Here is a 70,055-nt window from a genome sequence, read left to right on the forward strand (position 1 = left end):
GGTTATGTCTACACTACTCCCTATGTTAGTATAATTTACATCACTCCGGGGTGTAAATAAACCACCCCCTGAGCAACATTAAGTTACACTGACCTGGAGCACCATGGCCACACCACACACAGCTACTGCTGCTCATCAGGCTGGATTCATTAAATCAACAGATGAGCTCTATCCCATTGGCTTAGTTAGAGCACCTCCCCTGGAGAATTTACAGCACCCGTGGGCAACTAAGACTAGTGAATGAGTCACATGAATGACCTCATTGTGCTTGTGTACCTAGAATGTGCAGGGGAAGCTGATTGCACCGTAGCAGTGTGTAGCCAGACAGGAACCCCCCTTGTAACATCCATTTTTGCTTGCCTGGAGCACACAGGGCACACAGAGCAGAAGGCCCAGGCTGCTGTGACCGTGAATGGCTGTAAACAGAGATACGCCAATTGCTGACCAAGAGGCTGCCAAGGAGTGCCCTTGACTCAAACCCATATTGATACGAACACACATCCGTCCGTGGGGGGAGGAATCTCTCGCCCAGTAAAAATGTCTAGTATTCACAATTTAGATATCTCTCTTGCAAGTGTAAATTAACTTGAAACTTGCTTGTAAGAACTGGCGCCACAAAACGGACCAGTACAATTTGGCATCTTAGATAAGAAAGAGGATACGGGCCCCCAGGGGTATAAAGATAGGTCCAGCAGCGCATTTTCTCTGAGTGTCAATCTACCATCTATCTGCTGGTCGGGTTAGGTGTTTGATCTCCCGAGGTTCCAAGGGGAACCTCGTATTCGTCTTTCCTAGGAATTGAGAGACCGGCCCTGGCCTGACACGCTGGAGTCGACAGGCACAGAAAGGGGTAAAAATTGTAGCTGGATGTGGTCCTTTGCTTGAGTATATATATACATAGTGTTAGAGCTCTTTAAAGATTAAGCTGTCACTTGGTACCATTATTTCTATTTTCTATCTTTACCTTTTTCCTGTGATCATTTTTAAGACCTATATATATATATTTGCTAGCATTTAAGAAATAGAGCAATAGCCATTGTAACCATATGCTTTTATAAGTCTTTTAATAAACCTGTAACTGTTTAAGCTTTAACCTGACTCCTTCAGTTGCTGTAATAGAACCAAGCACAATTTAAAAGAATTTCAGCCGGTCATAAAGGGACAGACATAGGGAGAGCTTGGGCGTTTGGATCTGTGTCACTCCCAGGTGACAGATCCGTTGGGGCACTTCTCAGCCTTCCCCAGGCTGCCCGCTGCGAAGGAACTTTGTGTTCTAGCAGCTAAAATCTAAGGTGTAATAAGCTCTTCCTATAAAGGGGCGTCTGTTGGCCTGCAGGCCACCCTCTGCGACGGGACCCCTGTCCTAGCAGTAAAGACACGGACGTTAAACCTTTTCTCGGAAACACACACACACACACACACACACACACACACACACACACACACACACACTGCCCTGACCGTCGGCTGACACAGTGCTGGGATTACATGCAGAGAGAGTGCACAGCTCTCACCGTCAGTGCTGTGAGCAATCAGCCGGCACCTTGCCGCATGTGTCCTAGCTTCATGTGGGTATCACTTAAGTAACATTGGTAGGGAAAAAAACCTATGTGGATGGAAACCAGCAGAATCTGGCAACACTACCCGTGGGCAACAGTAAACAAAATGTCTAATAGGCTGCACGCAGAATCCCGATGGGCCGCATGCTGTTCACAGGTTGCTCACCAATGATTTACAGTGATGCAGCTCTGTAAAGCTCTCTAGTGTAAGCCGTCACCTGTGTCAGACAGTCCATCCTAGGTTGTACTCTCTATACCACATTCAGCCTAGGGACTGACCTTGGTGAATCAATGAAGCTTTGGGCCACGTATCATCTGGTGGAGTCATAGGCAGCGGTGACAGAAACTTAACATGCCTTACAGGTCCTATCCTATTGCAGCCTGGGTCCCTGCAGCGATTTAACTAGCTCCCTGCTGGCATTCAGCCAGCTGTTGCCAGAGCTTCGCTGTAGGGCTCACCCATTTATTTTCACGTCTGGTTGTAGGCCTGGTCTACACTAGATAATTAGAGCAGTTTAACATAAAAACTACTGCGGTTTTTGCCTTCTGTTGGTATCAGTCCACCTAGACAGCAACTATTTAAAACTCGTCCTTCAAGCACACAATAAAAAGGGAAGAGGATTGGCATGTGGTCATTAAATCCCCTTGCCCAAATGGAGGTTGCCAAAAATACAGAGGTTATAGTACCACCAGTACTTTCCCTGCCCACTGTCTTTCCGGTGGATTTTACTGTCCGTGTAGCAGTTTCAAAGCTTTAATTTCCCCTTCTGCAAGCCTGTTCCTTTTGTGTCATGCTAACAAATTCAATCTTTGCCAACTGCTTCCAAGAGTCTCACTTCTAAGTGTTCCACTGGCAATCACGGTTACAGCAATTACCTTTCAGGGAAATCGCAGTGTGCTGCTGAAGAGGAAGTTCTGGGGATGGGGGAGAAAGGCATTGTGTGGCTCAGATGAGATCAGCCCCCTAAGAACTGTAAAAAAGCTGAAATAGTGACAGTCCCAGTTTTGCCTTCAACTCACTGCATAACTGCGGGCCAGTCGCAGGTAGGTGTCTTTCCCTTCATGGGGTTAACACTATTCGCCTGCTTCCTTGGGGATTAATTAGATAAATCACTGGGAGGATTCAGCTGCTAAAGTGCTTTGAAGAATTATAAATAGCGATTGAAAAGCACTCTCCAGAGAGAAGTGGTAAACGTCACTACACAACGCACACCGAAAGGGGAGAGGAGCCAATGCTGGAATAAGAAGACATGCTAGCCACAAACCCATGGTGCAATGCACCAAGGGAGAGGAAGGGCTAAATCCTGCTCTGTCAGCAGCCTACGCAGCCACCACTGGGTGGAAGCTAGGGCAAAAATGAGAAGTTGAAACGCAAGGGACACAAGCGTGAAGAAAAAAAAGCCAAAGAAATGCAAAGGGGTGTGGAGTGGAGAGAGCTTAGAATCAAAGAAACAACAGCCTAGCTTAGCAAAAGAACCATGAGTGAGAGACGCAGGCACAGAATGGGGAAAGGTAGGAGAACAGGACCCAGCTAAACATGAGTAAAGGAGGAACGTGAAGAGGAGAATAAACGTCAGAAAAGAGGAACCATCCCTGTCCGCTACTAGAAAAGGGGAAACCAGGAACAGGAAGGCAGGAAAGGAGCATTTGGAGAATAAATAAAAAGTGCTGGGGAATAAAACTCCTTAGAGACCAAAATGCTTTCTAATTGATTCTGATAATTGGAGTTAATTCTATATAGTTTTCAGTCTAGGTCAGCCCAGCATTGCAAATTCTAGACCAGAAACTCAGCGACTGTCAAATGATGGTCGGTATAGTTCTGCTGACTGCCACCAACTGAGAATGGACCAAGAGCACCAGATGTGTTTTTGCTGCTTCAGGGGAAGGGAACAGCTATGGGTAATGCCCAGAAGGAGAAACTCACTAATGTACCAGGCAGCATTTGGCCACGTCCAGATAGCTGCCAAGGAATAACTCCTGATTGTGAAGAGGAATAAGCTTATTTATTTCAGGAGTTATTATTTCAAAACTAGCCAATTAGCCCGTCATAAGACGAGATTTTCAGGTCTTCTCTCCTGAGCGCTCTCACTCTGTCTCTCTCTCTCTCTCTTCCTACTGCCTCCCCCCTCTCTCTCAGCTCTCCTCCTCCTCCTGCCTCTCTCTCCCCTCTGTCTCTCCCCACTCCCCTTCTCCTTCCCCTTCCCCCCCGCCATGGCGCTTGGCTGAGTGCTGCCTGCTCAGCCGGGCTGCCACAAGGGAGGGGGGCGGGGCGTTGACGTTCACGGCCAGAGGGCGGGGCTGTCTATGTCACCACCCCTCTCCCTCCTGCGGCAGCCTGGCTGAGGGGCACACCACTCAGCACCACGGCGGGAGGAGGAAGGGGGGGCGGTGACGTAGACGGCCCCGCCTCCTCACCATGTACATCACCGCCCCGCCCCCCTTCCTGTCCCACTGGGCCCACCTGAGCGGCGCTCAGCTGGGCCCCAGCAGGGGAGCAAGTGGCAGCAAGCAGCCTGTGGCTGCACCCTCCTGCCAGGTCTGTTTCCTGCCCCCCTCCCCCCGTCCAGCCCCACGATCTCCGATCCCCCCCAACTCTGCTTCTCACCCCCTCTTCCTGCCAGCCAGCCCCACGGCCCCCTGGACACCCCCCGCCAGCGCTGCTTCCCTCCCCCCTTCCTCCGGGCCCCCCTTCCTCCCCTACAGCCCCCGATACTCACCCCCAGCTCTGCTTCCCACCCCCTCTTCCTGCCAGCCAGCCCCACGGCCCTCTGGACACCCCCCGCCAGCGCTGCTTCCCTCCCCCTTCCTCCGGGCCCCCCTTCCTCCCCTACAGCCCCCGATATCCCCCCAGCTCTGCTTTCCACCCCCTCTTCCTGTCAGCCAGCCCCATGGCCCCCAGGACACCCCTCCGCCAGCGTTGCTTCCCTCCCCCTTCCTCCAGGTCTCTCCATCCTCTCCTATAGCCCCCTATCCCTGCCCAGATTTGCTTCCCACCCCCCTTCTGGCCAGCCCCGCCCCCTTCCCCTCCCTGTGTGGTGCCCCGCCCCCCTTCTCCTCCCCCCCCCCCCCCCCCGGTGGCACGCTGCGCTGCTCCCAGCTGAGCAGTGCTCTGCCGGGCCCCGACGGGGGAGCAAGCAGTGGCAAGCCCTTGCCACCGCTTGCTCCTCCACCGGGGCCTGGCCGGAGCACCGCTCAGGTGGGCCCAGCGGGAGGAGTGGTCAGCTGGGTCCGGGGCGGCAAGTGGCCCTTTGGGGTCCACACTCCCCACCCAAAGGGCCGCTTGCTTAACCACTTGCTCCCGCACCGGGGCCCGGCCGGAGCACCACTCAGCTGAGTGGCACAACGCACCATGGAGGGAGGGGAAGGGGGCGGGGCTGGCCGGAAGGGGGGTGGGAAGCAGAGCTGGGGAGGTTTGGGGGCTGTGGGGCTGGAGGAGAGCATGGGGGGGCCCGGAGGATGGGGAGAGGGAAGCAGCACTGGTGGGTGGAGGGTGTCCGGGTGGGGGGCGTGCGGCCCGAACCGCCAGGGAGCAAAGGGAAGGGGGGGCGGGGCGCTGATGTACGTGGCCAGGGGGCGTGGCCGTGTACGTCAGCGTTACAGATGCACAGACACTGGGCTACTATTATTTCAAAATAACCTGGTAGCGTAGACATGGCCTGAGGGGCAATCAAGGCTAGTGAGAGGACTGCACGAGTGGCCTTCTTCATTTTAGTTGGCTGCAAGATTGTTGTAGCCAAGACAGTCTCCTGGGACAGGGCAGTTTTGCTCACTGCGTTTGTGTCCCTAGAATTTGCAGGGGGAGCCGATTGCACTGTAGCAGCGCTGGGATGCAGAGGGAGTGCATGGCTCTCACAGTCAGTGCTGTGTGCAATCAGCCACCTCCTCACTGCGTTTGCCTTTGCTTTATGTGTGTGTCACTTTTGTAACACTGGTAGGAAAAAAACTATGTGGATGAAAAAGAGCAGAATCTAGCGATCCTGCACATGGGCAACAGTAAACAAAATGTCTTGTGGGGCACACATAGAATATCAATGTTGGGCCGCAAGTTGCCCACCACTGATCTAGACCATCCCTGAGAGGTGTCTGTCTAACCTGCTCTTAAAAGTCTCCAATGATGGAGATTCCACAACCTCCCTTGGCAATTTATCCCAGGCTACGTCTACACTGGCCTCTTTTCCGAAAGGGGCATGCTAATTTTACAGGTCGTAATAGGGAAATCCACGGGGGATTTAAATATCCCACGCGGCATTTAAATAAAAATGTCCTCCGCTTTTTTCAAAGTAGGAATAAGAGATCCTCCAGAAAAGGGCGCTTTTTCCGGAGGATTGGGGCCAGTGTAGACGCTCTTTTCTGGCTTTTCTAAAAGCCGGAAAAAAGCAGTGGACATTTTTATTTAAATGCCGCGGGGGATATTTAAATCCCCCGCGGATTTCCCTATTACGACCTGTAAAATTAGCATGCCCCTTTCGGAAAAGGGGCCAGTGTAGACGTAGCCCCAGTGTTTAATCACCCTGGGTATGTCTACACTACAAAGTTAGTTCGAACTAATGGACGTTAGTTCGAACTAACTTTCATAGGCGCTACACTAGCGCTCTGTTAGTTCAAATTTAATTTGAACTAACGGAGCGCTTAGTTCAAACTAGGTAACCCTCATTCCACGAGGATTAAGCCTAGTTCAAATTTACTAGTTCAAATTAAGGGCTGTGTAGACCCTTAATTCGAACTAGTGGGAGGCTAGCCCTCTCCAGGTTTCCCTGGTGGCCACTCTGGCCAACACCAGGGAAACTTGTCTGCCCCCCTCCCGGCCCCGGACCCCTTAAAGGGGCACGGGCTGGCTACGGTGCCCGTGCCAGGTGCAAGCCTGCCAGTACCCAGCCAGCAGACCCTGCACCTGGCACGGATCGAGCCACCCACCCGATGCCCCCCAACCCTCCCCCTCTTCTCGGGACCAGGCTGGCGGCTCCTGGGAGCTTGCCCGGGACCGCAAGAGGCGGGCACCCGCGTGGGCTAGTGCGGACATCGTGGACCTCATCCACGACCTCCGCACTAGGCACAGGAAAGTGGCCGTCTAGGGCAGGAGAGCTGCCAGCCTGGCCACCCAGGAGCAGGTGTGCATGAAAATCAAGGTGGTCCACTGAGACCCCCGACCCTGAGCCCTGAGCTTACAATGGCTGTCCTGGTTCAGACCAAAGGTCCATCTAGCCCAGTAGCCTGTCTGCCGACAGCGGCCAACCCTAGGGACCCTGGAGGGGATGGACCGAAGACAGTGACCAAGCCATTTGTCTCGTGCCATCCCTCTCCAGCCTTCCACAAACCTTGGGCAGGGACACCACTCCTACCCCCTGGCTAAGACTACTCCATGGACCCAACCTCCATGACTTGATCTCACTTCCCTTTAAACTCTGTTCTAGTTCTAGCCTTCACAGCCTCCTGCAGCAAGGAGTTCCACAGGTTGACTCTTTGCTTTGTGAAGAACAACTTTCTGTTACTAGTTTGAAGCCTGCTACCCATTCCTTTCCTTTGGTGTCCTCTAGTCCTTCTTTATGGGAACTAATGAAGAACTTTTCTGTATGCACCCTCTCCACCCCACTCCTGCTTTTAGAGACCTCTATCCTGTCCCCCTCCGTCTCCTCTTTTCTAAGCTGAAAAGTCCCAGTCTCTTTAGCCTCTCTTCATATGGGACCTGTTCTCAACCCCTGATCATTTTAGTTGCCCTCCCCTCTCCCAGCCTCTCTCTTCCCCTCTCCCACCTCCTTTTCCCAGTCTCCCCCAGTTTTGTTCAATGAAGACAGATTCCATTTTTGAACACAATTGTCCTTTATTTTGTACATCAAGAAGAGGGGCTAGGGAAGGGTAAGTGGAAGGAGGTGAGGGAGGAATGGGGTACGTGCCTCCGATGGGGAGGACTGGGCTGGCTCTGCGGGCTTTTGGGGTGGAAGCTCTCCTGCAGCCCCCCAATTGCCCCCTCTCCCCAGATGGCAGCCTGCAGCAAGTGCAGCCGGTCTGATGACCGAGTGCTGTGATGTGCCCAGTGTGGGTATTCCGGGCAATCCAAGCCAGGACTGCTTTGCAAGCGGGGCACCCCTGAGAACTGTCTGTCTGGGGTGGGGGTCAGGTCCCTTTAAGCACCTCCACGCTCTAAGTCCTCCTTTGATGCCCTGCCGGCACTGCTTCCGGCCATCCTTAAGCCTGATTCAGGGTCCACTTAATGTGGACATGCTAGTTCGAATTAGCAAAACGCTAATTCGAACTAGTTTTTTAGTCTGGATCCGTTAGTTCGAATTAGGTTAGTTCGAATTAACTAATTAACTAATTAACGAATTAACTAATTCGAACTAAGTTAGTTCGAATTAACGTTGTAGTGTAGACGTACCCCCTGACAGTTAGGAAGTTTTTCCTAAGGTCTAACGGTACCTCCCTTGCTGCAGTTTAACCCCATTGCTTCTTGTCCTATCCTCAGAGGCCAAAGAGAACAATTTTTCTCCCTCCTCCTTCTAACAATCTTTTATGTAGTTGAAAACTGTTATCATGTCCCCTCTCAGTCTTCTTCAGACTAAACAAACCCACAATTCAAATCTCAGAGCTCATATTTTCTAGACCTTTCATAATTTTTGTTGCTTTTCTCTAGACTTTTCCAGCATGCCCATTCCTTTCCCAAAGTGTAGTGGCCAGAACTGGATGCAACATGTCTGTTGAGGACTAATCAGCGTAGAGTAGAACAGAATTAATTCTCATGTCTTGCTCACAACACTCCTGCCAATACATCCCAGAATTATGTTTGCTTTTTTTTTGCTATAGTTTTACACTGTTGACTCATAGTTAGCTTGTGATCCACTATGACCCCCAGATCCCTTCCTAGGTAGTCATTTCCCATTTTGTATGTGTGTAACTCAGGGTACGTCTAAACTACATGGCTACGTCAATGGAACCATGTAGATTTGTTTGTTCGACAAAGGGAAATGAAGCCATGATTTAAATAATCGCAGATTCATTTAAATTTAAATGGCTACCGCGCTGAGCCGACAAACAGCTCATTAGCTGTTTGTCGGCTCAGCTCACTAGTCTGGACGCTCCCCTGTCGACATGAAAGCCCTTTATCGACCTCCCCAGTAAACCTCATCCTGATCTGCTGTTTGTTGGCTCAGTGCGCCAGCCATTTAAATTTAAATGAAGCTGCAATTATGTAAATCACGGCTTCATTTCCCTCTGCCGATCAGCCTAATCTACATGGCTCCATCGATGGAGCCATGTAGTTTAGACACACCCAATGGTTCCTTCCTAGGTTACCAGTGGAAGTGGAAATTGCTAAAAGCCAAGAGAGACATTTAAAGTATTTGCAGTCCTGCAGGGGCCCAACATGGGAGGCAAAAACAGGAGTGACTGGTTAAAGGGGACAGAGGAGGAACTGACTCCATGACCCTCCCCCTCCCAGCCTGGGAAAGGGCTGGGACAACCCTGCTCTACCCCAGGCCTCACCTTTCCCTGCCCCTGTTCTGTCCCACCCCACCCCACCTTTCCCCAATTGATGGAGCCCTGGGGACTAGCAGAGCTGGGGTTCTGGTGCTTGCAGTGGGGGTCTGGCCCCCCACACTCACCAGCAGGAGCGGGGGAAGTGGAGCAACCCTCCCCAACTCAGTCTGCTCCTCTAGGCACATTGCTCTACTTTCTGCCAGCGAGTGTGGGATCGGTCCCACCTCCTCCCAAACAATGTGCTGGGACTGCAGAGCGAGCTGGGGACAGATTGCTCTGCTTCCTCTGCCAGTGCTGGAGAGCGCGGGGGGCTAAGTCCCTCTGTGGGTGCTAGTCCCCCCTGCTAGTCCCCATGGATTCCCAGAGACTCACCCTGCTGGCCAGCCCTTGTCTCTTCCACCCACAGCATTTGGGAGGTATGGAGCCCCCCACAACCCCCATGTGTCGCTTCAAGTGAAAAGGGAACTCATACCAAGGCCTGGAGGCCTTAGGGGGCCCGCACAGGCTCCAAAGTATGGTATGTGCATGGAGGGCACTCATGTGACATTTTACTGGGCCCAAAAAAATGATGCTCTCCCTGCAGCCCTGAGCAGTGAGCCCTTGGCAAGGGTTCTATGGGGCTGCATTCTGAAAGCCATGCTCTGCTGTCATATTTCCAGATGTCTCGAGATGCATATGGAGCCCCTGATGAAACCAGTCTGACGCTGGATCAAGAATCAAATGGTTTACATTATTATTAATTATTATTATTATTTTCATCACTATTTGCCAAACAGGAGAGGGCAAGCTCCGTCTTTATCATCTGATGGTTCACATGCACCAAAACACAGCTCCCAGGGCCATCCTTAGAGTTCATGGGGCCCTACGCAATGCTATTAAACTGTTGCCCTTATGTACAATGGCAGTTGGGAGATGGGACAATGATGATTTTTTAGAGGTGATTTTATAATCTTCAGCGACACGCCAATGAAACAGTTTCAAAGCAAAATTTTAAACTAAGGTCCCAGGATTCAGAAACGGACAATATGTACTTCCTCCATTGGCAAATGCCTGGGAAAAACCTTCATTGCCACTTGACTGGCTCTTTCCCAAGTTCAGAGCTCTGCTCATAGCTCTGGCAGGCTTTTTTGGTTTTAAGTTAATTAGATCCTTTCTGGAGGAAGCAGAGCCACAGACCAGGGACAAGAAGGAGCAGGTAGGGGGGCATTAAGACCCAGTGATGCCCCAAATTTTCAGGTGCACTACACAACTGTGTATTCTGCACATGGGTGAAGACGGCCCTGGTAGCTCTTCTCCCACTTATCTTAACACCATGGGTTAGGCTGCCATTCACTCCTTATCTCCTCCAGTGGAACAGAGTAGAGGCCTGCATTCTTCAAAAGAACTGAAGGATGGTGTCCAGTTTTTTAATGGGAGCTAATGAGTCCTCACAGCTGCAGACCCATTGAAAACATGATGTGTGAGATTTCATCACACAATGACACAATATTGATCAGCACTGAATGGTTAGTTTTGCCCTGTGCCACTGACCTGCTATCCCATTAAATGCCATTCCAAGGACCTGTAAGCCAGTACAGCTCACTCCATCCCTTTTAACCCCTTCCGTGCCAGGACTTCTTCACCACCAGGACTTTTCTCAGCCACACATCACCGTATGGCCTAACCATATGGAGTTAAAAGGTAATGCACTTTAGGAACAGGACCTGTTTTCTTGCTCTGGTGAAATAGCTGGAATAGGAACGTGGCTAGAAGAGTCTGTCTGCACGTGTAGATAGACTTACAGAGCAAGGCCACCAATGGGTTGGATGCTCTCTGCTTGGAGACAACAGAGGCCAGGCACACCAGAGGATGAATGTGCCCCATAATGTCAAATATTTGGTCCTGTTCTAAGCTTTGGCCCTTACTTAGAAACCCTGACACAGGACAAACCCAGTCCTCAACCCTGAAATGTCTTCAGAACCATTGACTTCCCAACCCCTGCCAATGTCCAACACAGAAAGAAACACTGAGCCATTTAATAGGGTCAGGAAGGCAGAGGGGATAGGAAATGCCCTGAGAACAATCCAATGCAAAACACACTCTGAGGCCACTGTAACCTTCTGATTTTTTTTGGTATTGATTTATTTGGCATCACAATGTACAGGACGTCCGATAAATGTGCAATATACAAGGAAAGTGCTGAGCAAGGGAGTGTGAGAGAGAGGAGAGATGGGGGCTGTTCACAAAAAGTAGCAGAGGTGTTGAGGTGCAGCATGGCCCAAAGTTGTTCACTAGCAGGGCTTGTGCTCAGTTTGAAGGCGCGCTAGGAGCGGTGAAGCGCCCTTTCTGATCCCACTGCATGTCCCTGATGCGACGGATCGACTGGACCTGGGGCTGGAAGGCAGACCATTCATTCCAGTGTTTGAAGTCTCCTCTCTCAAAGAGATACTGGTAGCCCCGGTAGCCAGGGTACTGGTATCCAACCCAGCTGTAGAGGAAGCCAGAACAAAGCATCTCAGAGATGTAGGACATTACAGGCCACATGAGGACTAGGTCTTGGCTGGATTACTTGGCCAGTCTTTAAAAAACAAGACACCAGGGGTATGTCTAGTGCCACCAAGTATCAGGCCTGAAGCCCCTGGCCCCTGCGTGGTGAGCAGCAGGGAGCCCCAGGCCGGATAGCGTTCAATCCTATGACCTTTCACTTATCAAATGGGCTTTGCTCGCACGGTCTGATCGGGATCTACTGGTAGATCTTGGAGCCTCTGACAGGGGATCCTGACTGGTGTGGCCAAGAGGCTACCATGTGCCAGCCCTTCAGCTGCCCCTTCCCCCTCTGCTGCGTCTCTCCTGCCCTTTGCCTTGGAGGTGTCTCCCTCCCCCCATCCCCAGGAGCCTCCTGCTTGCTGTGAAGGGCAGGGGAGGCTGTGAAGGGGTGTCCATGTCAAGGTGCCCCCTCTCCCATCCTGTATCCTATCTCCACAGAGTAGAGCAGGGCGAACAACAGGGCTTGGGATGGAGTTTGCTGGTTGCTTTAGGGAGCGGTGCAGGGCCAGGCAGGGGTGACCCTGCCTTAGCCTCACCGCACCCTCACCCAGGAGCCACCTGAGGTAACAGGGCCCAGCTGGAGCCTGAATCCCATGAACCCCCTCCGGTACCCCAAACCCTTTCCCCGGTCCCAAGTACCCCTGTATCCAAACACTCTCCCAGAGCCTGCACTAGAACCTCTCCGCACCCCAACTGCCTGCCCCAAGAGCAGCTCAGAGCCCGTCTTGTACTCCCAATCCCTTAATCCAAGACCAGAGCCAGCACCCCAACCCTCTGCCCCAGCCTGGTGAAAGTGAGGGAGGATGGGGGGAAGGGCAGGAGGATGGAGTGAGCAGGGGAGGCGGGGCCTCAATGAAGGGGCACAAAGGAGGCGGGGCCAGGGTATTTATATTTGAGGTAGATCCTGGATTGCACTTAAATTCAAGAAGTGATCTCGTGCTTAATATGGTTGGAGACCACTTGGCCTAGTGCCTCTGCCTCACATGCCCCTCATGCTCCTTGCTCACTGTGCTGGGCAGGAGAAGCATGGCTGTCGTTGTCTTGGTAATGGAGGGTAAGTGCGCTCGGTGCACCATGCCCTGGGCTGGCTCTTCTGCTCTGTTGGCTGGGCCGTGACCGGGCAGGGGTCTGTGATCAGAAAGCCCCATATTCAGCGTGGCATGGCAGGGAGGGGAGCCCTCTGCCCATGTGTGCTGTACAATGCAGGACTCTGGAACCAGCTGCCCACCTGGCCTTTCTGTGGTTGTGAGAGGGCATTGGCCTGCTTCTTGTCCCCACATCGCTTTCCAGACTAGGATTTCCAGAGGACTAAGAGGAGAGGCCATAAGAATGGCCAGAGCGTGTCAGACCAAACATCCATCTAGCCCAGTGTCTTGTCTGCCGATAGTGCCAGGTGCCCAAGAGGGAGTGAACAGAACAGGGAATCTCTTGTCTGCCTTTCCCTCTCCCTCTCTTGTCTCCCTTTCCAAGCCTCTGGCAAACAGAGGCTAGGGACACCTTTCCTACCCATTCTGGCTAATAAGTATTGATGGACCTCTCCTCCATGAATTTATCTAGCTGTTTTTTGAACCCTGTTAAAGTCCGAGTCTTCACAACATCCTCTGGCAAGGAGTTCCACAGGTTGACTATGTGCTGAGTAAGGAAAAACTTCTTTTTGTTTGTTTTAAAACTGCTGCCCATTAATTTCATATGGTCACCCCTAATTCTTATGGGAACAAGTAAATATATTTTCCTTATTCACTTTTTCCACACCAGTCATGATTTTATAGACCTCTATCATATCCCCCCCTTATTCTACTCTTTTCTAAGCTGAAAAGTCCAAGTCTTCATACAGGACCCGTTCTAAAGCCATAATCATTTTTGTTGCCCTTTTCTGAACCTTTTCAAATGCCAAGAGATCTTTTTTTGAGATGAGCTGACCACATCTGTATGCAGCCTGCAGGGGGCCCAGTGGGAGTCAGTGGCCTTTCCTGGCAGAAGGGAAACCCATCAAAAGATTTCTCTGTTGGTTCTAATGTAGCAAAAATGTATATTTTAATATTGGTTATAAAATTGTAAGTATGATGCATAATGATTTGATGTAACGACTTGCTTATAAGCTCTCTTTCTCTGTCTCTCATGATTAGATACTGTTTCTGCAAGGCCTTGCTCCCTGTTAATATTGCAAATTAAGTTGTACCCCTAGTAACTATTGATCTTGTCTGAAGCTCTATACAATTGTTAGGTGTGAATGGAAGGTGTGTGCCCAGGTGATCAAGAAGAAGTGGAAACTTGGACACACCCTTAGGCTGTGTCTACATTGGCAGCCCTTTCCAGAAAAGGGATGCTAATGAGACCAGTCAGAATTGCAAATGCCCCGGGGGATTTAAATATCCCCCACGGCATTTGCATGAACATGGCTGCTGCTTTTTTCCGGCTTGGGGATAAGCCAGAGAAAAGTGCCAGTCTAGATGGGATCTTGCGGAAAATAAGCCCTTTTCTGGAAGATCCCTTATTCCTACTTTCAAGGGATCTTCCAGAAAAGGCTTTATTTTCCGCAAGAGCCCGTCTAGACTGGTGCTTTTCTCCGGCAAAGCCCCGAGCCGGAAAAAAGTGGCAGCCATGTTCATGCAAATGCCGCGGGGGATATTTAAATCCCCCACGACATTTGCAATTCCAAAGTGTCTCATTAGCATCCCTTTTCCGGAAAGGGGTGCCAATGTAGACACATGCATTGTGTCTTGAGGCTGAATTGAATTGGCAGCATTGAGGAACCCTGGAGACAGGCAGAGACCCCCACCAAGAGTGAGAAACAACGATGGGAACCCTGACAATCACCGTCAAAGGAACACAAATTAACACCTCCAAGATCAGTGGTTCCCAGACTTTTTGCCATCATGCCCCCTTTTTGATTTTTGAGAAACCCTCCGCCCTCCCCCCCCCTCCACAGCAAAACTTGTTGAGCAAAAAAAAAAAAAAGAACTGACTGTGGATGAAAAACAAAAATAGCAGCAAAACTTCAGGGAGATTGAAGGGGGGGCTGTGCTGCCTTGCACACACCCTTGAATTTCGTCACCCCCCCCCCCCCCAGGGGCACGCCCCTCAGTGTGGGAACCCATGTCCTAAGGGCAGATGACAGCAGCAGGACACTGCAAAACTCATAGATTCTAATGGGAACTGTCAGGGATGAGAAGGGAAGCTCTTTCTATGGGACTCTGGGTTCAGTCCTGCAAGCCAAGCTGTGGAGGAGTCTCAGAGGAACCCCGACTCCTCCCTCAGTCAGGCCTGCCTGGCCAGTGAGACTGACTTGAGCCATCATGGACTGGTAACTATGCACCATCTGCAGGATCTGTGTGTGTGTGTGTGTGTGTGTGTGTGTGTGTGTGTGTGTGTGTGTGTGTGTGTGTGTGTGTGTGTGTGTGTTTATAAAGCATATACTAACGGCTTCTCTACTGTATTCTCAGTAAACACAGTGCATTGCCTTCTCCCCTGAAAAAGATCCTGTGTGCTTCTTATAAGCATAACACAAATATATGATGAGCAAACAGAGGCTGGGAGATTGAGTGTGGCTCCCCCTGCCACACTCCTGGGGCCTGCAGTGGGTGACAGGGTACAGCGCAGAGGGGCAACGTGTGTGCTTACGTTCCATTGGACACTTTCACGCTTCCCACCCGGTCACAGAAGCCATGAGCCCAGAGGCTGGGCACATCATCTTCCTGGATTTCCATCTTGTTGCCCTTGAAGTCGGCAGATTCGAAGAGGGAGATTTTATAGCCATCAGCCTCCTGGGGAAGACAGCAGAGTAGAAGGGCTCACTGGGCTGACCCACGCTCATTCGCCAACACACCTATGGCCTCGTTCCCTTCTGATCCCAGACAGGAGTGACCCCAGGGGTTCAGCACTCAGTAAGGGGCAGCTGGATGGGCAGCCAGGCAGCAGGAGAAATAGTTTCTCTGGTCCAAAGCCCAACATGCAGGGCTGAGTCACAGACAGAGCCTCCTTGCTCCCCAGCATGGCTCTCCACCTGAAGAGGGGAGGTGAGGAGTGTTGCTATCCTAGTGGTGCAGGAGAGGTTACTTCATTTGTGGCAGACAAGAGGGTCTGTGCTGCCCACCAGTATTCCCCATAAGCTGAGTGCGTGGGTGGCCACCCAGGACAGATTCAGGTGCCGCCTAGGTAATTAGCAGAGCACCCATCACCGCCTACTGCCAGCAGCATGTGTTTCTATTCGTGGTGCACACCCGTACATGCTTTGGTGCACACAACAACATTTATTCTGCACATGGATGGAAACAATTAAAGGAAACTTTGATCCCCACATTCCCTTGCTTTGGTCCCTGCCTGGGTTGACCTATTTATGAAGTGAGCCACTTTGTGACCACCCCAAACAACAGTGCATGTGAAAGTGCCACAGGCCAGCGTGGCTGCCGGTGCTGGATAACCAACCCCATGGAGCTGAAGGATCCTCCCCTGCCCTTGCCCTGCAGCCTGGCTTATGGCCTCGCCATGTCCCAAGGCTGTGTGCCTACAGGAGGCGGGTAGCTGGACTGCACAGGCTACACTTTCCTCCCAGCTAGCAGAGTTCCTCTGTCCCACAACTGTGGGGCACAGCTCTGGCAGGCTGTGTTCAGCAGCGAGAGCCCCATCCAACCATCCCATGGCATCTCCAGAGCCCCATCCAATTTCCTCAACACAGCCCAGTCTCAGCCCAGTGCCACAGGCCTCTTACCATCCGGATGGGACGCATAGACCTGAGGCAGTCGCTCCTGTAGCTGCTGGACCAGGTATCCCAGCGAGGATACTCGCCTTGCTCCAAGATGAACATCTCTCCTCGCAGCTTGGACTGCTCAAAGGCCACCCACCTGTGGAGAGGGTGCAGCAGAATTAAGGAAGGTGGCAGAAGGCAGGCCGCCGAGCTACATGCAAGGGATAGGTTAGACATAACCATAGCGTGGGGATGTCTCTTAGAATGGGCATCCAGTCGCCTAGGCAGGGGAAGGTTCTGCGTCCCCAAACCACCAGCCTGGCCCTGCCCACACTCCGCCCCCAGAACTCCTGCTGTAGGCATACTGGGGAGAGGCTGCTGCTGCCCCCAAGTCTCAATCCCCCCATGGTTTCAGGATGGGAAGCCTGAAGCTGCATGCCACCCAACTTCCCCATGCTCAGGGACCAGGCAGGATAGGGACCTGCGCCTCTCTCCCTGTACTCACGGCTGGGGAGTGGTATCGCATGCATCGCCCTGACTTCGTCCCCCTGCCCCATGGCATCCTACCCCGCATCTCAGTGGAGGAGTAGAGAGGTGCCCTAGTTCGCATGAGGCAGGAAGGGGCAGAGCAGAAGGTGGGGGTGAGGCTTTGCAACCCCAGCCCTAGCTTCACCGATTGCCCATCAGGACTGCCACTGTCCAGAGACACGCAGCATGTGCCACAGAACCAGGAGGGACTCACCAGATCCAGAGACACGCAACATCTGCCACAGAACTGGAAGGATATCCCCAGGGCCAGACACACGCAGCATTTGCCACAGAACTGGCAGGTACTCCCCAGAGCCAGAGATACGCAGCATGTGCCACAGTACCAGGAGGGAGTCCCCAGAGGCAGATATATGCAGCATGTGCCAGATAACCAGAAGGGACTCTCCAGGTCCAGAGACATGCAGGATGCCACCAGAGTACTAGGAGGAAATACCCAGGGCCAGAGACATCAGCATGTGCCAGATAACCAGAAGGGATTTTCCAGGTCTAGAGATATGCAGCGTGCTGCCATGGAACCGAGAGGCACTCCCCAAGGCCAGAGACTTTACGGCCTCTGTTATGACAGGATCCCGCTGCTTCTGCTGGCCCGTGAGGATGTAACTCAGCACCTGTCAATCACCAGGAAGCATCAGCATATTGCCGGCTGATAATCCCTCCCATTGCTCTACTCAGCCTCCCTCCTGACATGTCCAATGCAGGAGGCCCAAGGGTCTATGGGCTGGGCAATTTTAGCTGCTTTGTGTGATTTACTGCCCCAGGGGCAGGAGGGCAGGCATGTATCCGAATGCTTGGATGTAGCAGCTCCTGGGCTGCTCCACTGAAATAGCACTTCCTGAATCACATGGCAAAGTGCCCAGGGCTGCTGCTGCCACCGGCTGTCTGCATTTCATGATCCTGTGGCTCCCATCTCACTGTGTTGGCTGTGGGCACCTGTAAGTAGGTTTGGAGGTGGAACTGCAAACAGAATAGGGAATAAGAGATCCTCCGGAATAGGGCTTTATTCCGGAGGATCGCGCCAGTCTAGAAGCTTTTTTCCGGCTTTTCCCCAAGCCGGAAAAAAAGCGGCGGACATGTTTATTTAAATCCCACGGGGGATATTTAAACCCCCCGTGGATTTCCCTATTCTGAAGTTGGAAATTAACATGCTTCTTCCGGAGAAGGGGCCAATGTAGACGTAGCCTTCCAGAAAAGCTTCTTCCAAAAGAAGCCTGCAGTCTAGACATAGCCCCAGTTTCCCCCAGCTGCAGTAGCACCAGTGGCTGCTATGTTGTGAGCCCTAGCATGGGTCAGGTTAAATCACTGGGCTGTGGTTGTGCTGGGGCACTTGGAGTTTTGTGACTGCAAGAGTCTCATCCATTGAGCCCTGGCTCTCATTTAACACAAGATCAGGTGCCATTGCAGACCTGCCTGGCTTCTACACTGTTGGCATCTCAAGTCATCAGTGACAACAAAACAGATACTGGGCCAGCATCATTGGTACGTTTCATCTGTGTGGCATTGCTCTACGTGGCTGCAGGCTGCAGTCTCTGGAGGTCATGTCCAGAGTCCCTAAGTCACTGTATGAAGTAGATGGCCAAGCACAGGGGCAGGGATACATTCCTTTGCTAGCCTTATGAAATATAGGTGTTCTGGGGTTCTCCTTGCGTTACAAAACAAGTACTGTATATGCTGCACCTGCTTTCCCACCTCTAGGTTGCACACCCTTCTGGTCATAATCCCCCTGTAGCTTAGAGTTGTGTAACTTCCAAAGTGTCCGTGGGTTTCCAGTTACAATGTAATCTTAAGGCTTCTTCCCCTTTGTCCGTGTGCCAGTAACGCTACTGAGCACTGAAACAGCACTTTGCACCTTCCAAAAGGGATCCATTGATCATGTGTGTTATATGTGCCATTCAAAGGACACGGATCAAAGGTCATGCCCGTGCTAGGCAAAAATCAACCCCTAGTGCCTCTTATCCCCTGTTGGGCTCTCCTTTTCTTCTATGCAATAATGTACCTCCCACTGAGATCTAAACACCTTTCCATTGCCTGAGGTCACCACGGTCTGTATTGCCTGCTGGCCCTATCCTCTTTCTTCGCAAGATCACCATACAGTACAGTTAGCGGCAGCCAGCTTTCACCGACAGGCTGCTACAGTTTCTGTGACTTCCCTGGTTCCTACTTGCTTCACTGCTGCTATTAACAAGACATGCGGGGCTGCCCTGAGGCATTCACCTCCCCCACCTACCTTAGCTTGGTGTTGCCTGTCTCCCAGGCTGTGGGAGCTGCTATTGCAAGAACTTGGGTTGTTTTGTTTTGGCTAGTGCTAAATTTAGCACATTCTTTTATTTTATGGCCAATCTTCCCACGGGACTGGCGCTGGATGGCAATGCTCCGCTTGCTCTCTTTTAGTTGCCAGTGCTCTCTCTTTTACTAATAGAACCTAATAGCTTTTCAGACCTTCAACTGGACTTCTTTTGCGTAGTCAATAGGAAGCACAGACAAAGCTCACTCCTCATTCAAATTTCTCTTTAAGATACAGGCCCTTCTGGCCAGCTTTAATGTCTGTCAACCTGGCAGCTAAATTCACTATCTCTGCACAGCCTTGTGCTGCCACTATCCGCTGGCTCAGTATTTCTCACCTGGAAATGTATCCTATACTTCTAGCAGCCTCTTACTGACAGGAAGATCTGGCCCCCATGGCTGGCAGGTCAATCCCCTCTTGGGAGAAAGCACAAAAGGGCCAGCTCATTCCTTGCACAGCTCCAAGACTAGAGCTGTCTTTAGGATTGCCAGATGGTTTCAGAAAAAATAACTAACAACAAAAAACATGCCAGGAAAAAGTTTGTTGAGCAAAAAAAAAAAAAAGGTGACCCCTTTAAGAAACACATAGTGAGGCTTTTTGGCCTTAACAGTCTGCTGGTGGCCACCCATCATCTTGCCTCCATGTGCCGGGCTGGACAGCTCCCCGGTAAGCACTAGAGTTGCCAGGCTGCCTCCATATTGAGCCGGACATCCTGGGATTTTCACCTCCTGGCCGGGAAAAAAATCAGAAAGTATTGGACATTTTAAGTGTTCGGTGTTTTCTGAATTTTTTTACCGGAGAGGACACAAAAATAATGGACTATCCAGTTCAATACTGAACACTGGCAACCCTAGCTGTCTTTAACCATACCAGAAAATGCAGCTGTGTAGGGCACCTGAAAGTTTGGGGCACCACTGGGTCTTCCTGTCCCTGTTCTGTGGCTCTGTGCCTCCGGAGAGCATCTCATTAGCTTAAAACTTTATAGGCCGGACAGAGCTATAAGCACAGCTCTGCACCTGGGAAAGAGCCATTCAAGAGGTAATGAAGCCATTCAACAGCCATTTGCCAACCCCAGGTACGTACTGTCCATTTCTGAATGTGCTGTTATTCCATAGGACCTGAGTTTAAAATTTGATTTAAAACTCTTTATAAGCGTGTGGCTGAAGATGATCAAATCACATCTCTAAAAACTCACCATCCCCTCCCAGGCTGCCATCAGGCATAGGTGCACCACTTTAACAGTACTGCGTAGGGCCCTATAAATGCTGAAGACAGCCCTGTCCAGCTTGCAGCAATTCCATGCCTGGCTCTCCCCTGCACTGCACCTGGTGCCATCAGCTCCTCCTGCCAGGAGGGTGTCTGTCACCTGCTTCCAAATGAGAAAGGCAGCAGAGAACCAGGGTCCCCAGGAGAGAGACTCATCTCTGGGGAACCAGACCCTTCCCGTGCAGCCTGTCTCTCGAAGTTGCCTGCAGGAATCAATCCAAGCCTCTTCCCGAGCAGGTGCTGACCATTTGTCTTGACCCAGCTTCATAATACTCTTGGGTTCCCAAGGATGCAGCATGAATAACAAAGATGGTGACATGGTAATGCCCCACTCTAACTCCTCACATTTCAGGTGACAACTGGTGCTGCTGTAAAGCTGCCGCGAGGGAAGGCTGTGTGGTGCTGACTGCCTGAAGCCCCCAGTTAAGCACCACCTACTGCTGTGGGCAGAGGCAGCCTGCCTCCTTGGCTACCCTTTGCCAGAGATACGACTGTCCCTCTTGCACACGGAGCAGTGGGGCCTGTACTGCCTGCTGGCCCCCTTCTCTGGAATAGCTTCTCTTAGCCTCTAGTGACTGGCGCAGTTCTCTGCCTAGACGGGATCATTTCCAGGAGCACCATTTCTCGGGGGATCCGACTTGTGCATGCCATGTTGGGGGGGAAGAGAGTGAGAGCATGAGGGGGGGACTGAGGACAGAGGCTTCAGCAGTGTTACTGAGCATGCTCAGTACAAGCCAAGCACCAAATCTGCCCCGTCCATTATCTCTGCCCAGGGGCTACCAAGGCTCTGGAAAACTCTACTCTTTTGGCAGACAACTGAGCAGTTAGCTGGCAGGAGCACTGCATCTAATTCCTATATAAAAGAAAGAAAATTAAACAAATACTAGGGGCTGCACACCCTGCTTGCTACACTCGCCAAACCCCCTGTCTCTGGAGAGGGCCAGGCCAAGGCGTGGAAGCCCTGGCCTATCTGCTTCCTGCTCTCCCCTCCCCCTGCCAGCCATCCGGTCGGTCTGAGGCCAGGACAGCCTCAGTTTCCTCAAGGCTGGACAAGCTCTGGCTCTACCTCTTCTCCCCCCGTCTTCCTCTTGCCTCAGCAGCCCCAGCTGTCTCTCCCTGGCCACTGGAGGTTGGGCCAGGCCAAGGCTATAGCAAGCCTGGCTCTCTCCCATAGCTGCCAGGGTTACAGTGCGGCAAGCCTACCTGTCCCCCCAGAGTACTAGGGATGGGGGAGGAGGGAGGCTGCGCAGCACCTGCCCCCTGGGGACCAGGGAAAAGGGAAGGGGGGAGGGAAGTAGGAGGCAGGTGGGATGCAGACTGAGTGATGATGTCACTCTGTTGTCCTGCAGGAAAAGTTTTATATATATATATAGAGAGAGAGAGAGAGAGAGAGAGAGAGAGAGATTCATTTTTGTTTGTTCATTTATTTAGTCATGAATTTATTTATGCACTTATTCATCCATGCATTTGCTTATGCATGCACCCATCCATGCATTTATTCATGTATGAACATGTGTATGTATGTATGTGTATGCATGTCTGTATGTATTCATTCGCCTTGCTGTGGGACAGCATTTGTCTCCTTGAGCATCCCAAGAGGCAGGGCAGGGCAGGGCATGGGGGCCTTGCCCGAACTAAGAGTTCACTCTCTAGCTCACACCCCCCCAGGCATGCTGCAGGCTCCCTTTGGGCAAGGGGGCAGGACAAAAATCCATACCCGCCGGCTCTGCACCCTCCTCCTTTGCAAACCTGCCTTTCTTTTCTGACTCTTCCTCAGCAGCAGCAGACTCCTGAGCCCTCCCCCACTGCTCAGCAGCCAGGCAGGTTGGTAGGGAACGTGCAGCATCAAACAAACACACCTGCACACAAGCTCAAAATGCGGCCCCGGTATTTGATTTGGGCTGGAACTTATGGAGCACGGGGGAGGTGGGGAGGAGGGAGGCTCAAGGCTTTCTCCCTCCCCCTACCCTGCAGGAAGCCAGTGCTGGGTCTTTAATCTTGCCACGGCAGGAGGCTGGAGTGTGAGGCAGGCAATGCTGGGTTGCAGAGTGTCGGGGCCCCAGAGCCAAAAGTAGAAGCAGGGCTGGAGGCGGCTGCTGCCCCCTGGCTCTCCTGTAGAGGAGCCAGGGCCCGTGGGGAGCCCAGGGCACCCCCCTAAGGAGGGGTGGCGGGAGAACCAGAGCCATGGGCGCCGCTCAGGCTGGGGGTGGGGGCAGGGCAATGCAGAGTGATGTGATTACATCCCACAGGAAACAAAATTTTATATAGAAATTAGACCCACTCAGCTCTGACAGTAACATGTTCTGGCAGCTTGTGGCAAGTCACTTCATGGATACTAGTTAAACTTAAAATTTACTATATATTCTTACTTTGTTACCAACTCTGTGAGAGAGACAAGCCTCATCAGGACTCCCAGACTGTATCTCAGCTCTGGGAGGAGAGTGGAGTCTAGTGGGTTACAGCAAAGGGGCAGATACATTTCAGCTCTAGATAAGAGCATCTGGCTGGCCACACTGGGTCAGACCAAAGTGCTTTTTCGCCCAATGTCCTGTCTGCCGACAGTGGCCAATGCCAGGTGCTTTGGAATAAACAGAATCACGATCCATCCTCCGTTGCCCATTCCCAGCCTCTGACAAACAGAGTCTCGGGACACCATCCCTGCCCATCCTGGCTAATTGCCACGGATGGACCCACCTTCCTAGCACAGTGGCTGCCTTTTGAACCCGCCACTAACTTTGCCTGCCTGACCCTTCTGAGCACACGAGAGCCTCTGGGCCACTTACGGTCCGGTGCTGACAATGATGCTGCGCACCCGGTCAAACCCCCGGTCGCCTAGGTTCGGGCACTCGTTGGTGAATTCCAGCTGCTTGCCCTGGAAATTCTCCTGCTCGAAGATGATGATCTGTAGGGAGCCAAAGGAAAAGGGCTCAGAACCAGCCCGAGGAATAGCCAGCCACTGGGGGGTTAGTGGCAGGCAGTGTTCTACAGCTGGCTTGGAACCGTGCTCCTTTGCCCCTCCTCCTGCCCCATCAGCAAACTGCACTTGCAGACGCACCTCTAGTGAGCCCCCCTGGGACCAGGGCTCCCAGTCTCAGTTATCCTGTTCCTGATGCTTGTCCCAGGCTGACAGCCAGCTTGCAAATGGCCTCAACCCAGACTCTAGCTCTGTACCTGACAAAGGATGTGTGCCTGTGTTAATGCCCCAGCCAGGGGCAGTGGAGAAGGTAGGTCTGAAAGAGGCAACCCCCCCAGCTCCTCCCCAACCCCGCCCCAAGGCTCCACCCTCCCAAGAGCCACCAGCCTGGACCCCTCCCACACTCCGCCCCCCCCAACACCAACTGTAGGAGCAGTGCCTTCCCCCACCTAGCATTCTGGCTGTACATGGGCCCTGTGTGGGGTGCACGGCACAGCCACTGGTTGGGTCCTGGGACTGTGCTGCATAATAACACACCCGCTGCTGGGAAACGGGCGATTCTGCTGGGCCCATCATTTTCATGGTGGGATTTGCTGCTGCACGATCAGAAGCTGCATTTAAAGCTGCGGCCTTTGCCATCTGGAGACAGTGTATGAGTACCAGCAAGGACGGCTTTCTTCCCTGTTCCATCTGTGGAGTGACTGCACCCAGGCTCTTTCTGAGCACAGCATGGCCACCGGCCCTCCCAGGAAAGGGTCCTAATGCCAGAGTGCAAGGTGATAATACCAGCCCGGTCCCTGCTTGGGCTCCTCCCAGATCTGGGAGACCACAGCTGTGGCTCACAGCCTCAGCAGCAGCCTGAGAGTTTCCGCCCTGCCCCTAAACTGGTCTTGTATTTTTCTAGCAGCAGCAGGAGGAGAGAGTGGAGCGAAGCATCAGACCCCAGCATCATGACCAGGGCAGAGCACCTGGAACTACCACACACCTGCTAGTGAGTGGCCACATGACTGGCCCTCCATCGCAAGACTGTCATAACCAAGGTGGTCTCTTGGGATAGGAGTTTTGTGTTTACTGCGCTCGGGTATCTAGGATGTGCCGATTGCACTGTAGCAGAGCTGGGATTGGCTGCAAAGGGAGCGCACGGCGCTCATCAGCAGTGTTGTGTGCAACCAGCCCACACCTTGCTGCATGTGCCCTTGTTTTTAATGTGTGCCACTATTGTAACACCGATAGGAGAAAAAACCCTACATGGACGGAAACCAGTGGAATCTGGGCAAAACTAACAAAATGTCTTGTGGGCCACACACAGCACCCTGATAGGCCACACACACATGGGTTGCCCACCACTGCCTGAGGGAGAGATGGCTACAGCACAAGGGGACACGCTGGGTGGGCTGACTCTGCCCCTGGGACGGAGGAGGGAATTCATGGCCTTTGTGATTTCCCACTGCCATTCTCCTGCAGATGTCCCGGACTCCTCACTGGGATTTGGTGTTTCACAGAAGGCTAGGTGGGAATCCCCATAATCATTACGAGCTGCTCGTAGGAGTCTGCTGCAAGTGCCAGGCAAGGGCCAGTGTACCCGCTCAGGAGAACTGCATTGTCCCCTGTGAGGGGGCCAGAGGGCTGGGCGTTGGAGGGTGGGGAGCATGTACGATGGTCCAGAGGTAGGACCTTTCTCTTTAGCCTGACACACTCCTCATGCAGCCATCCATCGTCTTGCACTGCTGGGACAAGCCCCTACTGTGTGGGGCTAGATGCTCTCTTGTACCTGCCCCATGGCACAAGCATGGGCTGCTCATCGCACGGGGCTTACCTTGAAAGCTCGCCGGGAAAACTCTTCCGCCTTAATGTTCGAAAGAGGAGTGGGGTCTGGAGATGAGGCGGGAGCCAGGGATCCCTTCTCTTTGTCATTTGCAGCCTGGCTGGCAGCAGCAGTTTTCATGGTCTCTGACATTGCTGGGTTCAGCTCAGATCCAAAGGGAGCACTGACTGGAGACACTGTTAGCAGGTTAGCGCGTCTGTCACTAAACGCCCCACCCACACACACGCCCTGAAGACCTAACAGAGACTGTTGTTCTCTCCTCCCCTGGGCTGCTCTGCCCACCCGGAGAGCTGCACCCAAAGGACTGCGGCAATCTCCTTCGGCTGCCTGAGCCCCCTGGGGGTGCCTTGTGCCGGCGGGGAGGCGACCCCAGGCCCATGCTGCTTTTGTGCACCCCTTTAGCTGTCTGATCCTTTTGCTGAGGACTGGCAAGGAATAGCTGGAGCTGGGTGGGCAGAGAGACAACGGATTCCTGTGCTCTGCCCATGCCCCTTCAGGCACACTCTCTGCACATAGCCCAGAGAGGGTCTCCCACCAGGGGCTGGCTCTTGCAGGAATGCCATCCGAAGGGCAGTCTGGGACAGGGGAAATATTCAGCACAAACAAACTTGTCCCTAATCCTTAGGGGCCACCAGTCGGAACAGAGGGGCCCCAGGTGACTCGAGAGCCCATCGCATGGCTTGCAGGTTGAATTTCCAGTAGCCACCACTACCTGTTCGGGACCTGGGAGTGCACAGCCCACCCTGAGAGTGGCCCATGGTGGAGGTGTGGGGAGAACCAACAGGGCAAGCCATGGCCATGGCCGAGGACACCATGCCCTGCAACCCACAGCCCTTGCGGTAGGCAGCAGTCATAGCCAGGGGCCCTCCCTGGCACATGCTGGGAACCCCTGGGAAGGCACACATCTGCCCAGATGTGACCAAGAGCTAGGGACACCTGCTTCTACCTGACTAGTCAGCTCTGCTGCACCTTTTCCCTCCCTGCCACCCCTCTGTCTCCACATGCAACTCCACTTTCCTTTCGAGCGCCTAGAGTCTGCGGACACGGGGCTGTGAGCATGGGCTGCCCCTGCAGCTGCCGGATGAATCCAGCCTGCCAATCTCAACCCCTGTGTCTTACTGAGTAACTGGCCTTGCCGGCCCCTCCCCAGGGTCTGTCCCTGCTCCAGAGTGAGCTCTCTGCTCTGCCCCCTCAGGGTCTGTCCCAGCTCCCTGTGTTGGCTGCTCTGCCAGCCGTTTGCCCAGGGTGCTTTGTCTTCTTACCTGGGCTGCTGCTGCTGCTTGGTGAATTGAGTGCGCAGGGCTGTGTTTTGGGGTCCTGGGAAGCCCCCACTTTATAGCCTGGCAAGGGCAGCCCTCAGGTCGGCACACAATGGAAGTGCAAGCTCATCAGCGTCTGCCCCGAGGCTCGCTGTCATCACATATTGCAATGGGGCCAGTGAGCTGGAAACCTCGGCCAGGCCCCATGCACAGCCGCTGAACCCAGCACTTTCTATTGTGAGCCCTGGGCACAAGAGAACGCCTGACAGGGCCACTTTCCAGCCCCGCTTTGGAGCCCTGGGTGCAGACACCTAGCCAAGGCCCAGCCCACCCCCCGACTCCACAGGCTCTGCCTCTGCATACTCACAGGCCCCCTAAGATCCTGCCCCTGGCCCCTCACAGCTTCTCCTGCGGTTGCCTGTCTGACCCCTGCAATCAGCATCCTTCTGCTCTCCCACATTGCCCTTCCTTTTGTAACCTCCTTCAGAGCCCAGCCAAAGGTGGTCAGAATCCCCTACCACGTGACCTGTTGCCTGATTACTAGCTCACTTGGCAGAACCAGTTTTCTTGGTCTGATCTCCTCCTTTAGCATAGCTACTGTGCTGGCTCACTTGGAGCTTTTCAAATATCTGAGGCTATGTCTACCCTGCAGAGCTTTTCCGGGATACTGGAGGTCCAAGGATTGAGTCTGCTTTTTGGAAAACAAGATGCGTTTTTTCAGCATTTCTTTGGAAGGAAGAAGGCATGTTTCAAAAAAAATTTTTTTTCTAACATTTAGCCCTGTGTACATGGGCCAAATCTTGGAAAAGCCTCTTTCAGAAGAAAAGTGGAAAAAGATATGCAAATTGCGGTCTGCAATTTGCATATCTTTTTCTGACTATTCTTTGTAGTGTAGACATAGCCTGAGTCTTGGCAGCCTACTAGTCCAACCCAGCCATGGCTAAGTGACAGTCTATTGATTGCCTGCTCCCCACTTCCAGTGAGAGGCTTTGGAAAAAAGTTATTTCCTTGAGGTTGGATAACATGCAGCAAAACATTAAACCCATAAATTTGGGGGCAGGGATAGCTCAGTGGCTTGAGCCTGCTAAACCCAGGGTTGTAAGTTCAGTCCTTGAGAAGGCCATTTGGGGCAAAATCTGTCACAGATGGTACTTGGTACTGATATGAATGCAGAGGACTGGACTCAATGACCTTTCCTTTCCAGTTCTAAGAGGTAGGCAATCTCCATTCATATTGTAAATGGTATTACACTATTTCATTAAAATAATGCAGAAATGTCCCACGTTCTCAGCATCTGACATTAATTATACTACTGTAACTTTACTTCTTTATTACTCAACTCCTTTATCAGATCTTCCACTGCTTTGCCCAGGATCTGTTACAAAGCGAATGATTACCTATGTCATTTCATATGCCATTTTAAAATATTGTTACAACATGGACTTTCTTTAATTCTTCTGGAACTTCCCAGGTGCTCCAAGACTTATGAATAATAGATATTTATGGCCCAGAGAATTCCTCAGCCAGCTCTTAAAAACTCTTGAACACAAGTTGTCTCTGCTTAATTTAATATGTCCTATATTAGTAGCTTCTGCTTAACCTTTCTTGCTTACTGTTGGAATGAAACATATTTAATCGTCATACGATATTACATTGTGATAAGTTGGAGAATTTCCATCTGATGTGCTGATCAAGCCAGTGATAACCACCTTCCTGCCTTCTGGGCCTCCCCACCACCCTGTCCTGATGGGCCAGCAGCTTTGCTCTCCCTCCGCCAGGGCACAGAGTTGGCCTTACTGCCCCAAAACAGAGCAACACAGATGCTGAAGCACTCAGATCTGGGCAATTGAAAGCACACAAGAACCCAACTCCTAAGGACCAAACCCTGAAATAAATCCTTTGTATTCTGTAGAAAAGTTTTACACACAGAAAGCTCATAAGTTTGCCCTCTTTATCAATGAAAGAGAAATGTTCCCAGGGATTGCTCTTCCACTCGCATAACAATAATTTACATTAGACTTGATAATAAACAAAAGTGGTTTTATTAGTACTAGAAGAGTTACTCAGTGCTGCTCGAGTCCTTCATTCAACTAATTTTTGTTTTTTGGAAAATAAAATGAAAATGTCCAGGCTTCATTTAATTCATGGCTCTGGGGTGGGGCTGAGAACCAAGGGTTCAATGTTCAGGCTGCTCCAGGGTGAAAGAACTATCCTAGTCCTCTGTCACCGCAGCAGCTTGGGGCCAGGTGAGAAGCACCTCTCCATGGCTGCTGCAGCTTCAGTGAGCATAGCCAGGGGAGGGGCATACGTGCCCCAACTGTGGTAGGTCCAGGTTCGTTTGCCCCTGCACTCCCCAGCCAGAGTGAGGAATGCAGCAAACTCGGCACTTTCCCCTCACTCCCTGATGCAGGAGAACAGCCAGCAGTGTTCGCTATGAATTGGAGGGTGGGGAATCTGCAGCCCCCCTGCCTTCCCTAAAGGCACCTGGGGGGGATGGAAGGCTCATGGCTAGGGCAGTCCTGGACAGAGGAAGCACCCCAAGCCAACCCCTTCACCTGCCTGGTAACTCTGTCTCTTTTCTGTGTGGTTTTCTGAGAAACAATCCCATTCCAGGCACATCCCATTTTCCTGTCACAACTAACCCTGATCTTGCTTTAAGTTAGGACAAGAGGAAGCTGTGTACCAAATTTGATGGTTCTAGCTCTTACTGTTGAGAAGGAGTTCTTGAACAAACAGATAGACAGATAAATTATCTCAGAAATATAGTAGATAAAAAGTAGGATTTAAGTGAATGCAAATGGAACCAGACAGATCAAAGTAAGATACTAAACCAAAATAAACAAATCATGTCAGTTAATCCTAATGTACAAAAAAACTTGTAATATGCCAATTCTTACCCTAAACTGTTGTTCTAAACATTTATTTCACAAGCTAAGCAGCCTCCTAGCTGGATCCTTTCCTCTGTTCAGTCTTAGATGTTTCTAGAAGACATCTTGGGTAGTAAGTTGGGGGGAAAGGGGTCTCCTGGTGTTTGGCCACTCCCCCTATTTTTTGGTTCCTCCCTTTATACTCCTTTTGCCTGAGGTGGGAATTCTTTGTGCTCAGTTCAATTTTTTCTCACTTTGAGTGGAAAAGTACCAGATCCAAAGCGAGTTTCAGCATCAGGTATCATGGTCACATGTCTTTGTAGGACCAGCCACAGTTTGTGCTTCCAGGACAAACAAAAACCATTCACAGGTCATTGACTTAATCACTGAACCATTAAATTCCTCAAATATCACTAATGGCTTTTACTAGAATACCTAGACTAATCAAACAGGTTTCCACTTACTATTTCTAACTTCACATACAAGAAAGATACACACACAGAAATAAGATACACAGACTCAGTGTATTACAATTTTTAAAATGACTTGCTACATTACCCATTTTGCATACAGTGTCTTCGAGTTATGCATATCCACATTCAAAAGCCAATTTTCATAAATCATGGGGCCCATGACATACATCATCTGGATTTTTCCCAAATATAGAGGAGAAATATATCTTGAACACACCTGCCCTTTCTGCATGATTATTGACAATTCTGTCATTTCCAACTCAAAATGGAGCAATGCCATTATAAGGGTTTTTATTATTACTAATATACTTAAAACTTTATTTATATTATCCCTTTATTTATATTATTTATATTATCTCCTGTTGGCCATGGATTTTCTTTGTGTCTTTTAGCTTCCCTTAAAGATGTGCTACAATTTCTAGCTTCTAATTTACATTCTTTCCTATCAATTTCCCTTTTTCTATTTGTTATATATTTTTATATTTTCTAAGCTGCTTTCACTTCTCTTCTAAACTGGGATGCTTAACCACTGTGGCCTTCATTCTCAACTGTGGGAGTGTGGCTTTTGGGGCATCTAGTAAAATGTTCATAAACAGTTTCCATGTATCAGTTATATTTTGCTGTTTAAATTCTCTCTCCCAGCTGATTTGACCTATAATAGTTTTCAGCTTGGTGAAAATGGCTCATTTAAAACACCAAATATATGCCTTTCTGGTTTGGACTTTATTCTGTTTGCACATCACAAATGCAAATAATTCATGATTATTTGCTCCTAAGCAACCACCGACTTTTAGTTCTGTGGTCAGTTCCTCCTAGTCTGTCAAAACCTGGTCTAATATAGAATTCCTGGCTGTTAGATGGGACACTTTTTGAGTTAGGAAAAGGTCATCTATGAGTTTTAGCAGTTCCAAGGATGTTTTAGTCCTGGCACCATGTGACTTCCAGCATCTGTCACTCAAATTAAACTCCCCCCATTGTGAGGCAGGTTTTTCCCTACACAGTGCAGATATGTGTATCAGGAGGCTGCCATCCTGTTCCCAAATGTGGTTTGGGGTCTGTAGTAGACACCAACTCATACCTTGGCTCATGCTTTATCTGTTAGGACATTGATCTGTAAACATTCTAAGTGGTTTCCTTTTGACTTATCAGTGACTTAGAAAGAGGCCATGCCATTTTTGACAGAGTGGTCCTCCCCGCCTCCGCCCGCTATCTGCTGTCCACTCTCTCCTTCCTAAATAGGTGATGGCCATTGATTTGGACATTCCAGTCTGGCAAACCATCCCAGCAGCTTTCTGTACGACCAGCTAGATCAAACCTATGCTCATAAACAAGCAATTCCAATTCCTCTTGCTTGTTATCCAGGCTCCTAGCACTGGAGTGTAGAAGCAAGTAAGGAATTTCTGCTCTTCACATCCTCCAGTTCTTTGATTAACTTTGTTCTCAACATCTAGATTTTGTGCTCACTGAGGGATCATATCTTCCCTCTTCTTACCCTCCCCTTTTGCTATTAGTTTAATGCTCCTGACTGCTTCAGCCAATCTGTCCTGAGGAGATTGGTCTGCCTTCTACTGAGGGAATGTCATCCAAACTGGGCAGCCCACAGACCCCCTTCTCTATAGAACAGAGTTTCTTAAACTTCTTAAGACTGAGGTACACCAAACAATACTTTTTTTTCATGAAAAACACCAAGGATTTTTTGTTGAGTAAAATAAAAAGTTGGGGGGAAAAGGGCTGGGGGGGGGGGGGGGAATTATTGAGAGGAAAAAAAAAGGGCCAGGGGAAAGTTATTGAGCAAAAAAAGAAAAATGGTTGTCTGCCCCTTTAAGAGCAGCCATGTTGAACACTATTGTTCTCCATGACACACCGCCGACTGCCTCGTGGCACACTGGTGTGCCACGGAACAGTTTAAGAAACACTGCTATAGAAGATGGACGGATGTTCCACAAAACCCAAACTCTACAACTCTTTCCTAGCCAGTGATTTACTTCCAAAATCTGCTCCCTATAGGACAGTTTGGGGAGGCTGCCCCAGGCCCTGCGCTTTGGACCACCTCTCCCCTCCCACCACCCCGCAGTGGCTGCCTCAACAACCCTAAAGGGTGGGGTCAGGGGATTACTTGGGGGGATGGTGAAAGAACGTGTCCACTTTTCCAAAAAAAATTCTGGAAAAGCAGATGCATTCTTTGGATGTGGCATAGCTTTTCCGGGATACCCAGAAAAGCTAGACATAGCCCTAGCTACCACCTGTAGAATTGGACCTAGAAGAAAGCCCTCTTGCTCTCCAAACACCCTTTGAGATTCTTTGTGAGCTGCTTACGTTCATGGTTTTCGACATGGATGGTGGGTAGTGTAGGCAAAGGAAGGCATTGCCTTCTCAAAATTGCCCATGCTACCACCATCCAGGAGGGCTTGGCTTCCCGGCTCTCTGGCTGGTTGGGAAGGGTGGGGCATGGGGGAAACTAAGGTGTCTTAGGATGTTCAGGGAGGTGGGGGCAGTAACCTGGAGTGGGGGCCAGCCTTGGTGGAGTCTCAAGAGGACGGGGCAGAGCAGGGCTTGCCTTCCCCCGCTGGATGTTCACTCACCACCCACGGTGCTCAAGTTCACCTAGCAAGTGACTCTGTGTATCAAATCTCTCTACTTATCTGTACTCAGCTCAACCCTCACCCCCAGAGCCCAAGTGCACTGAAAAGAAATGCCCACCATTACAGTGGGAAATAGGGCACAGAGTAACCTGAGCTTGCATTAAACATCGGGGCTTGTTTGAACCTGGCACAATCCAATCCTGAAGGAGGACTTGCCCCAGGCCCCGCGATCCAGAGCCACCTGGCATCCCGATGGAGCACAAAGGCAAGCAGCATGCAGAGCTCCTGCTGAGTGAGATGGTTGCTCCTAGAACAAGCTAGCCCAAAATGTGCACCCTCCTGATCTGTTTGTTCCTGTACCCACATTTTCCCTTTCTCCATTTACCATGTCCTGCACTGCACAACATCCAGGCTTTGTGAGTGTCCTCCCCACTGGAGGGCAGTTGGCCTCACTCCTGAGGAATGTTCCCTCTAATCTTTTCCATCCATGTGTGGAATAATTTATGTGCACCAAACCATGTGCCAATGTGCACCACCAGTAGAAAAAAAAACCTAGCTGTGGGCGCTCTGCCAATCAGCTGGATGGCATTGGAATCTGTCCTGGACAGCTGCACAAGAGCCCAGCTCACAGGGAATCCTGCTGCAGGGGGTACTAATGCATAGGCTCGTGTGGCAGGAAGGGCTGACCAGCATGAGGTTGGGAAGCAGCCTGGAGTCAGGTAGGTCGCGCCTGTTCCAAGACTGTGGCCCTCAGAGTCTCCTGCTACCTGTCCTCCCGGCACTGAGAGGACACAGTCATGGGCTTCTCCTGTGCCGAGCTGGCACCATGCTACGCGGTGGTGAGACGCCCCTCCCCCCAGCCTGACTCAGGAGTTATGCTCCCTTCCCCCATCTCCGACTGTGCCACACCAGCCAGTGCATAGACACCTCCCAGAGGAGAGAACAGTCACAGCTCCACAGGAACAGCCTCTGGGAGGTCACCATTGGTGGGGCAGATGCTGGGGAGCCTGTCCCTTCCTCCAGGACAAGCCCCATGACTTCACCGCCTCCTTCGCCTGCACCCGGCTGCTTCCCACCCTGAGCGCCAGCGCCAAGGGAGACCTGTAAAGTGTAGGGAGCCAGTGCTGGGCAGGGAGCTAGAGAGACACGCCCAGGTTCTCCCTCCCAGCCACCTGCCCCCACTCATCCGGGAGAGGGAGGAGTTGCTGGCACTGGCTGGGACATGGCTGCCTCTGTGTGATGAATGCAGCTGTACCCCACACATCTGCTGGGTGTGCTGCCCTGTCCCCTCTAGTGGCACGGAGACCCCTTAGAGAGAAAAAGGAGTCTGCTCTACAGTCTTAGCTACCAGCCCACTGGCTGTTTGCTCCTACTGCAGAGGCTCATGCACTTATGTCCCAGGTTTGATGCTGCCTGTCGGTGTAATACAACCTCATAGGAAAGAGTGACGGAGGTGCTTTCCCACACTGGATGGGGCTACAAAGCAGGCCATGAGTGAGACCAGTGGCCCTCAGTTCTCCAGGAAGGCAGCACAAGGCAGAGCCGCTGTTTGCTGTCTGGAAGGAGGGTGAGTCCCTCAGGGGTGAATCCAGGGCAGTCTCTGGGGGGCATTGGAAGCACGATGCTGAGCCAAGAGCCTGATGCTGCTGGCCATGCTGTACCCTAGCTCTCTGCAGAACAGTCTTTGTTTCTGGCCAAGGTCCCTCCCTCCCCATGTGCTGAGCTAGGAGGTTCTCTAATGCTCTGCCTGTCTGGGTCCCTCTGGAGGCTATAAAAACCCAGCCACAGGCACTGTCAGCCAGGTTCCCTCCCTGGAGTCCAGCCACCCCTCACCCGGTAAGTACAGAGAGCAGCTGCCATTGGCCAGTGGTTGCTCTGGTGCTCTGGCTTGGAGCCGGAAGGGCAGGTGGGCACCCAAAGGGATGGGAGTTCTCCTGGGGGACTGGCAAGAAAGAGCAGCAGTTTGCTGAGGGGCCCAAAGACTCAGCAGGGTGTCTGTCCATAGGATCCCGCTAGTGGAAGCAGGACAGAGTGAAGCACCTGAGGCTTGGCCCTTCCGGAGCCACTGTGCCTGCTGCTATGTCCTCCCTGTGCTGGGAGAACAGGTAGCAGGAGACTCTGAGGGCCAGTGTCGCGGAACAGGCACTGCCCAGCACCCTGCAGGACACTCAGCCTGTACAGGCTCCATGTGCAGCTGGCAGTGACTGAAGAGGTGGCTGCGGAGGCTGGAGTGCCCAGCCCTGGCAGCTTGCTCACTGCCAGAGATAGAGAGTGTGTGTGTGTGCGCGTGTGTGTATGCACGCGCACAGCCTCTCTGCTGTGTCTTCAGCAACTCAGAGCCCTGTGGCTTGTCTGAGCTCAGGCTGTCCTGCGACATGGCGAAAGCACATGGACAGCAGCTCACCCATGTGGCAGGGCTCTGTGGATGATTGCCTCTGCCCCAGCTCCTGCTGGGTGTCCTAAGGGCATGGGGCTGTCTCTCTCTGGGTGTGCCCCTGTAGGAACCATCTTCTGCAAGGTTCCGAATCCTCCCAGAGGGAGGCTAAGTCCAGGCTGGCTGCAAAAAGTCCCAGTGGTTCCCCAGCTCTTCCAGCAGCTGCCAGGGTGGCGAGTGATCCAGAGGGAGCTGACAACAGACACAATTGTTTTGTAGGCAGCAGGAAACACTGTCATGGCTACACTACACAACTTTTAGCAACCTGACTGTGGTGCTCAAAGGCGTATGGTGTAGCTGCTGCTTGTTGGCAGGCGAGAGCTCTCTAGATGACAAAATACCACCCCACCCTTTGGAACAAGGGACAGAGCCTCTATGGGCAGGAGAGCACTCACATCAGTGTTTTTGGCAGCAAAGCCGTTGCCATGAGGGGTGTGGCTTTTAACGCCCCCGAATGACAGCAGTTTTGCCAACAAAGTGCCAGTGTCAACAAAGCCGAACCAGAGTCAGACCTAACAGCAGGCTGGGGGAGCGGAGCACTGAGGAGGCAGGGGCTGCTGGGGCCTGAGGTCTGGGTTAACTCCGCACAGCAGGAGGATCCCAGCTCCCCATCTCATCCTTGGGCCTTTTCCCTCCTTCTGCGAACACAGAAGTGTCTGCGGACAGTGAGAGTGAAGGACCCTGCCCAGCCTCTGCAGGGACTGCACCAATCCTTAGGCTGGGGCTTCTTGCTGCTTTCCATGTCCCCATGGGGGGCGTCACAAGCTGGCCAGGGGGCTGAGGTATGGGCTCAGACCCAGATGGGGAGGAGTTGCAGAAGGGAAGGCCCCTCTCATCAGGGCACCCAGGTATTTTGTCCTGCCTGGTGCGGGCACCCTGTTCACTGAAGCCAGTGCCGGCGATACCCACGCTGTCCGCGGGGCTGAGCATGAAGAACAGAGCGGCAAAGTCCAGCACTTTGTGTCAGCGCATCTGTGCTGAACCCTGGGCATGCTGGCAGCTTCCTGGCTCAAGGGGCTGTGGATCCCTGGCTCCCACCCTCATAGGCCCATGTGTCGTGAGGCTCTGGGTGAGGCTCGGATCCTGCCCTAGCAGGGGAGGAGATCCTGGCTTGGCTAGAAGCCCCTTGGCTTTGCAGAGCTGCTGGACATAGGTGAGAGACTCAGGCTGGAAACCTGGGCAGCGATGGAGAGGCAACAGTGCTGCCCGAGACCTGAACTAAGCAGAGCCTCGGCCTGGCACCAGGCAGAGACCAGCAGAGCCAGCTAGGGCTGGCCAGACTGGAGTCCCTCTCTCTTTTTGCGGCTCCGGGCTATGCAGAAGTGCCAGCTCCTGTGAAGGGTTCTCCCAGTGCCTGGCTGGGGCAGGAAGGAGCCCAACTCCTAGCAGAAAGTTGGTTCTGGTGAGAGCTGCAGGCCCAGGAAACGTGGGAAAGCACCCGGTGTCTGTGAGCGAGCACCACGGGGCTCTTGAGGCCTGTGCCACACCAGGTGATATCCATAGACCTCGTCTGTCCCCCGGGGCCCCTCATGCTGGAAGCTGGGTCCCAACAGGCTTCCCAGTAGCAGTGCTCAGCTCTGCCTGCACCGGGCTCTGCCCCAAACCCAGGCAGTGCTGCCAGCTGTCCCATGCGGCTGCCAAGGTAGCACGTAGGCTGCCCTCTAAACACGAGAGGCTCCCTGAAACTCCAGTTTGCCCTGCTTGCCTGTCGGAGGGCCAGCCCAGGTATGGGCATGGTCTGTATGGCAACCTGCAGATGGGAGGGCAGGCTGGTGGTTCCCAGCAGTGACAGGAGAAGGGCGGAGCAGCAGCTCCGTGCTGTAGGGCTAGAAGAGGGAGGGAGGGGGCAGCAGCTTCGTGGGGTGTCCTCGCCCCTCCAGACCAGCTCCCTGGGGATGGCTTCTCAGCCCGTGGCCATTGCCAACAGCACAGATTTGTGTAGAACAGCTTTTATCAAGCTGGTTCTCTCCTTTCCACTGCAGGACAGAGCCGTAATGAGCCAGCCCTGCCGGAAGTTCTCTGGCCTCTGTAAGGTATGGTTGGGTGTGGCAGGGTCTAGGGGGGAGCATCGCCGTGAGCTCATCTCAGACACAGCCGGGCGTGGGTGCAAGGCAGCCTGTGCCAGCTCCCAGAGTTTAGTCTGAAACCCCCTAGCCTGGAGGAGGCGGGGCTCCCCAGCTCTCAGCCTGCTGCGTGCCCGTGCAGATGGACAGCAGTCACCTTTCCCAGCACAGCATATCTGCCCTGCAGTGGCTGTCCCGGAGCCCTTGCCTGTCTCAGCTCGGTAGGACGGGGATTGGGGGGAGGCCAGGGCCTGGGAGGCACCTGGTGACAGGCACATGCAGTAGGTTTCAGGCAGAGGTGCTTTGTACTCTGTGCTCTGCAGCCAATGCACAGGCAGCTGGCTCCCTGCCTGGGATGCCTGGCCTGGGCATCTGCTGCCCTCTAGTGGATGCGACAGGTTTGGGCTCCATCCCGCTGCATCCAGCCAGCGTGGGGAGAATTCCCAGCAGTTGAGTGTGGCAGTCCGGCTAGTGGGGGCAGCGCCTGCAAGCCAGGCTGAGCAGTGCCACAGAAAGGCGCTGAGCCCAGTGACGTGCTCTTCCCGCTGCCGACAGGCCAAAGGCCACGAGCCAGACTCCCTGGGAGCTGCTGAGCCCATTGCAGCATGGCTGGCTGCAGGCAGGCCCAGCCCCACCTTCCCCACTTCCCCTCGCCCCTCTTCCTGGAGCAGCTACTCGCCCCAGCCCATCTCTCACAGCCTGGCTTACAGTGTGAATCCTCCTGCACCAGCAGAGCTAATCCCTTCCTGCTCCCATGCAGCTCTGCCCCACCCCTGGGGCTGAGGCCAAACATGGGGCAGGGAGCCTGGATGGAAGTAGAAAGCGCTCCCCTGTGTGCAGGGTCCTGGCTAACGCAAGTCATGGCTGGACCCTTGTCCATCTCGCTCCTCCTTGCACTTTGCCGGGCTGGGCGGGCGGGTGCGGGAGGAACTGCAGCAGGGTCTCTGTGGCCGGTGCCTGAGGGGATGTGAGCCAGAAGCTGCTCTAGGAGCCAGGGATCATTGCTCCACAGTGTCAGCACCCCTGACCCCCAGCTGTGCTCCTCAGATTGTGGTGTGGGACAAGGTGCTGTTCCAGGGCCGCGGGCAGGCGTTCACCGCCGAGTGCTACGACGTTGGGGCGTGCGGCTTCCGGATGGTTGGCTCCTGCAAGATTGAGAGTGGCGCGTGAGTCCCGGGACAGCCCTGCCCGGCTCTTCCTGGCTGTTGTCCCCCGCCATTATTCCCTGGAGAATGCTGCGTCCCAGGACTCCACCTGCCACAGGGAACGCTGGGAAACCCGCACTACCCATCGCCTTTCCTCCCTGGGAAGCTTAGCGTTTCCCCTCAGACACGGTTCTGCTTCCTGGAGTGTTGAAAACGCATCCCTGGGGGGCTGCCTGCCCCAGCCAAGCGGCCCCGCCGGCTGCCACAGAGCAGCACTCTGGAGGCTGCCATACACCTGGACCTCTAGCTCACTGGGGGTGCTAAGCTGTCAGTTGGCTCAACAGAGGCATAGGCAGATTGGGACTCATGGATGGGCCCCGATTTAGGGCAGGTGGGCAAGGACAGGAGGGCAGGGCAGAAGCCATCAGGGCCACCTCTCCCCACCTCCTGCACCCTGCGGACCAAGGGAGGAGGTGAAGAAAAATGCCCCCCCATGCTGCCAGCTCACCCAACATTACAGCTGGGATGTAGGGTTGGGGGCTTGCCCCCATCTGCCTGGCACTCCCTTTGGGGAGCAGGGTCGGGGCATGGGCCCTATCTAACCCCAATACTCAATCCTGCTCCCTGGCAAGAGAGCCTGGGGGGGAGGAGAAGAACAAGTCCCTAACCAGGTTCTGTGGCTGGAGCAGTGGACGAGCAAAGCAGAACAAGCCCCCACGGCCCAATCCCTTCTCTCTTGCTGGAGCGGTCAAGCCCTGTGCCCCGATACTGCTCCCAGCAGACCGGCTGAGCAGGGCAGGCTCTGGGCCAGGAGTAAAGCTGGGCCACCCATGCTGAGCCCCGTCCCCCCGATGAGCTGGCTGGGGAGTGGGCAGCAGGGCCTGGTGACCCAGAGCACAGACAGGGAGCCCGCATGCAGGTGGTGGGCACAGATGCCGAGCTGGCCAGCTAGCCATTCCACAGCCGGTTGCTGTGGCTGCTGGAGCACTGACAGCTGGGACCAGGGTGCCCTGAACTCCCTGGCCGACCTGGGTGCTGGCTTCCCCCGCAGGTGGGCAGGCTTTGAGCACGTGGGCTTCCAGGGGCAGCAGTTTGTTCTGGAGCAAGGCGAGTACCCTGGCTGGGAGGCCTGGAGCGGCAGCCATGCCTACCATGTGGAGAAGATGAGCTCCTTCCGCCCCATCGCCTGTGCTGTGAGTAGGGCTGGGGAGCTGCTCACAGCGCTGGCTGGGCCCTCCCCCTCTGCCCATACTCCCCCGCAGGCCGCGCTGGCCCTGTAGAGCTGCAGGCTGACCGGAGGGTCCCTGCCCCATGCGTGCTGCCCCCGGGAGTGCCAGTCAGAGCTCTGATGGCCTGAGTCTCGGCAGCCTGAGTCGCCTGCCACAGGCTTGGGCTGCAGGGAGTGGCCCGGCATACTCAGCCTCCCCCAGGAAGGGACATGGAGGCAGGGCTCTGGCTGCCTGGGGGGAGCCGGGCAGCCTTTCACTCCAGGGATTGGGTCCTGGCCTGGAGAGAGGAGATGTGAGAGTCACCTCGTGTGCACCCTGGTCCGCAAGAAACCACAGAGAGCGTCCTGATTCCTGGGATTTCTGCCCACCGCAAGCTGCCCGAGGTCTCCCGCTCTCTGAAGGGGTCCAGGCCTCAGTTAAATGGTGCCCTTTGAGATGCTCTGAGCCCCAGCCGGTTCCCAGCAGCAGCAGCCCACTTCTGCCGTCTCCTCCTCCGGGTGAAGCTGGGGCGGCTCTCCTCGGTGGGTGGAGCAGCGCGGGGATGGAGTGGCCCTGCTGAGTGGGCAGCCCCGGCATGGGCCCCAGGCAGTGTCCCCAGCCCACCTCAATCTCTCTGTCCCGCCCTGCAGAATCACCGGGACAGCAAGATGTCCATCTTCGAGTGGGAGAACTTCCTGGGGCGGAAAGGGGAGCTGAGTGATGACTACCCTTCGCTGCCGGCCATGGGCTGGGACAGCAGCGCGGTGAGCTCCTTCCGCGCTCACTCTGGCGCGTGAGTACCTCCCAGGGGCTGTGTCGCTGCGCCCCACGCTCACCTGAGGCCCAGCCCCGACACTGCACGACTGCAGCACTCCCCTAGCATGTAGCTGCCAGGCCCGGGGTGCCAGGGTTAGATGCTGAGGCTGGGGGGAGCCTGTCAGAACCTGATGGCCAAGGGCAAGTTCAGACCCCCCCACATAGGGTCACCTGTGGGCCATCAGGGGTGGGTGAAGGCCCAGCTGGGTAAGGCAAGCCCCAGCCCCGCCCCTTCTGCTCAAGGCTCCGCCCCATGGAACCAAGCCCCACCCACTCCAGCCCAATCCTTTCTAGCCACCTGAAGGGCCAGGGCTGCCGTGCTGCTGCCCTGGCTCCAGCCCCAGCCCTCCCCAGTGGCCAGGAAGCCAGGCTGCCATGCCATGGCCCCAGGTTGTGTCGGCAGTTTTGAGAAGGCAATGCCTTCCCTTGCCTGCGTGGCCTGCTGCCCATCTGTCTGCCTGACACCTGCCCTGCTCCCCTGAGGCTGGGCTTGGCTCGGAGGTAATGGCTTCTCCTGTGCTTCTTCCGCAGCTGGGTCTGCTCCCAGTTCCCTGGCTACCGGGGCTTCCAGTACATCCTGGAGAGCGACCGACACATGGGCGACTACAAGCACTGCCGGGAGTGGGGCTCCCATGCACAGACCCCCCAGGTCCAGTCCATCCGGAGGATCCAGCAGTGAGCACTGCCCCTCCTGCCTCTCAGTGTTGTACCCATGTTTGGCTGGGTCATGGCCCAGCAGCCCCAAGCTGTGTCAAAGCAAAGCTCAATAAAGATGCACTTGTCTCACCCAGACAGAGCCGGTAAGTCCAGCTTATTGCAGCTGGCTGCAGGCAGGGCACGAGCCCAGGACGACCCTCCTGGCATGAGGTCAGGCGCTGTGAGCAGCCTAGCTGGCTCTTTGTCCCTGACATGTTGGGCAGGAAGCAGTATCCCTCCCTCTCTCCAGCCCAGGCTGCCCACAGCAGCAGGCACAGGCCTGGAGGGCGGGCAGCTGGTGGGCGTGGATGCAGAGCTGGCCAGCTAGTCATTCCTGCTGAGGTCACTGGCAGACACGCCACAGCCTGTTGTCCTGCCCAAGGCACCCCGAGGCAGAGCACATTCTGCCCGAGAGCAAGGGCAGGCGTAGGCAGCCCAACAGCACTGCCAACTGACTGCGTGGGGCACTGAAGGGACTCAGGGATGTCCCAGGAATACAGGCCTCTGCAGTGGGGATTCAGGCGGGGGCCCGTTGTCTGGACACCTGGACCCCAGAGCAATTTACCTGGTAAGCAGGACACAGGCTCTGGACGGAGGCAGCCTCCAGCCCTATGAGAAACCACCAGGAGGCCTGCCTGATAGGTACAACAAACGAGCACCGGGCAGCGCCAGCCCCCTGCAGTGATTGAAAGTGGCTCACACTGTGCTGGTGGGAAGCCAGGCAGGCCATTAACTGGAACCACAAGAGGGGAGGCACATACCTATTGCGGGTCTGGGGAGAAGGTCCCCTGCGACGGGGAAGAGGCTGCACCAGAAGCAGAGGAGAGCAGTGGCTGGGGAGTACATTTACCCTCGTCTCCCTGTGAGGTGCTCCGGCCAGAAGGAGTTCCCTGCTGGAGCTGTGGGCCTGACAGAAGGGCGGCCCCAGTGCGCACCAAGCCCCAGAGCCCTGCAGAGACGGCTAGTCTGGAATGGCCAGGCCATGGCTGGCCCTGAGGGAGCTGGCTGGCTGCCCACCATGGGTTCAGGCTGTGAGACTGTCAGAATGTGTCTGGGCAGCGCTTTGCTGGGCGTGTCTCCAGAGCGGAGCAAGGCCTCGGGTGGAGCCCGTCCAGCACTGCCAGCGTGGCCTGTGGGAGGAAATGCAGGGTCCAGCTGGAATTAGAGACAGGTCGCCCCACAAGGCTGGGACCCACCTATTCCCCACAGGGCATGCACAGATTCAGCCAACTGCAGACAGACTCTGGCTCCATATCCGACACCTCATGCAGAGGCTCCCAGTGCTCAGGGGCCCAGCTCTGGTGTGTCAGGCTGAGAGCAGCTGGATATGGGTGGGACCCTCAGAAACCAGCATCTGCCCAGGACCTGTTTCATTCCTTGGCAGCTTCCCGACCAGCTGCTCCTGTGACAATGCCAGGGTGACACCACGGGGCCCCGATGAAACCAACCTCAGCTCAGTGGCACAGCGGCACCTCAGTGGGATCTGCAATACCAGCCTGCCCGAGATGCTGCGGCACTCCCCAGATGCTGTGGCCATGCCCGGGAGGGGGCAGGCCAGCTGTTAGCCATTCTGTGCAGGGTGGGGAGAGCCCTGGGGGCACCAGGTGTAATATACCAGTTGGTTTGGGGGCACCACTGTGAGGGTCAAATCAGGGCAAACAGCTTATAAACTAGGCCACTTCAGCCCAAGACTGGGGTCTTCTATAAGGCACCAAACCAGTCAGAGAACACTGCAGATGCCACACTGGCCAGCCAGAAGTCTCAAAAGCAATCCCCTTGGGCACTCCAGCTTTACATGTGCCACAGCTAGCACCTCACCTTACACCAGCGAGAGGTTATGAACAACAACTCACCAACTCCGAACAGGCTCTCCCAGTCCCAAAGGACCAGCCACAGTCCCAGGGCAATTTACACCTCGGATCCTACCCAAAGAGCACGCTGGGCCAATGCTCTAGCCTGGGGGCAGGAGAGCACGCAAAGTCTCTGTCCCTACCCTGCTGGGGTGTGCAGCAGCTAGAGAACTGCGCACCCCTGGCAGGGGGATGAGACTTTGCGAGCTCCCTCATCCCCAGGTCCTGATTGGCCTGTATGGCCCTCAGGGCTTCACATGGGCTGCAGCTGTGTGCTGACTGGGCTGCAAGCAGCCTGCAGGCTGAGAACAGGAGGGGTTCTCCTGGTGCTGGGGTTAAGCAACCTGCTCAGGCGGCAGTGCTAAGATTGCCGAATTCTACCACCAGCCAAGTGCTCTGTGCATGGGTATCAGGTCGGCTGAGCCCCATTTCTCCGTGGTGTGGAGTTCCCCCGAGCTGAGGTGACTTAACTTTCAAGTGCAGACCTGGCCTGAGACGTAGGGTCCTGTTCTGAGCTAAGGACATTTCTTGCCTTGGCAGTCGATGGTGCTGCAGCTGCTGGGCCTTCCCACCTTTCGCTGAGAGCATAGGCAGAGAGCGGGGCATGGCCTCTGTGCTACATGCCAAGGGCCCACGGCAGGGACCAGCACTGGGCAGACAATTCTGGGCTCTTAGCACTAGCAGAGGGCTGTTGTGCTTGCCAGCCACCCCAGGATTGCTGCACTCCGGAGCCACTTGCTGCTTTCTCTCCCAGCTGTCGCCCAGAACCACTGCAGGGAGTAGACACTGGAGCCAGCCCATCATATTCGTACAGCCCTGGGCACGCTGTTGGCCCCAGTTACAGTAAGGGTCATAACCAGCCTGCTGGGCTCTCCATTCAGCTCAGCCACATTTGGTTGGCTGGGCAAGCCATACAGAGGGGCCAGCCATGCGAGGGTTGGCAGTTGTATGAGGGTTGGCAAGTGGGGCCATAGTACAATCCACCCAAGAGAGAGCTCCTGTGCCTGTCTCCCCTTCACCCCTACTATTTGTCAGGCCTGCTGGTCCCCTAGGGAGCTGGGCGCAGCCCTGCCCCTTGCCATACAGCCAAGGCCAGGGAAGGGGGAAAGCTGACCCAGGATTAGCTCCTCCGTACAGAAGTTGCTTTAATAAACCAGACCCAGGTATGACATGCAAGCGCCTGGGTGCAGTTTTTGACAAGCCACAGGAGAGGAAACTGAGGCAGATGCAGGGTCCAGTGTGAGTTGGATAAGTTCCTAGTACAGTCTGAGGCCTGTTAGACAGCAAGGCAGGCTCTGCACACCTGCCTTTCATGGCCACTCTTCAGGGAACAGAGGGCTTTTCTCCAGGGCTACGTCTACACTGGCATGAATTTCCGAAAATGCTTTTAATGGAAAAGTTTTCCGTTAAAAGCATTTTCGGAAAAGTGAGTCTAGATTGGCAGGATGCTTTTCTGCAAAAGCAGCACTTTTTGCGGAAAAGCGTCCGTGGCCAATCTAGACGCGGTTTTCCACAAAAAAGCCCTGATGGCCTTTTTCATGATCGGGGCTTTTTTGCAGAAAACAGTACTGTGCAGTCTACACTGGCCCTTTTGCGCAAAAGTCTTTCGGAAAAAGACTTTTGCCCGAACAGGAGCAGCATAGTATTTCCAGAAAAGCACTGACGATCTTACATGAGATCGTCAGTGCTTTTCTGGAAATTCAAGCAGCCAGTGTAGACAGCTGGTAAGTTTTTCCGGAAAAGCAGATGATTTTCCGGAAAAACTTGCCAGTCTAGACACAGCTCAGGAGCGTGTGTGTGAAACCTCCAACTAGCCAGCTCATCCGGCTGCAGACAGTCACTTGTGCATCCCCACCCCGGCCCGCCCTCACACCCACACCCCCATCCTGCCCACGCCCAGTAAGGGAACATGTGGCAGCAGCTCCAGCCCAGGGTGCCTCCCTGCCATTCAGACTGAGCTCTTTCCCCTTGCAACAATGAGCTCTGAACACGGGCTAGAGAGGCCACCCACCCGCTCTGTGTGGACAGACTGCGTGTGGGCAGGCTGTTCCACCCCCTGCTCCTGGGGTAGAAGAGTGGTGCCTGTAGCTTCCTGCACCAGAGAAAACAGCTTTCAAAGACCCTCCCCCCGCCCCCCTGTGCAGTTCCCTCCTGCCCTTTCCCGAGGAGCTGGGAATTACACCCGTCCTCAGGGACCCCCAGCAGCACTCCTTGGGCTTGGGGCACTTGCTGCATCCAGGGCTGCCCATGGCTAAGGTTGCCAGGTATCTGGTATTCACCCGCACAGTCCAGTATTTTCACCTCCTGTCCAGTAAAAAAATTCAGAAAATACCAGACATCTAAGATGGCCGGTATTTTCTGATTTTTTCCCCGGCCAGGAGGCAAAAATGCTGGCTACCTGGCAACCCTACAAACACTCAGCGCCCAGCCTGCCCCCCCCGGCCCTGAACACCCTGAGCTCCCCTGCTTACCTGGTTCTGCAAGGCTGCTGGCATAAAATGGCTGCCAGCAAAAAGACCAAGGGGAAGCAATGACTCCCCTGTTCCTATCCCTGCACTCACTCTTAAAGGAGACATGTTGTTTTAATGCTGTTATATATATATATATATATTTTTTTTTTTCTCTACAACTTTGGTATCCCCCCCCCTTTTTTTCTTCAAAATAATTTTTTTCCTGGAGTTTTTTTTGGGGTGGGTGGGGGGGGGGAGGGGGGCGGGTGTTCAGTATTTTTGTTTCAACCATCTGGCAACTCTACCCATGGCACCCTCTTTGTCCGGGTTGCACACTGGGCTGGGCCTATTCCCTTGCAGCGTCCTGCCTGGGCCCTGGCAGCCTTCCCTGGGAGTCCTCCAGCTTGACCCCGTGCTCACCTCTGTGGCCGAGCACCTAGGCTGCAGACTGCCCTGTCTCCGGTGAGCTTCACCTGCCCCTGGTGCAGAGTCTCGCCCCCGTGGGGGACCCTGCTCACTTAGCAGGGCAGGGAGGGGGTCAGGAAGTCTCAGGCAAACAGGCCTCATGCTCAGGAGGGCAAGGTAAAGCCTTGGCCGGGAGCCCCTGGCAGGTGAGAGGCCCCCCGCAGAGGAGCTCCTGTGAGGATGACCGTGGCTTGGCTCCCTTTGCCCCGGGGACGGCGGGCTGAGGAGCCCAGCCTGGAGCTGCTGGGGCACCAAATCCTTGCCCAGAAGGAAGGGACTCAGGGCCTGGGGAAGGCAGAGGAGGGGAAAGGCCTCGCTTAGCCCTGCTGCCAGCTGGGCGCCAGCCATGGGGAGTGCGGCAGAGCTGAGACACCAGGCTTGCTCCTCCTCGGGTTCCACCTTGCTGGGTCCAGCTGCCCCTGCAATGGAGTTATCCAGTGGAGCAGGGCGAGTGCACCACCCAGGAGGCTGGCGCTCTCTGGGGATCCTGCGCCCACCCTCCCTGCCAGCCTGCCCGGGGGTGCCCAGCCCGGCAGTTCCCCTAGAACAGCCATCAGGCTAAGGGCTCTGGGAGCAGGGCTGGGCCTGAATGAGCCCTGGGGAGGATCATTTATCCTCCTCCTTAGCTGCTGACCCAGGCCTGCTCTGCCTGCCGTTTCCATGGCAGCCCAGATGGCTCCTGCAGAAGGGGAACAAGGACCCTCCCGGACTAAGCAGCAGCTGGTGGACGGCGCAGCCCATTCAGCAGCCCACAGACGGGCTGATTAGTCTGAGTTTGTCAGCGGTTCCCTGTCAGTCACTTAGATGGGAGCGACGCAGGATTGCCAAGCCGTGGTCTAGCCCCCCTCACCGGGCACTGCCCCGGGCTTGGCACATGCCTGCCCCGCGTCGGGGGCTCAGCCAGGGGGCAGCCGCAGAGGGGCGGCACCGCACATGGAGCCGGAGGAGCGAAGGTGACTTGGCCGCATTTTCAGCATTAACAATGAATTGGAGCTGCAGCCCTAGCAGCTCGGCTTCGCCTGTGCGCCGGCTGAGGAGAAGACGGGGCGGAGTTTGCATGGTAATCTCTCACCCAGGGAGTCTCCCTCTTTCTCTCCAAAGCTCCAGCACAAAGACGCTTGTACGGTGGCCAGCTTCTTGCCCAGCCTGGGGGCCCTGCACCGTGGTTTCTCATGGCAATCAGGTGAGGCTGCTCTTCTCTTGGGTTTCTCTTTTGTGCCATTGGTGCCAGCTGTCTGTCGGGGGGTGTCTGTCTGCCTCCAGAGCTCCTCAGCCTAGAGGGGTAGTGTGTGCACAGAGAGCCGCCGATACACAGGTGTGGATAAAACTCCGTGCAGAAACCAGAGGGGGATCCTTCTGCGGCTGCTCCCTAGCAAATGGGGAGGTAGTCTTGGAAAGGGGCCAGCGCGACTGTCATCACCCAAAATGTCCCTTTGGTTCCCTCCTATTTCCCATCTATCTCTGACTCATTCCGGACAGGGAAATGGATGCCGTGGCAAAGGGCACCCTCTGCCTTCGCTGAGTCCTTTGTGCAGGGCAATTATCAGCTCTTAGTTGTCATTGCTTTTGCCTAAATGCATTACTAGCCCTGTCTACTGGGAGGCCCTTCTGAACAATAGGCAGGTGCTGAGCAGAGGCAGGGCTCCGTTGTCAGCGCTGAGCAGCTGAGGTCCCCTATTAACTGATATGCCACTTGTTTGTATTTTCTTTCCAGAAGCATCTTTTTTGACCCATGTCAAGTTTAGGGCTTAAGACAGGTAAATGGAACCAACCGTGCATAATTTCCAGTGCTCCCGGAAGGGAATGCAATAAAATCCTGGCTTCATTCTCTGCCTTTAAATCACCATTTTTCTGTAAGACATGTGAAGAAGGAGCCATTCCAAGGGGGACAGGGTTGCGGAAAAGGACAGAGAAAGCCTAGCCTGTCAGTGACACACTAGTGTATCTGGTCTTGTTGGCAAAGAGTTAACTTAATAGAGGAGACCCTAGAATAGTTTGAGGTGCCATTTGCACATCTATTATCGCTCTGCCGCTGTTTGCATGGGAATATCTACCCCAACCCTGACAATCAAGGCAAGACTAGAAATAATGGGATATTTTATTCCTAGCAACTTCTCAACCCCCCCAAGGAATGCCCCGATCTGCCTCTCTGAAAAATACATCAAATGCAATCTAACACAATAGGCAAAGGAAGGCTTGCTCAGAGACGGATTCAGCCACTTCAGGGCTATGTCTACACTGGTGGGTTCTTGTGCAAGAACTCTTGCGCAAGAACACGTCCACACTGCCATGTGCTTTTGCGCAAGAGCATCTATGGCACTGTGGACACTCTCTTGTACAAGAAAGCTCTGATGGCCATTATATCCGTAGGGCTTTCTTGTGCAAGAATCCTCGGCTGCATGTCCATGTTGCCCTCTTGTGCAAGAGCGAGCGGGCTGTGTGGACGCACTGCGGGTTCTTGCGCAAGAATGGCCGTTCTTGCTCAACAACCCACCAGTGTAGACATAACCCAGGAGTGCAGTAGCTAACACCTGAATTTAGAGTGAGGGGCCACACCCAGACGCAGATGCTATAGAGCAGCCCAGAATGCCCAGAACTTTGCATCTTAGTCACTTACATGCCACAATGGTTTACTCAGCCCTGAGGTTCTTGCCCCACTCTGCTGTTATATGCAGTTCAACTCATCACACATGCCGCTCATGGGACATGCCTCGCGTAGGGTGGACTCTTGTCCCTTTGTGTGCTCTGCTCCGACCCAGTGCAAAGCTGGGATCATTCCTGGCTCCCCACGGATTCGCTTATCCCTGGCTTAACCTGAACAATATGGCAGCTGCATTTTCAAATCTACAGCCTCCGCACATGCTAGGCTAGTGAATGCTCCCTGCAGCCAATGTATATAGAAGCCTACAGACAGCCCCAGGCTACAACCAGAACTTACAGTTCAGTGATGCACAAAGCTCACATTTTGCTAACAGCCCCCGGCACACTGCCATTCATTCTCTCCACTCTGTTCCCAGAAACACACCCCATTTGTGCTAATGGCAATCATAATAACTAACTGACCCAAGGAACTCCTTGGAAACTGTCCTGCAGGTGTCCCTGTCTATTTCCAATGGGATTGGTATGTTAATACTGGTTTTGAACACAACCCTTTAACAAAATCTGAATCTAATGACTGTGGTCAGCTGACTGCATGTCAGACCTGTCCAAAGGTGGGGGCCAGCTGTAAAGCTTTTTCTGTAATGCCATTGAAGAAAGATCTCATAAAACTGAGATCAGAATCTGCCCCAATCTCTCTCTAGCTTTTGATGTTACCAAGAGTATAAAGATTTCAAATAGTGGCTGGGGCTGGACAGGGTAGGATATTACCATTTGAAATGGGTAATTGTTTAGCATGGACTTTCTAAGCCCTCCTTCACTGTCGCCACACACCCACACACACATCCCTGTGTAATTCACACACACACACACACACACACACACACACACACACACACGGCTGTGTATGTGCATGAGCCCCAGGGTGCCCTGAACTGAAAATCTGGGAGGACTCCCTTGTAACAGAAGCTGCACAGGGATAGGGTTGATTTCCTAGGAGTTAGATTATGCCCCAGTGACTAACATCCCCACATGTGACCCGTGTGCTGGTTCCCAATGGAGCGCTGCTCTGGCTTTGCCTCCTATGGACACAGAGAGGAAGCAGGTCCATTTTCAGCATCCCTTGGGACACAGTGTAACCAAATATGCTGCAGGGGGTCTCAGCGTTCTGCCCTGCCCACAGCACACAGAGTGCAAATGTACAGATATGTTGGAAGTGGTCAAAACACCTGACTGCACTCACAAAGCATGGGGTTTTTTTTGGTGCAAAAAAGAAACATTTTTTGATGAAAAATTGAATTGAAAAAATTGAAATTTTGAAGATATGTGCCAACTTTAAAAATGTAGTCAGCCCTGAACACAACATACGTGTGCACACACTCACCTGAGGTAGGGAAGAAGCTAAAATCTAGACAGCAGCAGCAAATGGAGATGCACAGGCTATCTCAGACTGGTTCCAGATGCTTCCTCCCATTTTCCAGGCAGATAATCAGATTTTGTACCAATTCCACCACCCAGAATAAGGTCCGGCTCCCAATTTGGGATGGGGGCATGCATTGTTCCTTTTATTACATCTGTGATAGGTGAATCACTGCAGCCCAGCCCCTGTAGGTAACATTGGGAGAAGCCCCCAGAGGAAGGCGTGGCCATGGGTTCTGGATCATGGCACAAGAGGTCAGGGGCTCCAGCCCAGAGAGGGGCTAGCTTGCTGTCTGCGAGATGCTCCTAGTGTCTGGGAATCCTCTCCTTCTACTCAAGCGGTGTCCTGCTCCTCCTGTGGGGCGTACCGTGCAGCTGGACAGCAGGGAGCGCTCTGCATTGCTGTCCACCCTGCCTCAGAGCTGCCTGCCCCAAGTTAGCACTGGTTCTGCCCTCATCTTCTCGCCTTCTGGATTTAAAGCTGGCCCTTTAAGTCATGAATGGAAGCCAGCACAGCCAGCGCGAGTGTCCCACCAAGCCCGGCTCTGACACTGCACACACCCCTGACAGAAGCCATTTTGAATGAAGAGGCTTTGATCACATGAGGCAGCAAGTGACTGCAGAAAGCCAGTGGCTGGCTGGGTTCTGCATGCCCTAGCCCCAGAGATGCCGGAGTAATGGGGCTCCTTGGAGGGAGCCTGCATGCAAGTCTGGATGGAGCCACTAGCAACCCCTTTCCTAGTCTAGTCATGCCTCTGTTATCATGCTTTCACCTAGCTTGGGGCTGGGGGAGGGTGAATCCACAGGATCAAAGTCCATCGGTTTCTGTCTGCAGGGACAGCCAGTGAGGGGGGATCTTTCTGCAGCCAGGTGAGGCTCTGCAGCTTTCCCAGAAAGCACCTTGTTCGGAAAAGGGGCCTACAATCCCAGTGCCAGGAATGCATGCCAGCACAGCCCAGGGACAGGGTGCTCTGCCAGTCTCCTCTGAGCCTCTGTTTGCCAAATACGCTCCTGCTGGGCTATGTGTTAGTGCTTCCCTTTGGTGCCATCTGTGCCACCTGGGACCGGGGCACTTGGGATCTGGGGACTGTGGAGGGTGCTGCATGCTGTTCTCTTTTGCTGCGTTGGATGCTTTCTTTTGCAGTGGCTAATGACTGATCTGAGGTCTGTTCACACACAGTCCCCTGTGTGGCTGGAGTGGCAAGGCAAGATGGGGGGCTCTTTGACAGCGCTCTTGTAGGCAGTGGCGCCAGGTAGGACATGGGGTGGTCCGCACGCTGTAGCATGAGGATGCAGCTGGCAGGTGCACATGGGGTGGCCAGGCTCTCAGAAGGCAACACAAGGCCTAGGCACTGCTTGGGTCTGACCACGGCCTGGCAAAGGCCTGAGGGGAGTCCCATAATGGCGAGAAATGCCCGCTGAGTGACCCAGGGTGATGGGTAGCCCTTCCCACAGAGGCAAAAGCCTGAGGCAAAGCACTTCCCAGCATGAGGAGATGGACTCCCCTTTATTCAGCTCTGGTGAGGCCACACCTGGAGTATTGCATCCTGTTCTGGGTCCCCCACTACAAAAAGGATGTGAACACATTGGAGAGGGTCCAGCGCAGGGCAACCAAAATGATTAGGGGGCTGGAGCACACGACCTATGAAGAGAAGCTTTGGGTTTGTTTAGTCTGCGGAAGCGAAGAGTGAGGGGGGATTTGATAGCAGCCTTCAACTTCCTGAAGGGGGGTTCCAAAGAGGATGGAGAGAGGCTGTTCTCAGTGGGGGCAGATAGCAGAACAAGGAACAATGGTCTCAAGTTACAGTGGGGGAGGTCTAGGTTGAATATGAGGAAAAACTGTTTCCCTAGGCGGGTTGTGAAGCACTGGAATGGGTTCCCTAGGGAGATGGTGGAATCTCCATCCCTAGAGGTTTCTAAGACTTGGCTTAACAAAACCCTGGCTAGGTTGATTGAGTTGGGCAGGGGGCTGGACTCGATGACCCCCTGAGGTCTCTTCCAGCCCTAGGATTCTAGGATTCTATGATGTGTAGGGTGGGGCTGCACTTCCCAAACGCCCGTCAGCCTGGCAGCTTAACTGTAAGCCACCTGGCTGCACTGAGGCCCTTATAAGCTGCCCCTTTAATATATCAGGTGGTCTGGGGGTACCACTGTGAGGGGCAAATAAGGGTGAACTGCTCAGAACCAGAGCTGCCTACAGCCCAAAACTGGGGTCCTTCTCTACCAAACCAGTCACACAGAGCACTTCAGCTGCCACCCTGGTCAGCAAGGAGTCACACATGTAATCCCCTCAGACACTACAGCTTTACCTGGGCCACAACCAGCACCACACCTTACACAGGTGAGAGGTTATAAACCCATCTCGCCAACTCCGAACTGGCTCTCCCAGTCCCAAAGGACCAGTCACAGTCCCAGGTCAATTTATACCTCGGATCCTACCCAAAAGAGCACACTGGGCCAGTCCTTTAGCATCTAACATCTAAAGGTTTATTAATAAAAGAGAGAAAAGGCTGAGAGTAGGATAGAAAACACATTCCACACATCAATCCCCAAGTGCTTGATGAAGGCTTTTAGCAGAGGTGTCACAAACTGCCAACTTAAAAATCTCTGGAGTGCATCTTACGTCAGGATGGGTCAGAAATGCTTCCAGGCCCTCTGCTTCTGGAGCGGAGGTCAGGAGTGAAGACAAAGATGGAGGCACCCCCAGGATCCTTTTATACTGTTGCCCGTGCAGAGGGAAGTGCATTGTTCTCCTGTGCGAAGGTACCTCCCAAAATGGAGACGATCACATGATCAGCTAACCTGCCCATGTTCTTTTTAGGCCAGGGGCCAGTGTGTACTCCTCAGGTGCTTATTGGGAACACATAAGAGCCAGTGTCCATGCAGCAGAGCTATTCACTGTGTCGCCACCACTCACAATAGGAGGTTGGCACCTACTGCTGTCTCCTAGGCAGAACACATTTAAAATACAAGCACAGAGCCCACATTCATAACTTTACATACGAAAATCATACATGCCTATGAGTAGCATAAATGGAATCAACAGAGCGTACGCTGTGACTAGACACCTCATTTGGCCCCCGTGGCCCAAAATTTGGGACAAACACACAACTGGGGGTGCAGCAATGATCTGCATTTTCCTATTAAAACCCAATAATCATACACCCCTGTCCAGCCTTTTTCCTAGGCTTGCTCTGAGCAGGCCTCGAAGTCTGGACAGGTCTGAGCATGGGGCTGGGCCACATCAGCATCTCTCAGCTCTGCAGCCTCTCAGGGTCACTCCCCTTTGCAGCCTGGACCATCTCTGCCACCTGATTCTGAAGCTCCTGGGGCCTGCCTTGGGGTGCCGAGAGTCATGAGCTGCCCCGGAAAGCTCTCTGAGGGTGGTGTAGGCCAGAGAAAGCCGGGACTCTGCTGCAGAGGGTGGCCTGATACTGCACAGACAGGGAGGAAGTAGCAGGGCAACTAACAGCTTATTTGCCTTCTTTGCAGAGACACCGTCTGCCTGAGGGACGCTCCGTCTAGTTCCCCAGCAGGATTCAAGAGTCCTGGTGAGCCGATGGACACACCATGGAGGTGCCCTGGAAAGGAAGGGGTTGGAGTGAGTCCTAGCACCTCTGACTAGCACCATAGGAAGCTGGTTCCTGTTCTTTGCCGTACATCCCTAGGAGCCAGTGTGGCTCCCGAGAGGGTCACACTGACTGGGAGGCCATGAGGCAGTCTGCAGGGGGCTGCGGGAGCAGCGTGGACTGGACACGGCTGCGGATGTGTCCTAATGCTGACACCTGGAAGATGTGAGACCGGCAAGCGCCACATGCTGGCCTGTGTGTGTAGATTGCCCGACGAGCAGAGGCTCAAGTGCACAGAGGTAGATGGCTTGCAGTGGGAGAGGGCTGCGGGCCAGAGCATGGCTAAGGCTAGCTCTGCGTCAGCTGGGCTTGCTTGTCATGGTCTCTCTGTGAGCCAGGGCACATGCTGTGTCGATGCTGCATCTCTGCCACAGCAAACCCTGGGGAACGTTTTAGACACTTACAAATTGGGGTGAGGCCAAAGCACTTCCTGCTTGTCTGAAACCTTCCCCTGGAAAGAGGACAGATGGCCACTGGGGTTAGCGTTGGTGCAGGCTACTTCATTTGCCTGGTCTGTGTTAATGATGGTGCTTAGCCTTTCTGGCTTGCCCAAGGTGCTCTCCAAACCCAAGTGATGTGCCGTGCACATGTGTGTGTGTGAACCGAGGTGCCAGCTGGCCATGGGGGTAGCTCTGGAAATTATGAATGGGAAACGGTGGAGGTGCTTAAGGAAGAAGTTCACCCTACTGACCCTTGGTCACTGGCTCCTACTGGGACTTCTCTGCTTCAGGGAATGGTGCTGAGCGAGGTAGCAGTGGAGGGGGCCTCGGCATTTCCCTGAGCCCCTGGTGATTGTGTGCATGATCTCCTCATGTCAGCATGATAGCTAGGGGCCCGAGGGAGCCTGGGTGGCCCTGCTACTGTGTGTACATTGTCTCTATTGCTGTAGCCGACGTTCCGGGGCTTTTCTCTGCCTTGCCCATCCCGCACATCTGGTCTCAAGGATTGTGCTCTCAGGGGGATTGGTTTGTCCCCAATGCCTGCCTGAGGGATGTGTTTAAAAACCAGGAATAATGTGGAGCACCCAGGAGGGAATGCTGCCTCTCAGAGCTCCCGAGCCACATTCCCCCTCACCATGCTAAGCAAGCACCGCCTTCTCCTGGTAAATGGAACGACTTTCCTGCTCCAGGAGATGGGTGGAACATGCCCCAGCCAAGTCAGGGAGCAGCCTCTGCAGGTGGGGCGTTGTGGTGGGACTTGCATGTGTAATTCTTTGAGCAAGATTAGATGCAGGTGTGGTCCTGTTCAGTGAGGTGCTCTCTGAGGAGTGAACATGGAGGGCCTCATGCCAGGGAGCTTGCATCGGGCTCATTTGATTGCACTTTGCTTCCCATCCCTGAGATATTCCTTAGAGCACTCAACATCATCTCATCTGAGGAAGTGGGTTTTGCCCATGGAAGCTCATGATTCTATATATTTTGGTTAGTCTCTCAGGTGCCACTGGACTGCTCACTGTTTTTAAAGTTACTGCCTAACAAGGCTACCCCTCTGAGATCCTCTGTGCATGTGACAGCTGGAGCCCACCTTAGCTGGGAACTTTCCGTTTCTGCTTCACAGCTACAGTTAGCCTCTTCCGGTTGTTCCCTGCGCGTGTTGCAGATACTCTCCAGCCAAGGTCTCCTCAATACATGGAGGCCGCTGTCAGGCTGTAGGGGAGAGCCAAAAGCAAGATCTCCACTTTTCTTTGCAGTTCCCTGCTTATGACAGAAGCATCTCTGACCCAGACAGAAATATCTTTGTGTCTCCCATAGTCCAGCTGCAGCTGATGTGCTGCAACCTAATGGCTTTTGTCCCGGTCATCAGCTTAGTGCAGTTTCACAGCGTTCTCCTAACCCTGCTTCCCATTTCCTTTCTCTGCTTCTTCCTGCCCTCTGCAGCTCAGTGGAGCAGATGCATTTTGCTCAGTTGGGCTGGCCAGCTAAACAGCTTGGCCTCTGTGGGCCCGTCTACATTGCCTGTGGCACTGAGCCTCTGAGACCAAGGCAACCGGCTCCTGCTGCTGTGCAGAACACAGCTGTGCTGCTGTTGTGGCATGGGTGCTGAAGTGTTAAGCTGCAGCCTGAGATACCACCTCCATGCCCTGACTAGACAGCTATCCTGAGGGTGCCAGTGCAAGGCCCAGCAAACCAGGCTAGTGGCTCGCTGCTCCAGGGGGGCCAGATGTACGTGAACAGCCTAACTCTTGCCTGCCCTCGAGCGGTGGGTGTGACCCCTCCCATCGAGTGCAAGTGAGGGGAACATGCTGGCTCGGTAGCCACACAGACATGTTCTGCACAGGCATGCATAGCAGCTGGCAGTACCAAGTGTGCACCTAGGGCAGGACGGTGCTATGTGGAGCTGCCCCTGGCCTACGACAGCAGTGCAGGCTACCACGCAAGGAGGAACATCCCTCACCCGCAAATGGGACTAACTGGTTTACGGTTGCTACTCATACACTGTGCATGCCTATTACTGTGCAAAGTTATTAACATGCTAACCCAGGAAGACCTCCCTGCTCTCACAGAATCTGCCCCCACCCCAAAGTCCTGCTATTGACACTGGTATGTTGAGTAAGTCACTTGACAATGAACTAACTCACTAACTGGTGCTAACGCATGCTTTACTAACCGGTTTTGGTTCACTTTCTACTAACCGGGACCGCACACGTGGCCTTTAAAGGGGAATGGAAAAGCCGGGGTAAATACGCCTGCAAAGAAGCCATTCATCTTGCTGCACCTGCAACCGAATCTCTGTGCAGAGTCAAACCTTAGAAACACAGCGTGGGAATTTGTGGGGAGCTGCTCCCCTATGGACCTGCCAGGGCTGGAGTGCAGGATCTTGTCTTTCCCCAGCAGCACAGTAGTGCTCCAGGGACACTGGCATGCAGAGGTTTGCTGTGCTATCTGTGCTAGAACTCTCACAGAGTAAAGACAGAATCTGCTTTACTGGTCTTGGCAGGTAACTAGAGGAAGGGCTGGTTTTCCAGAGGCATTTCTGATTGTAATGCTGAAATCTGCATCTGGATTCTGCTGCTGACTAGGGATCCTAGAATGGTTTTAGTGACAAAAGCTTTTCAGTTCCCTTTTAAGTCACCAGATCTCTCTCTCCCCTGATACTAACACATTTCTGACTTGAATTAAACAAGCTAACCTTTTCTGCTTTTCTCCCCATTTCTCTTTCCTAGTATGTATGTTCTGCACCTGAACTAAGATACACTCTCTGATTGTGACATGTGGCACTTTACTAACTGCTTGAGCTAATCTCTTAGTTGTTTCTCTCTGCTACTAACATACATTCTTGGCTCTTTAACTTTCTGATGATGCTCTTCACCATGAGGAATGAACAGATCCCTATGAATGCAACCCTCCTATATCATTCTGCTGGCCTTGTCTTCAGTGCTGCTGAATATGTTTAGCTCCCATTCAGTGCAATGAGAAAGGAAGACGCTCGGCAGTTTTGAATATTAGGCCATGCTTTTTCAATCCACTTTATGAGGCTCAGAGGAAACAATGTTCTTCCCAGGCTTTCTAATGCGGCTTGGAGTGGCATGTTTCACTCTCTGGTGGGTCACTTTGTAATGGGAACGTGCCAGAAGGCCCAGTGAAGCCAGTTAGCAGAGAGACCTGGTTAAACAGCAGTTACAGCGGCAATCCCCATCCGCATCGCAGACTCTTGAAGTGTGTGGGATGCTCATTCTTCTGTCATTGGGAACGGCCTTCACAATAGCCACAGTGCCTCTGATAGGCTGGAGCTTTTGGGCAGACATGGGGCATCCCCAGGATTCAGTTTCCTTGTATGGCCACAGTTTCCTTTTTGGCCATGATACACGTGGAAAGCAGCTGCTAACAGCGGGCATCGTAATATTTACATTAACCCGAGAGGTGAGAGGCAGGGAGAGGGACAGGCCTTTTTGTCTAGAGGGGAAATCTGCCCATTGAGATGGGTGTTTAATATATTTTATGATGTGCTCGCTTCGGGGCTAGTCGGGAGGTCTTTGTTCAGCTTTAACTCTGCCTGTAGAGGTTGCATTCCTGTTGCCTTCACAAGGAGTTTGCTAAACCAGGAATATCCTCTTACCTAACCATGCATCCCCTCACAGCGGCTTGTAGTAACAACAGCCCTAACAGGACTATCCTAACCCTGGCATGTCCTTTTAACTACACTTAGGAATCATTAAAAAAGGGATAGAGAATAAGACAGAATATCTTATTGTCCTTATATAAATCCATGGTACGACCACATCTTGAATACTGAGTACAGATGTGGTCACCTCATCTCAAAAAAGATATTTTGGCACTGGAAAAGGTTCAGAGAAGAGCAACAAAAATGATGAGGGGTTTGGAACGGGTCCCATATGAGGAGAGATTAAAGAGACTGGGACTTTTCAGCTTAGAAAAGAGGAGACTACCGGAGGATATTATAGAGGTCTGACTGGTATGGAGAAAGTGAATAAGGAAAAGTTATTTACTTATTCCCATAACATAAGAACTAGGAGTCACCAAATGAAAGTAATAGGCAGCAGGTTTAAAACAAACAAAAGGAAGTTTTTCTTCACTCAGTGCACAGTCAACCTGTGGAACTCCTTGCCAGAGGATGTTGTGAAGACCAGGACTTTAACAGGGTTCAAATAAAAGCTAAATATAAATTCCTAGAGGATAGGTCTCTCAATGGCTGTTAGCCAGGTGTCCCTAGACCCTGTTTGTCAGAAGTTGGGATTGGGTGATAGGGGAAGGATCACTTAAAGATTCCTTGTTCTGGTCACTCCCTCGGGGGCACCTGGCATTGGCCACTGGTGGCAGACAGGACACTGGGCTGGATGGACCTTTGGTCTGGCCCAGTCTGGCTGTTCTTACTTTCTTATGTCCTTAAATACTGATGGCAAAGGCCCCGTACCCAGATCAGTCAGTGATAAGAGATGGATTGGGACTGTCTTGTCTGTAACCACCCAAAATGCTGTGCATGAAGCCTGAATGTCGGGGGGGGGGGGGGTCCTTCTTGGTGCCTCAGTGAGGTTCCAGCGGGAAGAGCACAGTGACTCCAGGGCCGTGTGGGGAGCTCCTGAGAAAAGGAGCTGCGCAGGTGATGGGGTGTTCCCCTAGCCTTGGAGCAGTGCCTGTGGACAGAGGTCAGAGAGCTCTGGAGGAAGGTGGCAAGTGTGAGGGAGGGTGCAGTGAGAACAAGGAGGGGGACTGGGCAGAGAGGAGAATGGATCCAGTCCGTGGGCAGAGTGGGAGCAGATGCAGTTCGTCACTAGGTTCCCAACCAGACTGTCCCTGTTCACTCTGCTGCTGGCTCCCTGGGCGGAGTGTGCTTGTTCTGTGCATCTCAGCATGGCCAAAGGCTAAACATGAGAGCCGCTCCTTGAGCCCCTCCTCTCTGCAGTTGGGCTGCAGTGCTCACAGCAGGAGAGCGTGTGCCCAGATGGACAGATAGGTGCACTTTGCAGCCAGGAGCAAACTCTTGGTCTCCAAGTGTGGGGCCAAGAGCAGCATTGCTCAAGTGTTTCCTAGAACTGGCCTGTCATTGGTCTGAACCTTTCCCTCACTTGTGCACACTAACCCTGAGACAGTCCGGTGCTAATCCCTTCTCTCTGCCTGGCTTGCTGTCTGACGACTAACAGCTGGTCTACTTTGAGCTGAGACGTGTAGCTGGACAAGGACCCTCAGCATGAATCAGTCTTTATGCAAGTTTATTGCCTCTTTCTGTAGACACCTCCCTGCCTTTCACCCGTGTGTGTTTCTGTACTAACCACCATGGCCAGTTCCCTGCAGTCTGCTATTAACTCACAGCTTGGGGTCCTGCAGTTAACCTGGCTGCCTCCTCTTGACTAGCATGCCAGGTCTGTAGGTGGCAGTGACAGGGTTGGGGTATTTTTCCCTGACATGATAACTAGTCAGGAGGCTGTCAGGCTCTTTCTACTCCCTGATTTATTCACATGCTAAAACCTGTCAGGGCTGGAGCCTTGTTCTGTGTGCGTCTGTGGAGAATGGGATGTGATGGGGCCAAATTGAGGGGAAGAGTCTGACGGGAGGGAGTGCTGCTGGGGGAAGAGTAGTTGGCTGCCTTGGATCAGAGCGATGCAGGATTGACCAGCCCATCAGGGAAGAGGGTGGAAAGCAGCGGTGTGGACAGGGCATCCTGGAAAAGGAGGACACGTGGGCCTGGCCTGGGCACAGTGAGGCTGGCACAGAGCAGCTGAGCTAGGTTAGGTCAGGGTGATCTGGCTCAGGGCCTGGCAGAGAAAGCAAAACCTTCCTATTCTGGAGGCAATAATGTGGCAACTAGGGATCCAGCGTTTTAGCCTCAGTGGTATCCAAAGCAGGCCCATGCCCCATCCTGCGGGCTGCCACTCTTCCAGCCCAGCCCTCACTTTGTTTTGAGACCTGAGCCTTGCCCAGGGCTCATGAACTAACCAGTCTGCTAGGCACCGGGGCTAAAAAGCTGGAGTTGCTCTTCCCAGGAGATGTGTGGCACATTGAGTCCAACAGTCCAAACCTGTGTCTGTGCCAACCCCTGCTGGGTTTGACATTGGAATTGTCTCTGCTTTCGCCAGGGCCCCTCCTCTTCTGGTTTGTTAGTGACACACGCTGGAGCCCTGGGTCATGAGGGGTCAGAGCTGCTGGCAAGGCGGCAGGCTCCATAGAAGGGCACTTGTGATTCTCTGCAGCCTGCTTCTGTCTGCACGGCTGGCTGCTTGCTCACCACCGGGCAGTGATGCAGGCTGGGGACGGGGGTGCAGGGAAGAGTTCTTACAGATTGGGCGGCTGGGTTCTGCTCCTTGTGGCTGCAGATGTTCCCTGCCTGGCACCTGGGGTGCCCTTTGGCTTCCCACCTCTGGCTTGGCAGGGGACAGGGATTTGCCTCCCAGCTGTGATTCTGCAGCGACTTCAGGGGCCTGGCAGAACAAGGGAACAAGGTCTCCAGCAGCTGCCTGCTCCAGACCCACTGCTTCTTGGCCCTCCTGAGGGGGTCCAAGGCAGGGCTCTCCCGTTTCCCTCCAGGGGCTATGGGATCTGCGCCCAGGGCACAGATTAGAGATGAAGGGGATGTGGGCATGACCAGCCTTTGGCCCGGTGCCGGGCAGCACACGAGGGGACCGGAGAGGAGAGCAGTGTGGCTGACGTACAAGAGGAAGTGAAAACCTGTAGCTAAGGGGAGGAATGGCAGGAGCCCCCTAGAGTTAGCCCTCTGAGTGGAGAGGTAGGGAGGGGATGATTGAGGGGGCCAGGGTGCGTGCAAGATCAAGAGAGCTGGGCCAGGCAGTGGTGGTGCCTGGTGGAGCCATGTCCCGGGGCAGACCTTCGGCAAGGCAGGGACTAGCTGGCCTAGCAGCACTTCCAGCTTGAACGTCGGGGAGCAGGGTGCCCAGGCTGGCCTGGTTTTAGATCCAAGGCGGGGCTATCTCTGGTGAGGGTGGCTGGTGCCGTTCCCCACGGGTCCAATCATACCTGGAGTCACTGCAGCAATGGCAGCCCCCCCCCATGACCTGATGCTCACCACCGTGGATTAGATGTAGTGCTCCCTCTGCGTCAGTGTGCTGTGTCGCACGGCTCTGGGAGCAGCCAGTGGTGGACTAGGCTGGGCAGCTTCCATGGGCGCCCCTCACTGCCAGTGGGGCACTTGGGCCAGGTACATCTGACTGCTGAGGGAAGCAGGACCCAGCCTAGAAGGGACATTTGTCTGCACGTGTGCACCAAGTCCTGTGCTCCTGGGTAAGAGCTGGGCCAGGTGACGGCCCCCGGGACGGCCCCTCTCCTCTGCCCTACAATGGCTGTGGGCAGCCCGAGGGCCAGAGGCACCAGGGTTGAGGACAGCAGCTGGGGCTTGTGGAGAAGTAGCCAGAGCTTGTCTGGAAGGGTTGCCTAGGTTCATGGAGCACTGGCAGAGCCTCGGCTGAGCTGCTGGAGACAGCTCCAGTAGCAGGCGCCCGTTGCCAGCTGCGTAGGGTGTGCCCTGCAGGGAGCAGGACAAGGGGGGATGGAGGGAGCTGGACCCAGCTTGGGTTTCACTGATCCTAAGGGCAACCCTCCCAGGGGCTGCCCCGCACAGCATGTGTGCCTACTGGCGGTGCACATCGCATATGCCTTGGTGTGTGCATATGGGTCCGTGAGTTCAATGGACCCTGTGTGTGTTTCTGTGTGTATGGCTCTGTGTGTGTGCATGTGTGAGGATGTCTCTGATGGTTCTATGTATCTGCGTGTGCAATGGGTGGGTATGTGTGTATCTGTGATGGCTCTGTGTGTGTGTGTGTGTGTGTGTGTGTGTACTGCCACCAAGGGTCTGCCATGAGCACGCTGCACATGCTGGGAATGGAGACCATCTCTGTGGGAATGGCTGCGTACACTAACAGCGGGCTTGCCTGAATGGTTCAGATATGATTGTCCTTATTCACTGGCCTGGAACCTAGTTCACAAGAGGTGGGCCACACTAACATCTAGGAGCAGCAGTGAGGCAAAGGGGGTGGTGGGGAAACGAGAAGCAAAGCTGTCGTATTCCAACGCAAGGCACGGCCACAGAGCAGAGAGGAGCACAGGTTAGATGAGGCTTCCTAGCTGCAAATGTGGGAAAAGAGGCTAGTATTGCAGTTCCAAAGCAAAAGAATCAAGTGGATTCCACAGACCCTAGGCTGCATGAACTAGAATAATGTTCACGGCCACTAGAATAATGCCTGATCCAACCCTGTCATGAGCCTGAGGCAAATGTTAATTGGAAGATATAAGATTTGGGTTCCATGTATTTTGCTTTCTGCGGCTCTGAGTGCTTGGGCAGGACTGAGTCTGAAAGGGCTGGTGCTTTAGGAGGGCAGGCCGGCTCATGAGCTCTCTAACTCAGGCCTGCATGGGATATGGACACCTCCGGTCACGTCCCCAGAAGCACCCAAACCCTGGAGTCTTGGAGATTTGCCCCCTGCTGTGCATGTCACTTCCCTGGAGAATTAGCTCTGTATAATACTAATGCTGTGAGCACCAGGCCCTGGCCCCCTCCAGCCCAATTGGTCAGAGTGCCCTCCAGCAGCCCAGCCCCACAGGGAATTAACAGCCAGGCAACTTAGCAGGGCCCAACAGGCCAGCACATCCAGTTCAAGGCCCTGCCTGCAGCCCTGACAGACACATGCCTGGGTGGCAGAGAGGGGCTGGGGAGGGACCATCTCACAGCTGGGACTGGCCTTTGCATGGCTCTGGAGAGCAGGCATTTGGCCCCAAGGTGCTGCCTGCGGTGCTGGTAGGCATATAAAGGCTTTGTGAACAGCCCTGGCTGTGTATGTGCCCAGGCTGCCGATGGGCTGTGAAGTCTGCTCTAAACATGTCAACTCTGCAAAGGCCTGTGCTTCCCTGTGTCTTTTGTGGTGTTGCGGTGGGTGTTCCCTGCACAACTCCCCACATGTTCCCTCCCAACTGGAGGAGCAGAAGGTAGGAAGGAAGCTGCTGCAGCTGGGATGGGGTTGCTGTGTAAGGGCCAGGCCCAGGAGCCTGTACTGTCTGGCCCTGCAATGGCTCTCACTGAAGCTGCAGCGGGAACTGAGGGCGGAGGACCTGCCACCCTGCTGGGCAGTTTGAATCGCAGTCCTGAGGGGCACAACCCACCCCACCAGTCTTGCCAGGCCTACCCCTGTCTCTTAGCGGCAGACCAAGGGCCAGAGCTCTCATGCTCTGACACCCTGTACCCACAGGGCAGGATTGGACCGAGGCAACAGGCCAGACTGGACTGACTAACCCTCAGGGCCCAGGACCTGCCCAGAACCGGTAAGCGTAAGAGAGGATGCAGCCCCAGCAGGCAGCAGGACCGGGCAGGCCAGCGGATCAGCCGTGACTGATCTAGGGTTGGAGCAGCGAGAGACCCGGCCCCTTGGCAGGGGGAAGTGTGTAACCCACCAAGGGCACTCAGCAAGTGCTGGGGGCAGACTCCAGCTCCTGGGGGCCCAGGCCCCGCCTCCAGAGCAGCACACGGGGACATGTGCTCAGCGGAAGCAGTCAGGGCAATCTGTGTCCACAAAGGGACCTTCTCAGCCCTGTCAGCTGATTGGGCAGCGTGGGACCCACTGTGAATGGCTGGTCAGCCCAGTGTGATCCTGCCTCTTCCCCCCCCCCCCCCCCGCATGCTGCCAGGTGGGACATAGCCCCAGCATGGATGCCACTTGCACCTCGTCACACCGGAGGAAAGGGGCCTGTCTGCACCAGCCCGACCTGGGCTGGAATGGGAATGGGCGGGGTGGGGAGCTCCCTAGGAAGTGGGGAGCAGAGGGGCAAGAGCCAGGGAAGGTCACACTGGCTGCCCTACAAGCGAGAAATCTGCAGCAAAGCAAGAGGAGTACACACCACAGGAGAGTGGCATTGCCGGAGGGGTGGGGGTGCTGGCTAGTTGAACCCAGCCCTGGGAAAGTGAAAATCCATCTGCCCCTGCAAACACTGATGATTTGTGATGCTGGAGCACAGAGTGCAGTGTGGGCACAGACACGAGGAGACAGGCCCTGCAACAGAGAGCTGGCTCTCCCCAGAGGCCAGGCACCGAAGAGGACTGGCTTACTGAAAGAAACCCAGAGATGCAGCAACACCCCAAGGTTCCCAGCAAGGCAATGGCAACCTGGAACAACCTACAGGTGTCTGGGCCTCGGCCACTAGGTACCGCTCCTCTGCAGGCTGAGGCTCGTAGTCCAGCCAAGCAGACAGCAAAGTGACTCCTGCTTCCCAATTCCTGGGTCTATCCTGCCCTGACTCTGCCCCCACTTAGCAGGGGGCATATGAGCTTTATGCAGCTGGGCACTGGTGGCTCCAAACAATAGCACCAACAGCACGACGCTCCTGTACCAGCCCCTGGGACATTCGTGTGTGGTTACAACTGGAACTGCAATCAGCAATGTCCCCAGAGTCTGCCCCATATGCCTGGAGCCTGTCTTGCCTGTCCTATACACCTGGAGCCTGCCCCCATGTCCCCAGGGCCTGTCCCATACGCCTGGAGCCTACCCCTATGTTCCCAGGGCCTGCCTCATATGCCTGGAGCCTAACCCACCTGTCTCATACACCTGGAGCCTGCTCCCATGCCCCCAGGGCCTGTCCCATACGCCTGGAGCTTGCCTCACCTGCCCTGTACACCTGGAGCCTGCCCCCATGTCCCCAGGGCCTGCCTCATACACCTGGGCTACGTCTACACTGGCCCCTTTTCCGGAAGGGGCATGTAAATTTCAGCTATCGTAGTAGGGACAGTGATTGCTCCCTCTGGTGGCTTCCTGTGTCTCTGGCCAGGAACAGGCCCACCAAGGTGTCCAGTCTACTCCAGCACCTGGCAGTGGCAGTAAGGGGCCAGACGCAGCCATTGCCATGTCCCATCCCCAGAATATCCCCGGGGCCAGGCCATGGCTGCACTCCTGTAGGGATGTATGGAAGGGTATCAAACTCTGCTTTGCAGCAGGGAGCAGAAGCTCCCTGCAAATGAGGTGCTGGGACTGGAGGTGGACTGAGGGGAGGTCAGAGATGCAGCCCAAGGGGGAGGCAGTTGTCTCTGGGCCAAGCAGGAGGGCCCCAGGGGTTCCAACTTTCTCCAGGGTCTGTTCCTGTCCCTCTGAATCCCACTATAACTTCTCTACTCACCCCATCCTGCTGGATGTGCACAAGGTCGTATAGGGGTTGCAGGAACATTTGCATTACAGGGGCACTAGTCCCCTGGTCCCTCTGCTGCTGCCCTTGGTTTGATTTCCCTGGCTGTGTCTAGACTGCATCCCTTTTCCGTAAAAGGGATGCAAATTAGACACATCGCAATTGCAAATGAAGCGGGGATTTTAAGAGGAATAAGGGATCTTTCGGAAAAGGCTTTATTTTCCGAAAGATCCCCATCTATACTGGCGCTTTTTTCTGGCAAAGCTCTGAGCCGGAAAAAAGCGGCAGCCATTTTTATGCAAATGAAGCAGGGGGATTTAAATCCCCGCTTCATTTGTAATTCTGATGTGTCTAATTTGCATCCCTTTTACGGAAAAGGGATGCAGTCTAGACACAGGTATAGAAGCTAGAGTTCATAACCAACCCATGAGAAGCCATCCCAGCTCAAGTGGATTGAGCAATGTCCTTTGCCTCTCAGGCTCACTAGTCCAACAATGTAAGGGTCCCGTTCACCTACCCAAACTTTCTCCATACCCCACTTCAAACGCCCCACTTACAGCTCTGTCCCGTCCGGGCAGAGCCAGACACATCACCCTGATGACTCCACTCATTGGGTCTGAGGCAATGCCACCGTTGTACTGCTCCTGTGGTCCGCTTGCTCCTGCCAGCCGCCCTGCTGGCCACCTGCCAGTCACTCCCACCAGCTGCCCTGCCAGCCACCCTCCTGGCTGCCTGCTGCTACTCTTACCAGCCATCCTGCTGGCCACCCACCAGTTGCAATGGGTCTGGCTCCAGGCCAAACCAGTGACTTCAGCTCTTCGGCTACGTCTACACTGCAGACTTCTTGACAAGAATTTTTGCACAAGAGTTCTTGTGCAAAAGGTCTTCCACAAGAGTGCATCCACACTGCCATGTGCTTTTGTGCAAGAGTGTCCATGGCAGTGTGGACGTTCTCTTGCGCAAGACAGCTCTGATGGCCATTTTAGCCCTAGGGGTTTCTTGTGCAAGAAATTCATGTTGCCTGTCTATACTGCCTTCTTGAGGAGGAGCTCTTGTGCAAGAGGGCTTATTCCTTGTGGGGAGAGGAATAACTCTTCCAGAAGAAGCCCTGTTTTCCGACGCTGTACTGTAAATGTACTTGTGCAAGAACGTGCATGCAGTGTAGATGCTCCACAAGCTTTTGTGCAAGAACAGCCGTTCTTGCACAAGAAGCCTGCAGTGTAGACGTAGCCTTAAGAACTCTTGCACAAGAACACGTCCACACTGTCATGTGCTTTTGTGCAAGAGCATCCATGGTAGTGTGGATGCTCTCTTATGCTAGAAAGCTCTGATGGCCATTTTAGCCATAGGGCTTTCTTTCACAAAAAAACCCTGCTGCGCATCTACACTGTCCTCTTGCGCAAGAGCTCTTGCTCAAGAGGGCTTACACTTGTTAGAAAAGAGAGTAGCTCTTGCGCAAGAAGCCCTCTCTTCCCATGCTTTACTGTAAATCTTGCGCAAGAGCAGGTGGGCAGTGTGGACGCTCTGCACGTTCTTGTGCAAGAACCTGCCAGTGTAGACATAGCCTTAGCCTCCACCTAGGATGGCCAAAAGATTCCAGCTTCCACTGGAATAACAAAGAGACTCCTTATAGAGTCTGCTTTAGGTCTATCCTTAGAACAGGAGGGAAAGGAGCCAGGTTGAACCAATCTTACAGATCATATCTGGCAGGCATGAAGCAGGCTGGCTCAAGCTCCCTCTTTCCCCCAACTTAGTCCACTCAACTCTGGAACGGGGAGGCTTGTTCATCTGAAATCCTGTACAATGATGGTGTCTCTCCTGCAAGCACTAGTGTTATATTTTACAGTTCTTACATTTAAGGGTAGCATAGTTTGTAACCCCACAACAGCCAAATTAGTTACAATACACCACATTCCATTCTAACAATCGATCCTCCATCAGGCCTGGCTGAATTGGATTTACATAACTACACCCTGGATTCTTTCCCCATTCCAGCAGGAGCTGTATTTACATATCAACAATTAATTATCTTGCAGGGCTAAACAATTTGGCTACGTCTAGATTGGCATGATTTTCCGCAAATGCTTTTAATGGAAAACTTTTCCGTTAAAAGCATTTGCGGAAAAGAGCGTCTAGATTGGCAGGATGCTTTTCCGCAAAAGCACTTTTTGCAGAAAAGCGTCCGTGCCAATCTAGATGTGCTTTTGCGCAAAAAAGCCCCGATCGCCATTTTCGCAATCGGGGCTTTTTTGCGGAAAACAAATCTGAGCTGTCTACATGGGCCCTTTTGCGCAAAAGGATTTTTGCCTGAACAGGAGCAGCATAATATTTCTGCAAGAAGCACTGATTTCAGACAGTAGGAAGTCAGTGTTCTTGCGGAAATTCAAGCGGCCAGTGTAGACAGCTGGCAAGTTTTTCCGCAAAAGCTGCTGCTTTTACGGAAAAACTTGCCAGTCTAGAAACAGCCTTTGAGTGAGCATACCCACCCCCAGGTCTGCTGTCCCCTTTCAGTTGACTCCATTGCATGCTGTTGTCCAGACCCTGCTTACATATTAATGTATTAGATAATATATATATAGCACATTAACACAACGCAAGTTGGTAGATACTGATACAGATACATTCCCTCTCAGGGGTGTCCTCTTTTTTGAAAGTTAAATTTGGCAACCCTAATAGAAGCAGGGCAATAAACCCAGCTTCTTTCTAACAGAGAGTTTGTGTGGCTTGCCCTCTCCTTTCCCTTTCCCTGGGTATTACTGCTATCCAATGCTGACCCTAAGCCTTTGTGCCCTCCATGGCCCCACTCATGCTGCCTGCCACAAAGAGTCCTTCACACTAGGGTATGTCTAGACTACATGCCTCTGCCAGCAGAGACATGTAAATTAGACTACCCGACATAGTCAATGAAGCAGGGATTTAAATATCCCCTGCTTCATTAAAATAAAAATGGCCACCACACTGTGCCAGCTCAGCTGATCATTGGCACAACGTGGTTGTCAAGACATGGATTGGTCAACAAAGAAAGCTTTTGCTGACCGATCCTGTAAACCTCATTTCATGAGATAAGGGATCGGTCGGCAAAGGCTTTCCTCATCGACCGATCCGCGTCTTAACTGCCATGTTGTGCCGACGATCAGCTGAGCTGGCACAGTGTGGTGGCCATGTTTATTTTAATGAAGCGGGGGATATTTAAATCCCTGCTTCATTGACTATGTCGGGTAGTCTAATTTACATGTCTCTGCCAGCAGAGGCATGTAGTCTAGACATACCCTAGGAGTCTGTGGTCTTATAGATCAGTGTTTCTCAACCTTTTTTTCTATAAAGTACCCCTTTTAAAAAAATTATAAATAACCCCTTTAAAAAAAAAAGTAAGTCCCCCCAGTACCTACCGTTTTCAGATACACACAATTTTTTTCTACCATTGCAACACATTTGTTTAAACAACTTAATTGTAGCCGAGTGGGCGATGACATTTTTGGGTGTAAAAAGTACAAAAATAATAAAGCGCTGTAAAACTTAAAACAACAATTCAGTTTTCTCCAAATGTCAGTTGTGTTGACGTACCCCCAGACTTTTCTCAAGTATCCCAACGGGTACTCATACCAGTGGTTGAGAAACTATTGTAGAGGACAGTCATGGTTTTTGCTACTCTATCCTCTATGAGGGGAGGGCAGAGGAGGATGCAGCAGGCTGTGCACTTTCCCCCTCACTCCCTGAGAGTCAGAGGAAGAAGAGCAGCAGTGACCTGGTATGTGTGGCTGAAGTCCCCCACCCTCCTGAAATGGTACAGTGCCCCCTCTGCACTCACCTCTATACTCCATCCCTCAGCCCAAGTCCTGTCTCCTGAATCCCCAGCCTTGGGCCCCCTATGCACTAAATGCAACCGTCCTCTATTTTTGAAGTACCCTGATGGCCATCCTAGGAGTCATTGCGAGGAGATGTCTGGCTACAGATAAGGCAGGAGTTATGGCAGCAAACCCCATAGCCAGCAGGGAAGATCTGTGGGGCTGGGCACTGATTTTTATCAGTAAGAAACACGGGACGCCAGCAAACTGCCAAACAGCTGGGGCTGTGCCACAGTCATCTAATTCTGCTACAGCCGTGTCGCTGGGTTGTGCTGCAGTCCTGTGGCTGTGTTACAGTCGTATTTCTGGGTTGTGCACATTCCTGTCACTGTGCTACAGCTGTGTCGCTGGGTTGTGCTGCAGTCCTATCGCTGTGCTACAGCCGTGTCGCTGGGTTGTGCTGCAGTCCTATCGCTGTGCTACAGCCGTGTCGCTGGGTTGTGCTGCAGTCCTATCGCTGTGCTACAGCTGTGTCGCTGGGTTGTGCTGCAGTCCTATCGCTGTGCTACAGCCGTGTCGCTGGGTTGTGCTGCAGTCCTGTGGCTGTGTTACAGTCGTATTTCTGGATTGTGCACATTCCTGTCACTGTGCTACAGCTGTGTCGCTGGGTTGTGCTGCAGTCCTATCGCTGTGCTACAGCCGTGTCGCTGGGTTGTGCTGCAGTCCTGTGGCTGTGTTACAGTCGTATTTCTGGATTGTGCGCATTCCTTTCACTGTACTACAGGAGTGTCGCTGGGTTGTGCTGCAGCCGTGTCACTGGGTGTTGTTCACCCATGAGCCAAGCATCACACAGTCCCACTGCATCCCTCCCAATAGGTCTCAAGTGGGGTGTCCATGGTGCCCAGACCTTGGCTGGCTGGTTCACTGCGCAGGGTTAACACGCCCCCCTCCCATTTGCACAAGAGCCTGTCCCCAGCTTGGCTGCACTGCCAGTGTGAGGTTTATCCTGTGGTGACACGGGGTGAGGCCTGTGCATTACTTGTTGCCTCCTTCCCGAGCTCCTGCATCCCACCCCATCCCCTGCTTGCCGTGTGCCGCTGGGCCTCAGGCCAGGGGCAGCAGATGGTGCTGTTGCACTAAGAAAGCCCAGTCCTGGGTGTCCTGCGGAGGCAGCCATCTCTCCCGTGCTGCCTGGCAGGTTTTGTCAGTGCTGAGGCTGGAGATGAGCTGGTTTGCACCGGCTGCCTCCGCCCAGCTCTGAGCAAGCCGGATGGATCCTAGCTGGAGCCCGCCGCAGCCCTGTGTGCACCACAGCAAGGTGCTTCTATGGGTGAGTCTCCGGCAGGGAGCCTGGGAAGCAGCAGCAAGCGGGAGAGGGCCAGGAAAGCAGCCGCCCCTTGTCAGCATGTGCTTCCCCACAGATACGTTGTCTGGGGCTGTCGTGACGCGTGTCAGGTGCTAGTCATGGGAATGGCTCAGAACCAACCACACAGCAGCACCTTTGGGAACCTTCCAAGCCAGTGTGGACCTGGCCTGCACCGGAGCAGCCACTTGGCATTCTGGGTATCCTGCTGCCCAGATGTGTGCCTGAGCTGGAGGGCTGGCTGAGCTCGTGAGACACAGTTTCCCTCTGCCTGCAGGGGAAGCAAGGGGGACTGGCCTGTTGGGGGAT

General features: G+C 53.7%; 2 protein-coding genes across 3 annotated transcripts; one reads left to right on the forward strand and one right to left on the reverse strand.

The window, feature by feature from the left end:
• Window positions 1–11,130: 11,130 nt before the first annotated feature.
• On the reverse strand, window positions 11,131–26,380 carry CRYBB1 (crystallin beta B1). 2 transcript variants are annotated; one of them, XM_075897765.2, is made up of 6 exons: window positions 26,337–26,380; window positions 25,066–25,250; window positions 23,119–23,237; window positions 16,264–16,396; window positions 15,177–15,319; window positions 11,131–11,496 (listed from the first exon to the last, which is right to left on the reverse strand). In XM_075897765.2, exons 2-6 carry the CDS (start codon window positions 25,204–25,206, stop codon window positions 11,316–11,318), a joined length of 717 nt encoding a protein of 238 aa, XP_075753880.1. In that variant the 5' UTR covers window positions 25,207–25,250; window positions 26,337–26,380; the 3' UTR covers window positions 11,131–11,315. The 2 variants fall into 2 exon arrangements, with proteins under 2 accessions (XP_075753880.1, XP_075753881.1); XM_075897766.2 differs by having other exon boundaries at window positions 25,066–25,241; window positions 26,337–26,369.
• Window positions 26,381–37,604: 11,224 nt separating this feature from the next.
• On the forward strand, window positions 37,605–40,711 carry CRYBA4 (crystallin beta A4; the record flags this gene model as incomplete). Its single annotated transcript, XM_075897767.2, has 4 exons — window positions 37,605–37,918; window positions 38,949–39,090; window positions 39,756–39,898; window positions 40,453–40,711. Coding segments are annotated over 4 exons (747 nt in total), but the record flags the coding sequence as incomplete, so codon positions are not given.
• Window positions 40,712–70,055: the final 29,344 nt, after the last annotated feature.

Source organism: Pelodiscus sinensis, chromosome Z (genome assembly GCF_052426305.1).
Source record: "Pelodiscus sinensis isolate ZL-2025 chromosome Z, ASM5242630v1, whole genome shotgun sequence".
Taxonomy (NCBI): domain Eukaryota; kingdom Metazoa; phylum Chordata; order Testudines; family Trionychidae; genus Pelodiscus; species Pelodiscus sinensis.

What these genes read in the sequence shown, in the direction of transcription:
- CRYBB1 (XM_075897765.2), bottom strand. Translation starts at nt 25,206, where the DNA reads ATGTCAGAGACCATGAAAACTGCTGCTGCCAGCCAGGCTGCAAATGAC. An exon ending in ATCATTGTCAGCACCGGACC is followed by an intron (nt 16,397 to 23,118) that starts GTAAGTGGCCCA and finishes CCCTCTCCACAG; the next exon opens with GTGGGTGGCCTTTGAGCAGT. An exon ending in CTATGCGTCCCATCCGGATG is followed by an intron (nt 15,320 to 16,263) that starts GTAAGAGGCCTG and finishes TGTCTTCCCCAG; the next exon opens with GAGGCTGATGGCTATAAAAT.